Source organism: Talpa europaea (assembly GCF_964194135.1).
Source record: "Talpa europaea genome assembly, chromosome: 8".
Taxonomy (NCBI): domain Eukaryota; kingdom Metazoa; phylum Chordata; class Mammalia; order Eulipotyphla; family Talpidae; genus Talpa; species Talpa europaea.
The window spans coordinates 86533188-86605276 of record NC_140075.1 but is presented as its reverse complement, the minus strand read 5'-3'; the positions used below and the strand labels follow the sequence as shown (position 1 = coordinate 86605276).

General features: G+C 37.4%; 1 protein-coding gene across 1 annotated transcript; it reads right to left on the bottom strand.

Moving 5' to 3' along the window:
• Positions 1-17423: 17423 nt before the first annotated feature.
• On the bottom strand, positions 17424-69218 carry TMEM260 (transmembrane protein 260; the record flags this gene model as incomplete). The annotated part of the gene is made up of 16 exons (XM_084240647.1): positions 17424-17678; positions 20584-20674; positions 22053-22106; positions 23811-23987; positions 25537-25685; positions 28058-28229; positions 30322-30491; positions 31685-31799; positions 33283-33366; positions 36138-36178; positions 39428-39607; positions 44211-44324; positions 45511-45688; positions 62712-62863; positions 63594-63625; positions 69059-69218. The coding sequence occupies 16 exons, from the start codon at positions 69216-69218 to the stop codon at positions 17424-17426; spliced, it is 2124 nt and encodes a 707-aa protein (XP_084096773.1).
• Between the last annotated feature and the right edge of the window lie 2871 nt (positions 69219-72089).

The following is a 72089-nucleotide window of genomic DNA, read 5'->3' as shown; positions in this document are numbered from 1 at the left end:
TCTTCTGTCTTGCCTCTACTTCCAGTCTATTGGTGTCACCTCAATCATTGTAAATTCACATGGCATCACATCCCAATTTAAAATGCTTCTAATAGTTTCCTACTACTCTCAAGATACAATCCAAACTCTTAATGTGGTCCTTAGATCTTTGATGAGCTGGTTCACGGTCACTCACAGCTTCATTTCTTGCTACTTCCACATCAAATTCTGCATTTCGACCTCAGAATTAGTTCAAGTTCCTTGAAGGTGCCATGCTCTTTCCCCGGTGTGAGGCTCTTCCTGAAACACTCTTTCTCTTCCTGCTCTAGTCCCTTCCTCTTATCTACATGGCTAATGCTTCTCCTTCCTTTCTCAGCCCAGTAGCCGCTCCAGGTAGTTTTCCTTGACATTCTCCCACTTTGAGTCTGCATAACCTGCTATGTTCCACTTATTAAAGCAGTTACTACACTGCAGTGTAATTATTTCTTCTAGTAATTCCACTTCTGGGTATTTATCCAAAGAAAAGGAAAGTACTAACTTGAAATCTTAGCTGTGCCCCCATGTACATTTCAGGATTGCTCACAATACTCAAATACAGAAACCACCTAAGTGTCCACAGATGAATAAATGTATAAAGAAAATCATTCTCTCTCTCCTCTCTCTCTCTCTCTCTCTCTCTCTCTCTCTCTCTCTCTCTCTCTCTCTCACACACACACACACACACACACACAAATATTACTTAGCCATTAAAAAAGAAAGAAGTCTTGGGGCCTCCCCGGTGGTGCAGCGGGTTGAGCGCAGCGCTGTGAAGCTGTCCACAGCCTCTGCTGCATGGGTTTGATTCCCGGCTGGCCAGGGAGATTCCCACATGGCGCGACAGACCTCTCTTGTCACGCCTGCTGCTCCCCTCAGCAGTGTATTTCAGTCTGTCTGCTTGTTCTGCTCCCCACTCTGTCTCTGGTGAATCCTCTCACCCCCCCGCACCTCTGGCCTGTAGCCCAGCTATTGTATAAATAAAAAAATAAATCTTAAACAAAAGAAAGAAGTCTTGCCACCTGTGCCATCATGAATGGACCTTGAATATGATCTTATTTATATGTGGGACTCTTGGAAAAAAAACCCTGCGCTCATACATAGAGAACAGATTGGTGGTTGCCAGAGGTGGGTGTTGGTTGGCCAAAATAGATGAAGGGGCTCAAAGGTAAAAGCCTCCAGTTAAAAAACAAATGTTATGGCAATAAATACACAACATTAGTTATAATTAATATTATAATTAATAATACTATCTCACTATTTGAAAGTTGCTAAGAATATATCTTAAAAATTCTCATCACAAGAAAAAAATTTGTAATTAGTGTGATCATGAGTGTTAACTCGACTTTTTGTGGTCATCAAGTTGCAGTATATAGAAATATTGCATCATTATGTTGTACACCCAGAACTAATAGGTCAACTGTATCTCAATTTAAAAAATAATGTGATTGCTTCTCTACTTCTCTTTGGCCCTCATAAAACTATAAATCCCTTAAAGTACTACAGCTATGTTTTTCATATTACTTCATAGTAGATATTTGAAAAATAACTGTTAAGTAAGTAAATGAAAAGATTAAAACAGTTAATGTCTCTGCTGAAGGTCACAAGTAACTCAAAGCTTGAGACCAGTGACTCTGCTTCCCCTCAAGGCACCATGCGATTGAACGCTACGCTGGGGGCACGTAGGACCACATTCTGCATAGCCATCGGCACTCAGTTACCTGTTTGGTGCTTTGGTTCTCAGTTGGATTTCTGACTTTCCAAGGTAAATTGCATGAGGCTTTGTGAGGGCTCCCTGCAGGATAATCTCCACTGTCTTTCTGTTCCTATCCACTGCCTTTCTCTTCTGCAATCTGTGGTCTCTGTTATTCAGCCACAGGTTATGCATTTCTTTACATGGCCTTCCAGTTCGTGAAAGCTTTGGGACCGTGTATATATTGTAGTCTCTTGGGTCATTTGATTTTGAGTTCCCAGAGGTCTTTTTTTAAGCTTTTCTTTTCTTGTAGCATAAATAAGTGTCCTGGTTCCAATATTTGATGGCATCTCCTTCACTGCCTTCCAGCAGCTTCCCAAGGAGGTACCGCCACTTGGGACAACACCCAAGTTGTCCTAACACGGTTTCTCAATGACAACAGAAAAGTAGAAGCTCTGCTTTCTATTTTGCACTTCTTTCCCATTCCTTTTCTTTTTGGAAGCATGTTGATTCTATCGCTATTCACACAGACCTAATTCCTGCAGACAAGTCTTGGCCACTTCACATCTTTAACCCATTTAATTGATAACAGAATCATTTCCCACATTCAGTCATCACAGCAGGAAAGTCCGCACTGTCTTCTGACATTAGTCAGTTTATAAGATCAGCAAAAGCTCCCTTTTCTTTTTTGATCCATGTTCCAATCATTCACCCATTTATATGCTGTAGATGTCACATAGGTACACTGTATTGTAGAAGGGATGGCTAATTTCTCTAATTCTAGAGGAAATTAAAGAATTCCCATCCCCCTTTATTTTGTGTCAACCTATAAACTCTGGCTGGGACAGTCCTGCATTACTGATTTGCCCATTTCTAAATGGGTACTTATTTTTGGTTCAAAAACAATTTGCTCTCATTCAGTTTTGAAACAAACTTTTTTCCCAAAAAAGTGCTTTTTTGGATTTCGCCTTAGTTGAAGCATAGCAGATTCGGTGTAATGAAGATCCACATTTACTCCAACTCCAACTGCCTTTTAGACTGCCTTCTCTACTGCAGAGGCTGAGAAATGGAAACTGTATCTCCCCTTGCAGCCAGGGTCCCAGTTGTGAGATGGTTCAGTCATTCAGACATATGTGGATTGGAAGGTGGGAGGGAGACACAGCCTTCCTCTCTGTTCTTTCTGATGGCAGGCACAGTCAGGTACATCTTTGTGTATGTTGAAAGCAGTGGTAGGTCAGCTATTTGCTGATGTGGATTCTTACAGGCACTTGGGTGATCTTGGTTATAGTAAATGCAGGGGATTTCCTCATCCTGGTGTCTTCCTGAGGGTGGCCATGGTGTCTCGGTTCTGGAGTTGGGGGCAGGAACAGTAGCTTCACTTGAGCAGTTTCCTGGTTGTCTAAGGCCACAGCTCTGTTGGTGGTGGATTCTATAGAACAGAACTGAGAGTCATCCTGGAAAGATTAAACTTAGAACCTATCTCTTTAGCATGCCCCAACTCCACCCCAGCCCCTGGTAATTCTGTAAGCTCTCCTGGTAATTCTGTAAGCCAAATGACAAGTTCTGTGCAAACTAGAAGGAATGGACTCTAGTCTTTGCAATAGGACCCTGACTGATGGACCATGGGAGTAGTTATCCACAACATTAAGCATCATTTTTAATTAGGAAGGTTTTAAAGCAAAGGAAGTCATCTGAGAGGCAAGGTTTAGGCTTTTTATTGGCAGATGCAGCTATTTAGGAACTAAATGAGGAGACTCGCCTCATTTAGTTTGGGTGCACATACAACCTTTTGCGACAATACCACCAATAGGGTCATGAGGGATGGATGGGAGGCAAAATTCTGGAGGCCCTAACTTTCACATTGAACTTGAACTCATCCTAAAACTCAATCTCAAATGTTTAAGCCTGCCACTCAAATTCTTCTGCTACAATCTGTCTAAAGACAAATGACTTCTCCTCCTTCTCTCCCAGTTCTTTCTCTTCCCTTTCTTCCCCTTGTGTTGGTGTCCTTCATCACCACCGCATACATACCACCTCACATGCACACAAGGGAGGAGTTTATTTGTAAAGAAACAGTGTGATAGAAACAATCAATAAAAATTTCAGGAAGAAGAGATAACAAGAGCTACAGTAGAGTACATCCCTGGGAGGAAGGGCCATTATTAATTTTGAAAAGCGTAAGCAGTAGAAAGCAATTTACATAGCAGAATAACAAAAACAAGCCTAGAAATTGGGTTGCTAGAGTGTGAATGAGGGGTACCCAGTGACCCAAACTGTTGAGAGGTGCATGCCCTGAAAAGGATTCAGTCATCTGCATACACAAAGGCAAAGGAAAAGGATACACTTAAGTGTGAAAGATTTTTTTAAAAATTGGTGTACACAGAGAGAGGAAAGGATTTCAAATAACAGCTTCCCAATAAAATTCCAAAAGATAACCATCCCCTCATGGGCAAATGCACAGTCAAACAGATTCAGCCCAAAGCAGAGCCATTGAGGCCAGAAAGCGTGCCACCAGTCTGAAGTGTCTTCTGGCAGGGAACCATAAGAAATAGCTTAGGCAGGTCCCAGAGAGCTGGGATAGAAGGAGAAAAATATAACAAAACTCAAAATATAACACATAATTCAAGATGAAGTCAAGATAATGGCTGCCATTCTCTCTGCCAAGAACCCAGAGCAGCCTCCCCACGCCTCTCACCCCTTTGTCTCTTCCAAATATCTCTTTCTTTCTTTTTTTTTTTTTAACTTTATTTATTTATTTTTTTAAAGATTATTTATTTATACAAGCACTGGGTACAGTCAGAAGCACCGGAGGGTGAGAGGATTCACCAGAGCTAGAGCAGGGAACAGAACAGGTAGACTGACGAAATACACTGCTGAGGGGAGCAGTGGGCACACAGGAGAGGTCTGTCACGCCATGTGGGACCCTCGACGGTGGCCGGGGATCAAACCGGGCATTGCAGAGGCTGCAGGCAGCTTCTCAGCCCAGTGCTCAACCACTGCACCACTAGGGGAGGCCCTCCAAATATCTCTTTCAAGTGTCTCTACGTGTCTTTCCTCCACTTGTCTTCTTCTAAGTCTTCCCCAAGTTCCCGCCTTCATTCCACCTCCCTTTATATACCCAACTTCCCCGTATTCAGGAAGTCCAGTTCATAGCATGTTGGGACTTGTAATCCAGGGTAGTTGTGGGGGTGGGGGAAGTAGGAGGGGAATGGTGCCTTCCCTTCACAGAGGTGTATCTGTACTAGCATGGTCACATAGGTCGACATTCCATTTCTCTACAATTTAAGTTTCGGCAATACTTGTTCAAGGTACAAAATTCAAAGTTAAAAGGGGCACACATTAAATATCCTGCCACTCTTGTGCCTGTGTTTCTGCTTCACCCCCAGAGGCCAGCTCCATGGTACTTCTTTCCTAGCTCAGTTTCCCAGGGGGCTCCTCTGATCTGGGAATTTTGTAGGAGCTTCCACAATGGGGGGTGTGTATGTGTGTGGGGCGGGGTGGTGGGTAGAGTTCCAGATGGAGAAGAGTCAGTGGAAGGGTGGGGCACCTGGAGGATCTCATCACAGGTGGACAGAACATCTTTGTCCATTCCCAAATACTCAAATCTCAGGAGTAGCCTTTTCCTAAGCATTATTGTCTGTTAAGTCTTATTATGTTGTGGTTTATTCCTACAGCTTTCCTTTCAGCTCCAAATTAGAGAGCTGATGGGTGAATGTTTATATATGCCATGTTGTTTTCCTTTCAGGTCCAAATGTGTGCATCTGGGGCAGGAGACTGCTTGTTTTTGTAAAACTAAGTGGAAGATTATGGGAAGTTGCCCCATTAGGAGTTGGTACAAGAAAAACCTGTGCGAGTTAGAGAGAGCGAAAGAGAGACAGAGAGACAGAGAGACAGAGAAAGAGAGAGCGAGAGGAACCTGAATAATCTTGCAATTTTGAGTGTGATATAGGATTCTCTTCCGTCTTAGCAATTCTGTGCCTCGTTCCTGTTAATATTTAAGGTCTGCTATGTCTCTTATTACGAGAATTAGCATCGGCAGCTTTCAAAATGACTTACCAGTTAACCCCTCCAGAAAGCTTCAGACATTATTCTTTTCTTCTCCAAATTTCCCATCTCTAAGCCTTCTAATTCTCCTTCAAAAATGCCAAATTTCCATCTGTAAATTAATACAATCCAATAAGAAAATAATGTGCTCTTGAGACACTGACATGCTCAGAGCCATTTTATCCTGCCCTAAAGCTTGGAAAGTTTGAATTTTCTTTAGGATAAAAAAGTAAGAAATAATAGAATAATTCACTGTACTGTAACAATTAAATCCAGCAATTTATCATTGTGCATTGGTAAATATAATGCTCCCAATATCCCAAAGTCTCCCATGTATTGAAAGACAAAAACAAAGTTATAAATCTAAACCTCCTATTCTGAACCACATTCCTAAATGTAAATAAGCATCCAAGCATGTTGTTACATATCTTTACAGAAGCAATTACAAACAAGCCTTATCAGTTGCTAAGTCACTGCTGCACACACGCTTATCTGCTATGCCCTCTACTGGATAGAGAACACAAGGCAAGTCGCATTAGTTCCCATTAATTTTTGGCATCATTTCTCTGCATCTGCTTTAGGAAAGCAAGGCGTGAAATTTATAGTAGCAGGTTTAATATTCCAACCAGCCAAAATTATTTTGCTACAAGGACTTACCTTTGGTGGAATATTTCAGGTTGGCTTTTTTTTTTTTTTAATTTTTAATACATAGATTGCATCTCCCCTTGCAACCCACTGTCCAAACTCTCAAGCTGTCACCAAACTCAGTATGTGGCAGGAATAATTTCATGCCGAGTAAAATGTATTTAATTTCACATTCTGTAAGAATAATTACTTAGTATAATTCCACTTAAAGTGTATTTCTATCTGCAAATGCTAATGAAGCTACAAAAACCTGAATCATCTTTGGAAAGAATGAAGGTATTAAGGGTGCTTCACCTTCATGCCTCTTCTCCTGTAGTGACTGCCTGAAGAGAGAAACCAGACCAAGGGAATAATCCCAGACACATTCCTACCTGCTGTCTTCAAAGTGGGTGTGAGTCCAGTGGTTTGTGGAGAATTGAATCCCACAGACCTCTCCCCAACTTCCCCGAGATGCTGGAAAGAGAGCCCTGGCTCCCTGGAGATGCCCAGCCCTCACCCGGGTTCACTGGACAGCTCTGGGAAGGGGCTCAGGCACAGAGCCAACAAGGACCACCTACCCTAACAGCAGGACTGGCTGCGGGCCTGTGGCCTTTGACCTTAAAGAGCTTGTCTCTTTGATCATTGGTGCGCCCAAGAAATAAAGGCCATTGTTCTATCTACTGCTCATCAGAAGGCTTAAAGCAGTTGACAAAGGACAAGGAGTAAAAGGGAAAGGAGTTCTTTACCTTTAAATTTTTTAAAATGCTTTTATTTTTGAAATAATTTTAGAATTATAGAAAAGTTGCAAAAACAGTACAGAGCTTCTTTACCCCACTTCATTTAATCTTATGTGACTGTAGTACGATTAAAACAAGAAGCCAACGTCAGTACAGTACTATTAACTGCACTACAGACTTTCATCCAGATTTCACCAGTGTTCCCACTAATAGGTTTCCTTTCCTACAGGAGCCAACCTGGGATCCCACGTTGCATTTAGCTACCAGGTCTCCAGACCCTTCCATCTGTGACAGACACTCTGTCATTCCTTGTAATTCACAATCGTGACACTTCAGATTACTGGTCAGGTATTTGACAGTGCATCCCTCAATTTGAGTTTGTGTGATGTTTTCTGGTCATTCACCTGAGGTTATACATTTCTGGCATGCGTACAGCAGCAGCACTGATCTCTCCGCACTGCTCTGTGGAAGTGGGGTCTGTTTTTCCAGCAATCAAGTCAAGCAGGGGCATGTGCTGAGGGCTGTGGGCAGCGGCACGCTCAAGGAACCTGCCGGTGGTCTTCAAATCGCAGTGAACCTGAGAGCATTCGACAAGCTCTCTTACATTTCCTTCTTTCTCTGTGACCACGGTGGCAATGGGAGAATGAGGACATGTCTTTGTTATACACAGTGCTAGTGTTTTTCTTAATCTGGTGAGATCTGCAGAAGGACAAGCCAGAGCCCAGGAAGTCAGAGTGTTATGGATGATGGTGAGGAGGGTGTGGGGAGGGGGGGCTAACCTGGAAATGTGGTTCAGTGTAGCCCCTTGTTGATTCACCAGGGCTTTAGATAACCCGAGAATGAGATTCAGACATCTACAGGGGCTGGAAGCTTGTTCCTTTGTGTTGAGTGGGTGGTGTTAACATTTCTCAATCAGCTTTGTAACAATGAGGATGCAGGTTTGATGTCTTCGTGGGGTACAACGTAGTGGGATAAAGATCCTTGGGTAGGTTTTTAAGACTTGCTTGGCTTCTTCCCCTCTGGAATGGACATACTGGTCTGCCTGGTTCCCCCTCCCTCTGAAAACCTAGTATGAGCTCAGAAATGCTTATTGATTAATACAATTTTAAAAAATGTGAATATGGCACTCATTTATAAAATATACTGCTGGATGCTCCACCCATGCTACTTGTAAATCTATGTTTTGAAGCCCCTCAGTAGACTCCAAGCTCCCTATCCTGGGGTGACCCCCCCCTCTCAGAACCTGGAGAAGCTGTTTAGGGAGGAGGCTATTCTCTGAGAGGTCCCTGGAACCAAAGGAATCTACATTGTTTGGGGGAAGGATCCAATCAAACGTATAGATGGCAAAATCCAAGTCTGGTGAGAGGAAGCAAATAGTGGTCATCTCAAAGACTCTGTCCAGGGGGTTTGGGGAAACCAGTAGTGAGAGGGAAGGGTGGTCATGTCCTTTCCCCCTAACAATGATAAGGGGGTTGCATGGAATGGATTTTATTCGTATGTGTGTGTATGTTTGTGCACACACGCACGCACGCGCGTGCATATTCTTGGAGGTGTAGACATGCATCCCTTATTAATAGGGCTGATTTCACTTCTGCATCTGCTCGGTACTTCTTGGTTACTCTCTCATAATTGCCAGTTTTCCATGTCATTTAAATAATACATGATGTATGATTATCATTGTAATTTAAATTGAATCATCTAAATATTTCAGATGCATATTTAGTAAGAACTTTTTTTTTTATACAAGGGAGAAGCAAAGCAGCAAGACGCTCTGTATATTCAGTTGTAGAAACTCGATGAGAACTGTTTTACTATCATATTAATGAAAACAGTCAGCTGAGCAGTTGGGATGTACCAGGTAATAGTCAACACACTTTAGGTATCTCAACCTATTTCACCCTCACAGATACACCAAGCAGTATACCCCACCACAGAAATGAAATCAAGGCACACAGAAACTTGCCCAAGTCTTCCATCTAGTAAAGGGCAGAGCTGGAGTCTAGCTCTAACTCCTATACTTAGTGTTTCTAGTGTGATCTTGTTATGTGCTTTTTGGAGCAGCTTATAACATGGGAATGTGAGTAGGAGAGTGTGGAAGGATGGGGTTTCCATTCTCCGCTCTTGTAGGGATGAAATGAGCACACCAGGCACATATCCTAGTATGAGCCTCTTTATGCAGGCAATAAGAACTAGAGCTGTCCCTCCCTCTCTGGAGGTCATAGGGAATTTCTGCACACCATTACAAGAGCTTTCAGCGCAAGGTGACAGTGTTAAGGTATTAATTAAACCCAGCAACTCCATAATTAAGAAAAGGAACAGAGGTTCTCTATCTTACCAAAGTTTCAAGCAGGTCACATGTTTCACATCACATGACAGTATAAGCACAATTTTCATGAGATCCCATGGAACTGCTTTAAAATAAAGTTCTATTTATGTGTATGGGCTCATATACTTCGCATAAATTAACTCACAGTTTCAACAGGTTCAGGCCCTTTAGCTCAACAATTTAATTGTACATAAGGGGACACGTGAAAGGAGAAAAGTGTTGTCACATAAATGCTAACTCTGTGAAATATAAGTCATCTTTACCAAATGTGCAGAGGCCATGCAGCATGGTTTATGTGGACATGTCAGAAGGATTCTTAGTCTAGTGACACCAAATTTATTTGCTTCCCAAAGATGAAGGGTCAAGTGACTAACTCAGATGGTTGATTTCAGATCATCAAAGTCCTTCAATGGATATTCAATAGGAGTTGTTATAATGACAGAGACTAGTGGTTGTAACAAAAGTTGTAATTGGGGCCTCTCCGGTGGCGCAGGGGGTTAAGCACAGTGCTGAGGGGCAGTGCGCAGCCTCTGCAGCACAGGTTTGATTCCCAGCCGGCCAGGGCGATACCCACATGGCGCAGCAGACCTCTCCTGTCTCGCCTGATGCTCTCCTCAGCAGTATTTTCAGTCTGTCTGCCTGTTCTGCTTCCTACTCTGTCTCTGGTGAATTCTCTCACCCTCCCGGGCCTGTACCCCACTTCTTGCATAAATAAATAAATCTTTAAAAAAAGTCGTAATTGTTATTATATTTCTTACAACTCACACAGATGACTCAAGAGTCAAATCTGGAAGAAATTACTATCGTTTAAATGCTGAGCTGGTAAAGTTCATAATTAGGAAACCAGACATTTAGTCTTCAAAAAGGCTTCCACTCTACTGGACAATAATAATTTTTTTTTAAAGATTTATTTATTATTTATTTATACAAGCACTGGGGTACAGTTAGACGTGCAGGAGAGTGAGAGAATTCACCAGAGCCAGAGCAGAGAGCAGAACAGGCAGACTGACGAAGTACACTGCTGAGGGGAGCAGCGGACGTGGCAGGAGAGGTCTGCGTGCCATGTGGGACCCTCACCGGCGGCTGGGATTGAACCAGTGCTGCAGAGGCTGCGGGCAGCTTTGCAGCCCAGAGCTCAACCACTGCGCCACCACGGAGGCCCAATAAAATTTTTAATAGTGTGGCTGAACCAAATAGAACAATCATATACATTGCTTCTATATGGTCTTGGTTTCTGGGAGGTTAATTCCCAACTCAACGAATATTGCAGTGAAGCTGGGACACATTTCCTTCTATAAAACATAGAAACATGATCAAGTTTTGAATCCTTCTTAGAAGCGGTAAGAATATATGAGCTAGAACATTTTCCAAATTTAGCTTTCAGTAGCTGATTCAGCTGAAAAGTAATTTATGTTAATAAATTCCTGGAATACAAAGTGACTTTTTCTTATCACACTAAAACCTTTTAATTTGGATATACATTCCTAAACCCAGAATGTTTAGGAAAATCTCTGTCAAAAGCCAGGGATACAACTGGGGCGATCTAAAAGAGAAGGAAAACAAAGAAATTATATCCCAGTGATTTGGAGGAAGGGAAGAAAGATGTCCAGTGTAAAACTTTTAAGCAATTTCCTATAATTCTTGATTTCATACACCATTTATCTGTAGAAAAGTTTACCATAATTTTAATATGTCTGCATTATTTGGGGACTTTAAGGTGACATGGAGTTGATGGTAGAATAGCCAGGCTCACCTAGCTGTGATGCATACCAGATTGAGTTAAGAAGCTCATGGTCCAGTCCCAGCTCTGACTACGCACTCGTGTGATGACATTCACCAGACATTAACCAAGTCACTTGATGTAGGTCTCATATCTTCATTTCTCAAACTAGATTAGTCATGGTAGGTGATCGTGATCCTTTACTAACCTTTTTAAGAATTCAATAAACTTAGCTAAGTTCTCTTAAACCAGTGGCTATCAAATTATTTTTTTACTGTGACCCATGATAAGTACCCTTCCTATTATGACCTAGTATACATAGACTTAGATTTATGTGTATATGTTCTATATATCTCACACACTCACATACACAGAATATGGTGTATGATATACCCACACACACACACATTCAATGAAACTGAGAGTTTCATGAAACAATACTTACCCTGTAACCTCAGAGGCGTTATAATATTTTCTATTCTATCTCCTAGAGAGGAAGCTGGTCAAATTCTACTATGCTGACTTCCTCCTGTGCATTGAGGAACTTGCTCCAGGTGAATATAAGTGAACTGTATAGGTTAATGGTTAAAAACCTGATCAATGAAAGAAACAAAAACCATGTAGATACCAGTCAACATATTGAAGGAATTTGCTATACTTTTAGTAAAAACCTATGACACACTTAAAAAAAAGGAACCACTAAGTATAATCACTCTGTCAGTGAACTGACCTTTTGTAAGTGTTATATAATTGGGCTTTGGGTTTTCATTCTTCCATTAGCTACTTTTTTTGAGAAACTTCCTCTCACCTGTCAGATGGACTTTTAACTCATCAGTCAAAGGAATCCTAGTGTTTTGATAAGTGGATCATCTTCCATTTACAAATAACTCCCTTTAAAGTTAATGCAGTTTTTGCTAGAGTGTTTTAAAATTACCCTTGATTTTTTAATATTAATCTTTAAAAACACTGTTAATACAATGATTATATGATGTTTTCATTCCACTTTGAAAACATATCTTGAGAAAAGATACTGTAAGACTCTAATTTTTGCATCTTTTACCCTGTCCTCAAATCCTCAGTGGGTTCTCTGTTGTAATTTTTGAGGGAGTTATAGGGATTTCTTGTGTGTTAGATGATAGTCATTGGTCAAGGGTAATACATGGCTCACCCCGTGATCCTTTGGGTCTGATTTCCCAACAATATACTTTCTAATCACACATATCTTTGCATAGGATGACAATCACTGGTATTAAGGATGTTTCTAGTGGTTCAGTCATCTAGGAAATATTTCATTTAGATCAGTAAAATCTCAAAATATCTTCTTAAAAAAGTAACAGCACCATGGAAGGGATCATGCTCAGCGAAATAAGCCAAAAAGAAAAAGAAAAATACCGGATGGTCTCACTCATAGCAGGAATCTAGAAAACTTAAATAAGGGACCAGGAAAATGAATATAAGAAAATGAAAATCAAAATCAACAAAAAACTATGAACCAGAGACACTTTTTGGGGGGTAGGGGGCGGGAGGGGAAGGATTGGGGTCAGAATGGGGCATTTGCAAGTGTATGGGGGAATATAAAAATAAAATTTATTATTTAAAAAAATAAAATAAAATGTTAATTAACCACAAAAAAAAAAAAGAAAAAAAAAAGTAACAGCACCAAACAACCCTTTTCAGGGACACTCCTAATAGAAGATGATTGTGGCTTGTTTGTGTACTTACAAAAACAGGGCAAGAACTCCTTTTATTTTTATAATACATAATGAACTTAATGAATATGAAGATTATACTCCATCTATTATACTTTTGCTCTTGATACTACCAAAGACTTACAATTAAAACTATGAACTATGTTTACTAGCTGTAAACAATTACAAACTATGTAAACTAGTAAACTATGTTTACTAGTTGTAAACAATTAAATCTAAATCTTAGATTTGCTATATTTCTATTGATCTTTTAGTAGACCTTTGACATTATCCTCACTTAATGAAAACTATGTACAAGAAGACTTGAGGCCACTTGGGTGCTCTGTGAAGTTGGTTCACTGGGATGGGATTATGGCCCAATTATTTGCTATCATGTTTTTAATCTAGATTATTTGCCATGATGTTTTAGTCTTGACATCAGCTCAACCATACCAACTCAACTTTTCTAAAATCACCATATTATCCATATTACTAAAAATTAACCCTCACCAATAACACTAGGATCTGCAGAAAAGATCCAGCTTGCTCTGTTTACAGGTCAGTAATTGCTGGCTTTATGTTTACAGTTGTGGAACCCCTACCATTCCTTTCCCCACACCAGGTATCTTTCATTCAGACTGACATAAACTAATCTTTACCGTACATACAATTTTCAACAAATGTATGTTACATTATTGAAGCACAATCAGAATTATAATTTTCAGAAAAATCCCTTTCTCAAGATGTATTCCTATTAGTTTGCTTTCCTATATCCAGGTAAGCACATTGTTCTATTCCTAAAGCTTTTTTTATGCCATCCATGCTGATCCAAATCAAACAGACCTTTGGAGGGTACTGACAATGACGTCTTCATTGAATATGATCGCTGCTAAAGCTTTAGCTCCTTGTTTGCTGTGTAATGCTGTGCCAAGATCTTGGCCTTTAGATGTTCCCAGAATCCCTGGAAACATTACTTATTTGTTCATAAGTATAAGCTTTAGAATCATTTTGCATCCACAACAAAATATGAGATTGAACAAAGTAGTGTGAATCTCTTGCTGGGCTGGATTTTTTTCTTTACCTAACCATAAGATGTCAAGCCAGTTAGAACAGAATTTTAAGTAATACCCTACTTCTGTGCATTTAAAAAATATACCGGAATTAAGATAGAGTAAACAGATTTGCTGTCATGGCATCCATTTTTTTTCAACCTTTGGTATCAATTTTCCCCTGAATATTAAAAGTATTAACATTGTTATGTTCTGTTGGATATTGGTGAGGACTATAATTAAGGACCCACATTGTTTGCTTAACTTTTAAAATACAAAATTTTAAAACTTTTCATTTCCTAGTCTGATGACTTAAGGAAATCATCAAGGAGTGATAAAATAGCCCTAACACTTGAAATGGGCTTTGTTTAAATAATATACAAGCTAAACATGGTTCCATCATGAGAAAATACTAAGAACATGGGTAGGAAAAAATACTTCACAATTTCTATTTGAAGATTTCAAAATCATATGCTAGTAATTGACTCCTATTTTGGCTTCATTTTCAATAACAGAACAAAAGCTTTGTTAAAATGGGTTCTATTCAAAAAGAGAAAAGAAGAAAGTCAATATCAAAAACCTAGCATCCCTTGCATCAGAGGGAATAGGGCTTAGAAAACATGGCAGCCCCAATCCCCTTCTCCACTTGCCCTCTGGGGTGTGTGCCAGCCCTAGGGCCAGGCAGCAGGGCACTGCAGCATGTGGAGAGGCAGACAGTTTTGCTGGCTCCTATTTGCCCCTCAGGCTGAAGTCCAGGCAGAAGTTGGCTTTGTGGGGTTCCTGTCGTCATGCCAACCCCTGGCACTCCAGGGACACTGGTAGGAGAATGCTGGCCAAATCCTCCATGAGAAGTCACCTCCTTCACATTCTCTTCCGTGTCGGAGGGTTAGACTGAAGGAAAGCCCTTCTGTTAGATTTTATGGTGTTGATGCACTTGCCAAGGAAAAGTAAGAGAGACAAAAAGAAAGCAACTTGTCTCACACAATAGAAAGGAAATATTCTTCTAAGTAGTTGATCTGGGATTGAAGCCCAACATCCCCAAATCTCAGCTCAGCTTGCTTTTTCATTGACTGATAGATTTCAGAAATTTAAATAATTATGATCCCATCTACTTTGGGTCATCATATCATTGATTCCTCTGAGAGAGTGGTCCAAGCCATTGTTGCAGAAACACAGAATATCTATGCACCAGCTGACAGTGCTGTCAGTGCACAAAGCATAGTCAGACACAGATATAGGGCCACCGTGTAGACACAAATTGATAAGCATGTCTTCTCCCAAAAAGGCTGTCGTTTGCCTGAAATTCTTAAAACCATAAGTAGAAAACAATACGTTTAATAAGGTTCTTCTAACACCACATCTGATTATAGATGTTTAAATGAATATTCACATCCACATAGAGAGTTGTTCAGCAGCAAACACGATCATCTCACATCTGCACGCAATCTCTTCTCTGACCAATACAGATAATGCAATTCTAGAGAACGTTTATTTTTATTTTATTGCACATTTTTGTTTACTATGGTAAACAAAAGGAAAATTAGGAATCATCATCTTCCATAATTTCTTTTAAATGGAGAAACTTAGACAATTTATCAATGCTTCCTTAAATTTTTACACCACACTGAACTCCAACAGGTTTTTGTTTTAAGGTAAACCAGGTTTTTGGTTCTTCCCTGTGGAGAAGTTACTTTCAAGTCAGTGAAAGTTCTTGGCCCATGATTAAAAGTCTTTGCCAATTAGTACTCAACAACTTCAATTCATTTTTTTCTGGTTCAAGATGAGTAGGAGCCTAATAAGGCTGTGATAAAAGGGCAAAAGGCACTGAGAGCCAAAAGCGGATTAATGAGCTCCTCCATTTATTTGTCTTCCTAACAGCTGAACTGTTACAACTATTGACACTCTTCAAAAGGTTCCGCTCTGAACCCTGTCCAGGCACTGCAGGCTCCAATGGACATCTTCAAATCCAGAGAATGGAGGGGCAAGAGCTTCCCCTGTGTGATGCCAAAACCAACAAAGCCCCATGGATCAGGTAATGAAACTTCAGCTTTCCCCCCTTTGAGATTTATTTACTGGCAGCTGACAAGGGGCAAATTCAGCTCGAATTGTGCAGTCAAGGCCCTGTCAAGCTTTTAGAGGCACCCTTGTCTTGAAGCACCTTCATGACTGGCATTTCACTCAAAAGCCCTCGGCACTGGTCCTTAACAGCTTATGACATCACAAAGGACACTCCAGACAGATGCCTACATGGCATCCTGCAGCATTTTAAAAGAGAATTAGTGGTTTTAATTATGGTCGTAGTATGAAAGGGAACCATGCAAGCTCCACAGGAGACCTTTGATCAGACCCTTTTGCTAGTACAATGCCACGGAACTGTGACTATTCCTGGTAAGGGGCCTTTTCTTGCTGAATGACTCACCAGTGATCTTTGAATGCAGACAAGCTTCTAGCCCTCCCTCTTCATTAGTGAGCATTTCTATACAGGAGCCTATATAGTGCTTGGAGTCTAGGAGCTATACAATTGGGGGGAAAAGAATCGCTACAGATTCTGGCCTCTACTTAGGAAGTGCTGAAGGACTCTGAGTGACTTTATTCATTAAAACAGGTTGCTATTAATTAACTGTCATAATAAAATAAAGAACTATTATTTGCATTTCTTACTCTGTTCTTTTTAGTAATATGTATAAAAGATGCTTGTAACAGAAATGAATTTATTGAACCACTTCCCCATCGTCCCCTCACCCCTGCCTGTCTTTGCATTTTGGCCACAGAAGTCTACTCATTATTGGTCCAGATTTATGAGCCCAACCAGCAGTCAAACATAAATATAAAATTAATTAAGGGAGTACATAATCCTTTTCTCTTGTCAATCAGTTTATGTAGCTGAAAAAGAAAGCAAACTTGTTTGCTTTCTTTTTTTGTGAATTCAGAGAATTATCTAAGACAATAAAACTCCAACTTTTTTCAAAATATCACCCAAATGTAAAGTGTTTAGCTGGAGATGTGAAATTATATAACAACCACAGTTAGTCAAAAAAGAAAAAAAAAAACAAACAAAAACCCAAGTATTCTAACTTGAAATATAGCAATTTGAAAAAAAAAAACAAAACAATATCGCTTTTGGGAAACATAAAATCTTTGGTCCTGTATTAATGTTTTAAGAATTTAACCTTCAAGACCAATCCAAATAAGAAGGGCCCTTAAGATTTATGCTCAGTATTTTCAGTATGAAAATAGTTTGCTCTCTTTAGAATGTAATCAAGCAGTTACCTGGTAAAGGACTGCAGAAGTAGGAAAATTTCTGGAATGATTCTTGCTCAAATACTAATTTGATAACATGGAAAAAAACAGGATTTGCATAAAACCCCCCTCTCAGTCACTAACCCCCCATGAAATAGTACTACTGTACTTATATCTGGGAGACAACTTAGTCTTCTATTTTTTCATAGCTTCTTTTCTTGGAGGAAAAACTTTTGGACTATGGAATTCTGGAAGCTGAATGCCAAGCAGGTTTTTCACATTTTGCTGTCTCAGACATTTTTCATATTTCTTAGAATTTGCAGTTCTTTTCTTAGGTGCTTTAGAGCAACTGAAATATCAGCCAGTTGTGGATCATACTGTGCTTTCTGAGTGTAGAGACGGAAATGTCTGATGGTTTCCGATAACAAGACTTCTGGGTCTGTACCTCGTTCTGGAAGGCGCAGCACCCGCTCGCAGGCGATGGCATAATTCTTGTGCCAATTCACTGGGTGCTCCTTTTGAAAATAGACAATCTCCTTATAAAGCTGGAAGACAGCAAAAATGTTGGTATCCCATTGTTATCCCTTGAGTTTTTTTTTTCCCAAATAACAGAAAACACAGAGGAATAATAACACACACACACACACATCCAAGCAGCCTACAGTAGAAATCTAATCGTTGCTAGGCCATGCAGAAAATGCAAGGATGTTACTATAATTATTACAGTGGCAGGAGGCAAATATGCTTCATCTAAAACTGCTTCTGGGGCTTTTCGGATGTTGCAGAGGGAACCCTAAGACACACTGTGTCAGGACAAAATGCTCTTCCTCCCGAAAGATGTTCTGGGAAAGGGATTTAGTTCTAATTCATGGAAAGCTATTTACTCAACAGGCAGAAAGGTTGGGATTCTAAATTTAGCTGTTGGAGAAAAAAAATAGCTTTCTTTAGAAAACTGTATGGAAAAAGAACTTGAAGGAATTTAAATTTTGTCTAACATTTTTACATAAATTTCTCCCCACATTAAAAACAGCAATACAACAATAACAGAACTCAGACAAACATTATCGAATAAGCTGGGTATAAAAGAATTTGAGACATCCTTAAAATACAGTATTTAAAATCTTCACAGTATACCATAATTACAATTTTGATAGTTAAGACTTTGCCCACAGAATGGAGAATTTTGTTCTTCATCATCAGAGATAGTACTAACGGATAGAATTAGATTTTTATTTTAGCCTTAGAAATTTGGACATTGAGTTTTCCAAAGGGAAAACACTGAAATTTTATAAATAAATAAGAAAGCAGATACAAATCTGTAAAATGGAAAATCACCTTGCTAATTTGGAAACTTCACAGCCTTCTTGGGGCTTGTCAAATTAGAGTCAGATCCTTAGGAACGCAAATTTTCCAGTGGATTCCACAAGAACATAGAGCAAGCAATGATGCTTTTTTCAGAACAAGTGCTGTACGAATCAGAACTGTATTCATCACATCACTGACTTGAAAAGGACTCAATTCTCTTACCTATTTCCCAAACTCCTACTCCAGCGCAGACAAATGCCTATTAGCATCCCCATGAAAATTCCACAATCATGTTTGACATGTCATTTTGATATGACTAACCCTGTCGTCAAGCTATCTTTTAAAGCAATTTCTCCTAGTTTCCTTCATTCCACGCGTTAGAAAAAGTCACCTCACAGTTTGATATACCTTAAAGCTAGTAAGTCTGCCTCCTTCCCTTTTACTGTCTTGGTAAAATCTTCAAATTTTGTCCTTCTTTCCCCACTGCCCTTTTTCACTGTTGATTCCCTGTCTCCTGAGTGTCCCCCCGCACCCCTGCAGTAAGGAATGTATAAATGGCTTGGTGCTCCTTGGCACAGAATAGGCACTAAGAACTCCCCAAGCTCTCACATTCCCAGGTTTTCACCCTTGATCTCCCTGATGGATTGTCCTCCCTCTCCCCTCCCCAGTTTCCTCTCCCACCACCTGTCTGGTGCTCCTTCTGCTCGCTCAGGGTGACACTCCAGTGACACCTCCTCGGGACTCTTCCCTGTTCACAGCATCCTCTCCAGAAGTGGGGCTTCCCTCCCACACAGCACCTCTGCAAACCTCTGCTGTCACCAGACTGCACTTAACCAAGGCCTTTATCTTCCATCTCTCACTCTAGCCTGCCATCTCTTTGATAGCAAGTACAATGCTTGATTGCACCACAATATTTGGTATTAACTGGGCTGCACTCAATAAAAGCTCTGTAAGTGAATGAATTAACAAATAAGCAATGCACCCATGATCACAAAATTGAGGAGTAAAATTAGTCTATTCTGACTCAACACCATGCTATTCTTTCTTAGCTCTAAATAAGTGCCTTGGTGAAGTCAACCTACTGAGGCCTAGTGATAGCAGAAATATCCCAAATTGCTCACACCTTTGGTTCCAGGGCTCTGTTCTCCTTGGTCCTTGCCAAGATGTCTGATTCCTATATGGCAGGCTCCAAGATTATCTCTGCAGATATCTGAAGAGCCCAGTCCTATAATCGTAGCAGGGGCCTGTTAAAACAGTGCCTCTCCTCTGTATGTCCATTACCCATCAGAGAGGACCACAATGCAGTCTCAGTGTGGCTGGGTCTTCTTTGGTTTGACTTTCTGGGGTCATAGAAGACAGAGCCTTCTGGTGACCTTTATCTTTGTTTGTGAAATCTCAACCAGCTATGGCCCCATCAAAGGTAACCAGGGTCATGACTTCTGAGTAGAGGGCAACCTGTAAAAGGCTATTGCTGTTGTGGTAAATCACCACAAACGCAGTGGCTTAAAACAACACACATTTTTTATCTCACAGTCCTGAAGGTTAGATGCCATAACATCAAAGTTTTTGTAAAATGGCAGGGATGCTGTTGTTCTGGAGGCTCTAGAATTTTTTTTTTTTTTGCCCTCTGCAGCTTCCAGAGGCCGCCTACACTCCTTAATATGTGACCTCTTCCTGCATCTTCCTGGCCAGCCATGTAGCTTCTTCAGATCTTTCTCTCTGACCTCTACTGACAATGTGGCATCTTCTTCTCTTATACTGACCCCTTCCTTTGCCCGTCCCCCAGCCCCAACCTTGTAAAGACCCTTGTGATTACACTGGGCTCATGCAGATAATTCAGGATAACTGCCCCATCATATTTTAAAGTTACCTTTGCCATGTAAGGTCATATATTCACCAGTCCTAGAGATTGGGACACGGGCATCTTTAGGAGGGACATTATTTTGTCAACCACAACCATTTACTTTAGATATTATTTGTGATACATATAAGTAGTTTCCCATTTATACAGCTTTATAATGCCCAGACAAAGCTAGAAAGAAGAAAATCAAAACTCTACTATGATACAGACACCCTTTCTCCATCCCAAACAATCATCACCACCATCCCACCAAATACATTCCTTTATATTAAAGTATCACATACGTTGTATGCATGAGTGTAGAGCTGAGCTTTCACATTTGAAGGTATATTAGCAGATTCCGCCAGGCTGAATATGAAGAAGGGTGTTTTCATCCTAGGATGGGGGTGGGGCAGGGTGGGAAGTGTCATTTAAATCATGTTGTCAATTTCACAGTCAAAGTTAAATCTTCCAGACTTTTCCATTGATAAGAAACATATAGATCCCTTATATTGTTTCTGAAAGTCTTGTATTCATGGACATTTACTGTGAACCAAAGACAACCACTTATTCCCCCTACCATATCCGAATCTTTCAGAAAAAAGCTCATGCTCCTCATCACACCAGATGTATATTATTTTTACACCAGGAAGGGGAACTTGGTGAGTTTATCAGCCTTCCCTGAAGGTGCCCATCACAATAGCTCATACTATGTCTGTCCAGTTCTTCAAAGGTGGCTGGACTCCAACCACGTGGACTCATCCCAAAGTTTTCAACATAGCAGTTCAATCACTACCTGCCTGGATTATGGCCTTTCTTTTTTTAAGTGACTTGTCTCCCAGCTTTCCCAAAATCACAATGAAGAATTGTGCAAACACATGACACATCCTTCACTAGATCTTCAAAACAAGTGTTCGTCTTTATTAACTAGAAAGGTAACTTGAAATATGCCACTGTCTGACTTTTCCAAAAATAGCACTGCACAAACTAGAGTATATTTAATCTTGTAAGTGCTATTCTAGTTGTATTTCTTGATAATTAAAAAAAAAAATCTCTTTAAACTTACATACACCCTATACACTATAATTGGATCCCAGTGAAGTACCTGCCCCAGAGTGGACACAAATACATGTTTGGTGAAGGAAGTACTTTGCATGTACTTGGTACATCTGTCTGTGCTACTTAAGACTCTACATTAACACTGGGGCCAAAGTCTGTTAGTGTTAGATATTTTGATTATTTTAAAATAATGACAGGGACCAAGAGTCAAGAACATCACCGCTAAGTGTTCTGCACAGGAACAGCAGGAATGTGTAACACCTAGCACATTCACATTCAAATCTCTTCCAACATGTCTGTCTGCTTCTTCAGTCTGTAAGCTGCTTGGGGGTAGAGACTATGTCATATTTATATGTTTGGCTTCCATGCCTAGCACGGTGCCCCACCTCAAGTCAGTATTCAATAGGTGCTTAAATAATTAACTACACATCACACATGGAGGACAGCAAGGTCTGTTCAATCAGTGACACACTGGTGTGTTTGAAGCAGGAGAGCATGGGGGTTACAAGTGTCCTAGAATCAGAGAGATGCTTGTTTTGGACTCTCGCTAGTAGCTATGTGGCCTCTCTGCCTTCAGTTTGTTCTCTTGTAAGATGGAGGTGATACTAATTTACAGGTTGTTGTATAGATGCAACGAGATTATTCACAAATAATGATTTGTACAATGCTTCAAACAAAATAATTGCTTATTGACACAAAAATGCAGATTAGTCACCTTGCTTGCCACATCTCCTCATTGGCCACAGATTCCCAAGTAGAGAGATCAAACCTATAGTTACAAGAAAATGTAACATTATTCTGTCAGCTATATTTATTGATAGATAAGTAATCCCTGATTAATAATCACAACGGTTATGAAACAGGGTAGATTTTGATGTATTCATTAAATAATTAACTACATGTCACACATGGAGACAGACAGCAACTTCTATTCAATCAGTAACACTGATTAAACTTATTATCCTAGAAAAGCTCAATCATTAGGAATTTGGGAGTTTTGGTAAATGTGTTCTTGCTCTGCACAAGGAGTCCCAGTGTCTCATGGGAGCAAACAAAGGATTAGTGGAAGAGGCTGGAGGCATTTGGGGAGCCAACTGCTCTAGGAACTGTTAGTTGACAACAGGGCAGGGGTGAGGTCTGGGTCACTTTGGACATAGCTACCAGTAAGCCAGCTGGAGGGAAGTACACTGAAGGGAATTAGTTTGTAGAGAGGGGACTCCTGGCTTTGCAGGAGGGAAGAAGCTACTCAAAATATGCTGGTTAAGCCATTTGCTGTTTTTTTTCCTTTTTTGCAATTAAAATTTCTCTAATTGGACAGAATGGAGATAGTGAGTAATTGCTATATAATTGTGTGTTTCAGCTGTTCAGACAAGAGGTGCTTTTCTAACTTTCCCTTCTGATGTTCACAGAGCACTTTGATACAACCCACTTATCCATCGTGAGCAGGGGCACAATGAGCTCTGCTCACTCGCACTGATCCAAAAAAACCTCTGTAGCATTTTTTTTCACATGATTTTACCTACTGTTCTTAAATGATCAGCAACAGGTTATCTAATCTTTAAATAATTCAAAATTTTAAACATAGGCTTTAGAGGCACATTTGTTTAGGTAGGGGCTCATTTTTCAAAAGGGAGAGAGAGTCAACCCTGGAGCAAAGCTTCAAGGAAGACTAATCACGCCCCAAACAACACTGCTGACAAACAGCTATGAAGAAAAGGTTGAATTCAAGTCCCAGCTTTCCTTAGAGAAGCAATCTGTCATTTTTTTTTTTTTTGGGGGGGGGGTGCTTTCCCATATCACTTTATTTTTTTAATTTTTTTTTTATGTATTTTTTGCATCATTGTTTATTTTTAAACAATGTTTGCTCCCCCACCCACCCCAGGTGTAGTCCCCATAGAATTTCCTTCACTAATGCACCCGTGCACCATCACCTCAGTCCCCTGTGCTCCTCCCTCCCTCCGTCTGATCCCTCTCCCTCCCCCTCCCCTGCAGGATCTCTGATTTATAATTGTCTGTTTTGTTGTGTTTTGTTGTGTTTTGTATTGTTATTATTATTTTCCCCTGATGTCTTATTATTAATGTTATTTGCTGCCCACAGCCTATCAAAACAGAAAGAGAATGTATCTTTCCTCCGGTTTGAAGGACAATGGAGAGGAGGAAGGGAAGACTTGGTCGAGTGACATGCAGCACTTGAGGCCAGCAATTGCCACTTGCTGCTCTTGTAATGCTACCCTGTCCACCATCCTGTATCTTACACTCTAAAAGTGGAAGAATCCCATTGTCCTTCAAACCTGAGGAAAGGTACATTCTCTTTCTGTTTTGATAGGCTGTGGGCAGCAAATAACATTAATAATTAATAAAAATTAAGATCCCCCAATTAAAGATCCCCAAATAAAAAGCATCTCAAAATTTCGTAAATTTTTTAGGCTCACAAAACAGTCGTACTCCATGAAAAATATACTGCTCTTCATACCTTCCATATTCCTCAGTCCAGTTATAGATATTTCTGGTAAGTTTAATCCATTCCTCAGGGTTGAATACAATCTCTGAAGGAACTAATTTGTCACAAGAACCCCATGGCCACAGTGCATAATTCTTCTTCCAGGTTGGATCCCCTTCATGAATTCCTATGCAAACAAACGTTTCTTTCCTATTGGAAACAGAAAAAAAAAATTTAAAACTTAAAGTTCTAAATGTTAAGTAAATTTAATGTCCTAAGGGTCACTTTTGATTACTTAAACATCTATAAACCATTTGTAAACATTTTCATTTACTTAAAATCTTTCTTAAATAGACTGTTTAACAGCTATATTAGTCTGAAAAAGTTAATTTGGGCTTTTAAGGCTTCAACATTTTGTTCATACCAACATTATCACGCTATGCTATCATTCATCTGTTTCATGTTTAAGGCACCACCTGAAACCCTCTCTGAAAGACTGTAACAGCAGGGATTATGCCCACACGTCTGCAGCTCATAGAGTTGTTGGGACATATTAGATATTGAATATTTACCAAATAAATGTAGGATGAACGGCCCCAGGCAGAATTAATTGCCTCATCCATGTTCCTAGAACACTTGCCTTATGTGGTCAGCCAAAGCATCCATTCAGTAAACACATACTGAACATTTGCTGTGTCTCACACTTCACGAGACTGTGCTAGCCTAATGCCTATCCTATCCCTATTATGGCTAGCTACACTCACATCTAGGTACAGACGACTAGACTGTGGTCTACTTGAATTTGGAACTGAGTTTCATTTTATTGCCAGGACCTAGTGTATAAGCTGGAATGCAGTAGTCAAAGAACATTTGCAGGGTTGAATTAAATAATTCATAAAAAGTATCTATTTGGCAATATTAATGGTTCTTAATATTTATTCCAAAATAGAACATTTAAACATTACTCTACAAGCTCATATATACCCATTATTTTCATTATTACTTCATGAACCATAGTAAACTTCAGGCTCTAAATACCAAAAGAGCCATATTATTATGTTCTTAGTAAAGGATAATTTACCTTTGGGATTTACAAGGAATTTCTGCAGTTCCCTTTATAGGAGAATAGAAATTATGAAAAAAGTTTTTCTTCATGCTCTGGACCATTCTAAGCATTTCATGGACAGGAGAAATGTTCAACACTATACCATTGAAAGAGTTATTTATTCTTGACCTTGATCATTCTTGAATAATTTTATGTTCTCAAGTACAGAATTCTTATGTTATCTCAACCTGCATAACTGTAGGTGTTTTTCTTATTTATAAAAAGTGTTTTATCCTTTATATTAAAAAAATCCTTAAGCTATTTTTATATAGTGATTATTCCTGGAAAACATTTGCTTTTACACTTAAAAGGAGGCCATGGTGTTGATGGGAGGGGGGGCTATAATTGCTTCTGATCCACCTGCAATGATTTCAAGTAGGCAGGCACATCTCCAATTTCTCTGAATTGTACTAAGATCTTATTTGCTATTCTTGCTAATCTGTCTTTAGTTTTCCTTTACTCAGAACAATAACATTTATTTCTGCCTGGCCTCATTTATGCACAGATATTCAATTTAATTACAAAGATAATCTCACCAGTGACGGGGAAATAGGTGTAGAAAATTGGTCTTTTGGATGAAGCACAGCTGTACATAAACAATTTTAGAAGAGCTTAAGATTTTTAGAAAAGCTATTATATGAAAAGAATGCTTACTGTTTATTTATTTCAAGAAAATGATAAAGATTAAATGTGACCATTCCACTAGGTAATATTCCTTCCACAGGATTCCACCGGTTCCCAGGAAAGTTGACACCTGGCAAATGTTTTGCCATCTTGGGTAAATACCACTCGTAAGTCATCATCTGTCAGCGAAATAACATATGATGCCATCCTTTTAATATATTTCTTAAAAAAGAGTCAAGTTTATCAATGAAAAGCTCTAAAATGTGAATATGCTATATATATAATTATAGGAACATAACTGAAAAACACATACAAGTGTAACCAAGGTGTGTGGCACAGACCACTCCTCCATGACTCGAATCTTGGATTTCACGTCGTAAGCTATGACTATCATCAGTGACATCAGTACTGAGTCTCATTTTCCCTCCATTCCTCTGGCAGACTACCCAGAAGGACCTTTTCCCCTTCCAGTATCTAGAACATGTGTACCCAACTTTCAGAACCAGCTTAAACATCATTTCCTCATTTAACTAGAAATGATTAATTTTAATCTAGGTGTACACTGTAAGTACTCAAAATGTACAAAATTGGATTGTAATACCTAATAATTTCAGTTCTTGGAGATAGTAACATGAATTATATATCCACTATAACTATGATATAATATTCCTCATTTAATTCTCATAATAACCTCACTGAATGAGAATAATGAGAATAATTATACTGTCGATAACCTATTCAATAGTCAGTGCCTTCCTGTTTCTCACTAACATTGCCCCGACTTTGATCAGGTAGCCCAGGTAGTGACATGCTCCTTCTCCTTATCTATGAATAGTTTGGGATGGGGGCATGTGACATAGTGCTGGTTAGTGGGGCTACAGTGGAGAGGTGCTGAGGGTTACTCCCAATAAATATAAGGAAGGATAAAGTCCCAGAAGAAGCACTCTGCTTTGCTTGAGGATGTGATATTTGCAGCAACTGGGTATCCATCAGTTCAAGAGACCACAGGAGCTGCCCCAGAACACTGGCTTCATTGAACTGCTTGTATTATCAAACCTAAAATCCTATCTCCAGACTACTTATTATATTAGGAAAAAATTCCACAATTTAAATCACTCTTTAGTCAGGTATTTGTTTCTTGCATTCAAAAGCATCCTAATTTGTATGACAATCATTTCCATTGATTTGAAAGGAAAAGTCACCATCCCCATGTCACATATGTAGACTTGAACTGAGGGCTGAAATTCATGCTTCTCAACTACACTAGCTGCCATCCCAAATAGTATTTAAAATTACAGTGTGATACTATAATATCAATAAATAGCATTGGTTAGAAGCTGGACTGACAATCAAATTAATCTGTGTAAATGATGTAAATGCAAAGTGCTTACAGAAATAGGTGTCATTTGCAAATTGTCTTATATGTCTAAGTCTGTTCATACAGTTTTCTCTGAAAAATTCTATTCAGTAATTCAACAAAATTTATAAAAAGTACTATGCTTAATAATGTGCTTAAACTAGCCATAATTTTTTTAAGATTAAGAATTTCTCTTTTCTTGATGATATCAGATAGATTTGTTCACTTTAAGTATTTATGGTTTACATAATAAGTCTTATAAATTAAATATATTGTTCAGTTCCAGAAGATTATTCTAATAGACCTAGAAATTTTCACAAGTCTTCTACAAATACATTTTTGTCCTGAGATTAACAAAGGTTACACAAAAATTTTGTAGCAGATTCACGGTTAATGACTTCTATCTTGAAAGAAGATTTTACTTACTTGTAGTATGACTTATTTTATAGTCAACCTTATTTTTTATTATAATCCCTGGACCAGCGGGCAGTGTTAATTTGAATGGTTAAGTTGGCTAAATGTAAAAGAACAATTTAAAAATAAATATACAATCCAATATTTTCATGATTTGTCATGTGAACTAGAAACTTGGGATATTACTTGAATTTAACATGAAACTCATTAATACTTAAAACGTTCAGAATAAATGAGAAAGAAGCAACACTCATATCTTATAATAGTAGTTAAAATAAAAGAATGTGGGCCTCCCCGGTGGCGCAGCAGTTGAGTGCTGGGTTGCGAAGCTGCCCACGGCCTCTGCGGTGCCAGTTCGATCCCCGGCTGCTCCCCGGCCACTTGAGGAGGGTCCCACATGGCGTGCAGACCTCTCCTGCCGCCCGCTGCTCCCCTCAGCAGTGTACTTCGGTCCTTCTGCCTGCTCTGCTCCCTGCTCTGGCTCTGGTGAATTCTCTCACTCTCCCGCGCTTCTGACTCTACCCAGTGTATGTATAAACAAAACAAACAAACAAATTAAATAAATAAATAAATAAAAGCATGCCCCTATAAAATTAAAAAAAAAATGAAAAATAAAAATAAAAAAAATAAAAAAAAATAAAAGAATGAATGTGGTATATATTCTACCTATCATGAAAACTGTACCTATCACTGTAAAAAATAGTTTAAAGACATGTTATTAAATGATAAAAATGTTATAAAAATATTACTATATTTTAAGTATATGTTTTAAGTACTTACTTCCTGATCCACTAATGAAATATCTGGCCTCAGTCCCTCGCAATAATGCATGTAACGGATAGAATTCCCTGGCAAGTCACCTCTGAGTAATATAATTGCATCATGAGGCATAGAGGCTAGGAGATTCTTTGCAAATTTACTGATCACGTAGTTGGTCCTTTGGTCACAAGTGCTAAATAAAACAATCAAAACATTAAAATATCAACAGTTTGTTACAGTTTTAATAAGAACGGGTTTATTTCCAAACTATTCCTTTCCCATCATACAATCTACATTGAGTGTTTCAAATTATTCTCATTTATAACTTCTGAGAAAATACATGTATCTGAAAAAGGAACACTATCATCTAAAACAAAAGGAACTAATTCTATGGCTTAAAAATATTTGCATATTGCTTTCCTTTCAGATTGTACTCAAGTTCTTTTTTTCCAAAAACTTATCCAATTAAACTAAGTAGGAGTAAATTTTCTGATTCCACTAGGAATTTAAGGTAATTTCATGTTACTGCCCTTTAGTCCAAAGAGATTTTCAAAAATGCAAAAGGAAATCTGCCAATAACTGTCATAAATTTATATGACATTTGTATGACTCTCTTTCATGCAGAGGTTGATCTTTTCTACCACATCCCTGTACCACAGGTTCTTGTCTAGGCAGAGGAATCACTGGGGAATGAGACAAATAAGAAAGAAAATTTGATGAGTTTTTTCCTCTCTCCAGACACTATTTGCCTTTGACAAAAGCAGTAAAAGGTTTTTCAATGATGAAGTGGACTTTCTAACTTCAAAGAATAACTGGCAAGAATTCTAAGCACTTCCCAAGCAAAGAGGAAAAGACTAGAAGGGTAAAAGTATCAAACTATGGAACAAAGTCTCTCCTGTTATTATAAGGCCCACTGCATGTAACAGAGGTGAGAAACACAAGTAAAGGTGAACCAGTGGGTGGGTTAGTAACATTAAACAAACACTTCCAGGAATAAAACATTACCCTTGCCTTTACAATTGATGCAATTGCTTCTTACTATGATTCCCTACTTTACAGGGAGAGGACTCATATTTGGCCACCCAGCAAAGTTGTTATCTAATCCACTCACCTGGGGCAAGCAAAAGAATCAAAAGAAAAAAACCCATCCAGCCAGTACAGGCATCCTTGCTGTTGAATCTGGATTGCCCTACAGAATAACTGAGAGGCCTCCTTGGGGGTGTAGGGTTAAGTCAGAGTGCTATCATATTATCACCGCTATGGCCTGAGATCGATCCCTGGCCAGGAAGCTAACCCACATGGTGCAGCAGACCTCTCCTGTCTCGCCCACTGCTCCCCTCAGCAGTGTATTTCATTTCAGTCTGCCTGTTCTGTTCCCCACTCTGTCTCTGGTGAATCCCCTCATCCCCCACATCTCTTCCCTATACTCCAGTTCTTTTTTGTATAAATAAATTAATCTTTTTTTTTAAGACTAATCAAGATAAAAGTCCAATAAAGTAAAAAAAAAAAAAAAGTTGGGAAACATAGTGTTGGCTTTGCAAACCCTTCTCAGGCTAGCTATGGATTGTGTCTGGGATGTGCATCCTCCTCCTACCAGGCCTCCTGGTGACATAGCCTTTTAACATTGCCTCTATCCTGCTATAATACACAATGTTGGTTTTTAAAGTTAAGTTGGAAAAGAAATTTTACCTTTTGAAATCAATCAACTTATGAAATCAACCAGTCACGTCTCAGTATAACGAAACTTCAGTGGTCTCTTTACTGCTGTAATACTCAATATCGCTGGAAATAATGCACTATCATCTAAAACTAGGACATCTTTTGTGTTAGGCTGAAATTTGTATTTTATTGGGTATTAGTTTTGAAAAGTACATTAATACTAATAAAGCACAAGGGCTGAGATACTTGTATGACTTTAATTATTTAAGAATAATTAATATTTAAACTACAGAATCAACCAGATAAGAGTCAGATATTACTCCAACAGAGGAACACACAAAAAGGCCCAAATGACTTAAATGGCATATCTACTCCAGATTCTACAAAGTATCCCTAGGGTTCCTTAGAGGAAAATATACACAGTCTGCATGCACTGCCCTATCCCTTGTTGGCCATACCCTGAAAATACATATCACTCATGCTGAGATTTTGGTTCAAAAGTTTTAAGAAGTACCACATCAGACCAAGCTATGTCACTTTGAACTAAAAGATGAAATAAAGTCCTAGAATCTTAATATTCAAATGTCTCTGACTCGGATGCAAACTTTTCACAACATTTGTGTTACCTGTAATTCGAATATATTTGGTAAGTTACAAAAAGAGTTGCCGAAAGCCATTCCAGACACTGAAGCCCACTGGTATTCAGCAGTCGATTACTCTCAGACACAAGTGCAGCCAAGCCTATGCCAGCTAGGACGGCCACCACTGCATTGCTCTGCATCCAGAATCGTTCTACCTGTGTGAGAGAGATGCAAACAGTGTGTCCAGTGGACTGGTTTACACTGTCAGTTAATTGGTTACTTGCATGTATTGTAAATACTATCATAAACACCTAGTTGCCCGACTGCTGTCATTCAGGTCTTATTAACCGACTTACCCCAGGTCACCTCTATGCATATTTTTTCCAATTTTCCAACATTTCCCAGTTTGACATGTCATTCTTTCCTTTGGACCTACCATTCTGCAACCCTCATGCTGCAGAATGAACTCCTGCAATGTGTGTGTTGGAAGAGAAATGCTTTGGCTTTGCTCCTAATGCTTCCTTGCTTGTGGAGAAGCTCTGCTAGGATAAAACGCCTGGCCCCCTTCAATCCCCTCACTTATTTCTTCTGTGTCATATGGTCAGTTAGCGAGCTGGGACTGGGCCTGTGTAATTCTCTTTGCCACTCTTTTTCTTTTGAATATGAGCTGCCCAAGGAAGCACTTATCCGGGGACAGACTTATGGTCCCAGTGGGGTGGGGCTAGGGTGAGAGAGGCCCACTCTGTGCAGTGGGTTAAGTCTGGCCATTTGGGGATACAGAGGTGGAAGTCCCCTTGCTCACAGATACAAACCACATTCTCCCACCCATTTTCTGGTTTATCTTGTTTCTCAATTGATTCAGAACTCAGGTGATCTAGTAGGGCATTACCGGTTAGGTCTTTTGAACACACACAAAAACATCTGGTTTCCATTGTTAAAAAGAGCTTCCTACATTTACAGAGTTTATGATACAAAGAGATCTCAAGAGGGGGCAGCTGGGGTCAAACAGAAATGTGGTTGCTCTTTAACACAGGCCTGGGACTGGTAAGTTTAGAAATAAGGAAATGTGTTGGTAAGAACCCCTAATTACAACTCTATGTTTTTGCTAATTTACAAAATTCTAGGAGAAATGAGGTAGGTCCTATATTGGCAAGCACTCATATAAAGTGACTAACTTAAACTAACTTACATTCATTTTCTTATTTAACTAATGCACTAGTCAGTTAACATTGCATTTTTTTTCCTAAAAAGAGGCCTTCACCTTAGTAGTTCAGTAATTTAACTCTTAATTTATAATAGTGCATATACTATTTCTGAGATAATTTCCTATTTTTACAAGATTCATGAAAGGTACATTTGTTAATTCTTTACAAACTTTCTGCTCAAAGAATATCTAAGGAAAACTTACCACACCCATGAAAAGAGGTTTTGAAATGTCTAAATTTGCCCTCCAACCAAAGAACAATGAATAAACACAAAGCATTCCAGTAAAAAGCCAGACTAATGAGGGATTCTGTGTGCTCCTATAAAAAAAATTCAAATAGGTCAAAGATTACTTACATGCATGAATATCAATAAATATCAAAGTTTTTAAATTATAGAAAAAATATCTGAATCTATAAACTTCCCATTTTTTATGTGGAAACAAAGATCAGGTTTTTAACACCTAAATAGAAAGAGGTAACTAAAACATAGTAAACTATACATACTGTACTAGATACTATGGACAACTTAATTTGGGACTATACAGCAAAAGATAAAAAGTTAGAAGTTGAAGAAGTATAAAATATTAATCTTGTTAAATTTATGATGTAATTAAATATGCAAAAACCAAAGACTAATTTCAAGCATCAAAATAACAAAGATTTAAAGATGACAAATCTCAATGTTGATGAGACTGCAGTATAGCACATTAGTACAAACTTCAAGGAAAGTTAGTTTAGTAATATAGATTGAGTGTTAAAAATATTCACATTCATCAATCCAATAATTTGAAAAGTAGGCCTAAATCTTTAAGCACTAACTAGAAATGTGGATAAAGATTAATGCATAGAAATGCTTTGGTATTACTTATAAAAGTGAAACAAGTGGAATCAACTTAAAGATTCCTCAAATAGGAGAGCATTTAAATGAATTCTCCTAGGACATAGGATGGAATGTTATATAAACATTTGTTTTTTTTAAAGATTTATTTATTTATGCATACAAGAGCTTGGGTACAGGCCAGAGGTACAGGGGGTGAGAGGATTCACCAGGACAGAGAGGGCAACAGAACAGGCAGATTTTACTGCAATAGACTGCTGAGGGGAGCAGTGGGTAAGTCAGGAGAGGTCTGCTGCGGCATGTAGGTTGCTCCCTGGCTGGCTGGGGGATTGAACTCGTGCTGCAGTGGTTGTGGACAGCTTCATAGCTTGTGTCTTAACCCCTTGCGCCACCAAGGAGGCCCAGAATGCTATATAAACATTTAGATGATTTTAAGTATTTTCATGGTATGGGAAAATGCTCACAATATAATGTTAAGTGTTAAGGAAACAAAACTAAGAATGTATGTATATTAAGACATTACATAAAAATACACTCAACAGGCTAGAGAGTAAATGAAAAAATATAAATGAAGGTTAATAGTATGATTTTTTTTTTAGGTTTACATTTATCATTGGAAATCTCCAATGAAGATAAATTCTTTTTATCTTCAGAAGAATTAAAATAGCTCTTTGCTTCTTTTGCAAAGAAACAATAATAATTGGCTGTGAGTAGAGTAAGGAGTCAAATCAGAAGTTTAAGACATCAAATGTTAGACAGTAACATACTGTTCAATATTTCAAAACCATTCATTTATAATTTTTAAAAAAGCAAGAAAGTAATACATATTAGCTCTAATAAAACTGGTTAGGGGAGTCATTTATTTGGAATACAAAATAATACAGGCAAGGTTCTACAATGACATTGAAAATATTAACTCAATTAATGAACAAAAAATAAGAGGAAAGGATTTATGTTACTCACTTTCTTGGTAAACATAGATTTGCCCAAACTGCAAGGGCTTGAATGTTGAATGAGAGTTCAGTCCTCATATTTGTTAGCTGAGAACTGAAAAAGACAAAGTAACTTCTTATTGGCAGAAAACAAATTTGGTTATTTCCAAGTAAAATGGTCTTTGTAGAGTACATAATTATGTACTTAATAATTTTCAGGACTGCAGTCAGATTTTTAAATAACTGTCTGCTTTAAATTTGAGGGGGAAAGTACTACAAGAAAGAGTTGAATATTCTGAGATGTTTACCAACTGTAACATTTGGTTACCAATATATAATTTGGGGTAGGCGTGGAACAAATAATTCTTATGTATTTGTGATAGTGTGGAATACTGTGTTGATCTTGTAAACCAATTTATATACTTGACTAGTTTGATAAGAAGTCACCTGAAATGGGTGTTTGAATTTTCTTTTGTTAGCAGTACAGTCATAGTCTCTAGTGATTCAGTTACTGAAAACAAAATTAAATCAAAAGTATTTTTTTTTTTTGAGATGCAATCATGAAGAAAAAAAGGGTAAAATAAATGATCTCCAACCATTCTTTTCTTGGTTATCTTCTTCCCTAAAAGGTTTCATTGTTTCCTATATTATTTGGTTCAAAATTATTTAAATAATCAGAGAAATGTATTTTTCCTATAATTAAACTAAATCCTTCCATTAACTTATAAGCATTTTCCAAGCATTATCTAAGTTCTAAAATAGCTTTAGTAGTCTCCAATTTTCTAAAAAAGAAATGACTCTACAGACCATCTCAGAGAACTTTCTTCTTCCTACCGGCAATTTTACTGGAGAAAATGTGATGCCACAATTATGGAAACCACACAATGTATATTTTACTAATGGGGACTCATCATTTATGAGAAGATAGCCTTACTCATTTTCAAATACACTTGAAAAATTGATTCCAGCATGAGGCCCATTTCAAACCATTCTTCAAAAGGAATGAAGTCAGTCTCAAAATTAATTCTTGGAGATCTGTTGCTTAAATGTAAGCTCTAAAACATGGTCACTGCCTAGGGTTAGATTCAATAATTTCCTTGTACAGGATTGCAATTTGGAGATATGCATGGGGAAAGAATTTAATTTGCTTGACTGGAAAAGGGTGGATGAGTAGGTGCCATCATATTGATGGATTTTCTAGTAAGTTAATTATGAGTTGCCTTTCTCAACACTCCTGTCTACCTGAAACAATTAAAGACTAGAAATTCTCTCTCTCAGTCAGAGTGCTAGGATGATGCTGCCATTATACATTAAGATTTGGCTCCAACAAGTAGTGGGTGTAAGTGGTCATCCCTTTTGTCAAGCTTTTTTGGTTATACAATCTAACTGCTCTAGTTTTAATAAAGGAGACCTTTGATGTCCCCACAGCTGACTTTTATGCTTAACTAATAAAAGTTATCTGTGTGGTCTAGGATTACTCTTGAAAGGTCTTTGGGGTTCATGTGGGATTTACTATATACTAGACATCTGAGCGTGATAAGAACTCCAGAGGTAGGCAAAAGCGAGCAAGCAATGAGTCTTGCAGCATGGAGTGAAGCAGAAGAAAGTAAACGCCCAGAGACACTGGCAAAGCTGCCTTATCTTTAAAAGGAAATCAAGCTTCTTCCTACCTTTCCCCAACAAAAAAAGAAGGAGCTTAATTTAGATATCTCAGACATAGTAAAAAACTTTAAGATCAATTGTGAGAACCATCAAAGTATAATATAAGAATAACTGTCAGTAGGGAAATATTTCCAAGATATAGTATAAAATGAAGAACAGCAGGCTAATAAAACAGTATGCGCCATTATGAGTCTATTTTTTTAAAATAAAATATAAAAGATATTGGAAGGATATACCATAAATGTTAATAGATTAATAATAATGTTTATCTTCGTAGGTTGAATGTTTAGGTAATTTAAATTTTATTTTTGCTTACCTATATTTTGTAAGTTTTCTATGACTATATACCATTTTTTTGAGTATGAAAAAAATGACATGTTTAGAAAGAAAAGAAGGATGGATGCAAGGAAGAAAGCAAGCTAGCAAGTAAATTATGAGGACTTATGAACCGCCTCACATGTAGAGTGGAAATATTATCCCCATATTTTTTAAATGATTTCAAATAGTCCTGAGAATTCTGAATTAATAATTAGTTAGGTGACAACTTTTGTGTTACAGAAATCTATTCTTCCCTGATTTTACATTGAAAATATTTAAATATTACAGGATTGTTACAGATATTTTTTAAGTTGTCCTACTCTGTGTAGGTTTTAAAGCAAACATCAACCCATTTTTCAAAGAACTCTAGGAGATAACACAGACAAAACAGATTTGCTTAAGCTGACTCCAATATGGCTGGATGTGAAAAATACGTAAGTCAAGAACAGAATTTAAAGACAACCTAAAAGTCTTGAAAGATTTAATAAATTAAACTCTGAAGAATTAAAAAAGAATAGCTCAATCCAATGTAACAAGAAAATAATTATTCAGATTATGCTAAATACAATGTTATAAAATGTATCTAACAGAAAGAAAATAAAATACCAAAACAAATAAGTTATTTATAAAGCAACAGTACATTGAGTAATTTTATATTCAACTTAAAGTTGAAACCTTTTAGTTTTACTGGTTCTACCCTGTTCATTGTTGTATTTATTGCTTACTTTAAACTTTATCATATCAAAGGAAATGCTAGAATATTTGACAGTGTACATAAACAGCTGTTACTTATCCAGGTGAATATGATATACTGCTTCACAAAGAGATAAACTCAGAATCCCTAAAATCATTTAAAGGAACTAATAGAGAATTCATTTAAAAAGAGTTTCAAATATTTATACTCACAACAATATTTTAGACATACTGGATCCTATTTCAGTTTTGGCCTAAAGATAAAAGAAAAAATTTATTTGGGCATGCCATGCATTAAAACTGTATTTTAACTATCTTGATTAAATATACAATGCAACATCTCCATTCAAAGACTTACTTCAGAGCCTTATTGATTTTTTTTTTTAAAGATTTATTTATTTATACAAGCACTGGGTATAGTCAGAAGCACAGGAGGGTGAGAGAATTCACCAGAGGCAGAGCGGGAACAGAGCAGGCAGACGGATGAAACACACTGCTGAGGGGAGCAGTGGGCACAGCGTGCCATGTGGGACCCTCGCCGGTGGCCAGGGATCGAACCAGCACTGCAGAGGCTGCAGGCAGCTTCGCAGCCCAGTGCTCAACAGCTGCGCCACCAGGGGAGGCCCATTATTGATTTTTTTTTTTTAACAGAAGTCAGTGAAAACTAAACATAGACATCCTTTAAGAAGAATTTCAGGGGCCTCCCTGGGGCACAAAGGATTAAGCACCACACTATGAAGCAATTCGCAGCCTCTGCAGCATGAGTTCGATCCCTGGCCAGCCAGGAGCAACCCACATGGAGCAGCAGACCTCTCCTGACTCGCCCCCTGCTCCCCTCACCAGTATACTTCAGTCAGTCTGCCTGTTCTGTTCCCCACTCTGTCTCTGGTGAATCTTCTCACCCCTTGCATCTCTGGCCTGTACTCCAGCTCTTGTATGCATAAATAAATCCATCTTTTTTTTTTTTTTTTTTTTTTTTTGAGGGACCCTCGCCAGTACTCGGGGATCGAACTGGCACTACAGAGGCTGCGGGCAGCCTCGCAACCCAGCACTCAACCACTGCGTCACCAGGGGAAGCCCAAATAAATCAATCTTAAAAAAAAAAAGAATTTCAGAGATAATAAAAAATTAAACTATGCCAGTAGAAATGATTAACACATTAATGAATTAATAGACATTACACTTCTGTTATAGCCACTCTTAAGCTATTTTTTGTACTTTGATTAGAGTTCATTATCCATTTGTTAGTGCATTTCATAATTATGTATGAATTGTGCAAACTCCAAATCTGGAATGGCCCTCAAACAATATTTTTTGGGGAAACCAATATAAATAAACTACAGCATAAATTGCAACTAAGTTAAAAAAGTCATAATTATCATCTTATTAATCTATTTTATTATGAAATATATCCTACATAAAAACAACATATGTAAAATAATATATATATAAGTTGAGGGGATAAAGAGTTTTTTAAAAATCAGTAGATACATCATTCATTTAAGAATAGGAATTTAAGAGAAATCATCACAGTAAATGCCTTTGTTATCCCTCAGTGGTATTATCTTGAATTGTATGTTAATTATTCCCCTACTTTGTAAACACATTTAGTTTTACTACTTTTATCTGTATCCACAAGCAATGGATTATTAAATTTTTGCATGTTTTAGAATTTTGTACCAATTTTGTATATAATGTATACTCTTCTGAGATTGCCTTCTTAAGATACAAAAAAGTACAAACCATGAAAGAAAAATCTGATAAAAAATAAATTAAATTAAAATAAAAACCATCTGTTTATCACTTCCTTTTTCAGATAACTTTTACTGTAAGCACATGTAGTAGATTCTCCTAGTTTATGTCTTAGGGAAAGCAAGCCTCTTTGGAACACACTGTTTCATTTAGTGACATCATATTTAGGAAGTATTCACAGATAGGTCTTATACTCATACTAAATAGAATGCTGTTCATCAAAAAAATGTGATTTGATCAAGACAATTAAAAATGTTTAGGTTTTTGGAGACCAGCAAGATGGCAGCAGAGTGAAGACGGAGGCACACCTCTTCTACATATTCACAACCAAATTCAAATTATGATAAAACTAGGACACCATATGGCGCAGCAGACCTTTCCTGTCGCGCCCGCTGCTCCCCTCAGCAGTGCATTTCAGTCAATCTGCCTGTTCTGCTCCCCACTCTGCCTCTAGTGAATCCTCTCACCTCCCCCCTCCCCTGCCACATCTCTGGCCTGTACCCCAGCTCTTGTATGCATTAAAAAAAAACTAGGACACCAGTTTCTGAAACATAAATTGATTACTACTGTATACATCAGGGGCAACAGCAGAAAGGGATAGACAAAACTGTAACTGAACTGTGTTTGCAGCAACACTAGGCAGTGCAGCCAGGAGAGGGAGGGGAACTGCTGTGCCAAGTCTCTGCTGCTGTTAAGTCAAGGGCACCCACCACTACAGGGACTTTATAAACAGGGCACTACATTGGAGGGGAGGTGCACAGAGTTGCTGTGCAAGACAGAGAATGAGGTCGGAGAACTCTAGGAATAAGGGTGCAGAGTGATGATACTGGTTTGAGCCTGAGGCTCCCTACTAAAACAGCTGGAATCTGCAGCTTTTGGGTGAGCCAGATTGGATCCTCATAGAAGAGGCTAGGTTTGAGGTCTAAGGCTCTGATATGTGAAACACCTACCTAGCTGCCACCTGGGGCCAAAACCCAGACAACCACTGAATGCTCTCCCTGAGTTGAGATGGTAGCACCTGGATCTTAATAACAGGAACAAGTGCTCCAGGGTAAGGCTCCATCCTCAAGCAGCAAGTATTTTTCATTTTTATTCAAAATATTTTTAATCATAGACCAAGAGCCAAGAGTGATACCCAGCACTAACAAGATGGAAATGTGTCAACTGATGGCAGCAGAGCCTTTTTAATGCTTGTTATCCAGAAAAACATATTTGGGGTATACAACAGTATAAGGTCAGATGAAGTGATTTCAATCTTTTCCAATGTATGTTAAATGCCCATTCCAAGGGGCAAATCTGTCATATAAATAACTGAATGGGAATTCTATCTATTGTCAATGATAAATGGTGATTTTATTTTTTTCAACTAAGGTTCAGGCTAAAGTTTTGTCACTTATTTCCCAAAAAAGGCTTTTTTTTAAAAAAAAATAATAAATTTTATTTTTATATTCCCCATACAATTGCAACCCCCTTATTTTGACCCCAATCCCTCCCCTCCCGCCCTCTACCCCCCATAGAGTGTCTCTGGTTCATAGTTTTTTGTTGATTTTGATTTTCACTTTCTTACAGTTATTCTTTTTCCTGGTCCCTTATTTAAGTTTTCTAGATTCCTGCTATGAGTGAGACCATCCGGTATTTTTCTTTTTCTTTCTGGCTTATTTCACTGAGCATGATCCCTTCCAGTGCCATCCATGTTGCTGCAAATTGCATGTGTTTATCTTTCAAAAAAAGGTTTTTAAATACATACTTACCAGACTGAATGTTCCATATTCTTCCCTGAGAAAATGCGTCAAAAATCCTAGCAATGTTGTCTGGTCTCCCCAGGTCCAACGGGCTTGGTTGAGATAGGATGAAATAGGAAGGTAGACATAGGGTAGCAAACCCATGGAGAAGTACACACTCAGCTTCAACAAAGAGCCCAGGGTAAGTTCCTGCATCAGAGACAAATGTGTTGCATGAAAATGTTTTTTGTAGTCAGTTCATCCTGGAACTTCAAGAACACATCAAGGAAAATATCAAATATGTTTACTCAGAGTTGATCTCTCAATTTATATTAAGTCACCACAGAATACTAAGTTAAACCTTCCAGTAATCTATGGATTACTAGAAAATTGCATCAGCCTGAACACCTGTGCATGGCAGGTGAAATCTGAATGAAGCAAATAACATTAGCAAAGACTCAAGAGTATCGTGTTTATTCCATCTTTCACATCAACTCATGCCATGACATGCAGTATTGTACAGCCAGGACAGCCCACTTTGAAGTGACTGAGTGGGCTGGTTTTGAATATGCCCACAATGTTGTTCTAACACTAATTCACTTCACTACCCTTGTCAGGGATAGACTTATACTATATGCTCTATTACAATTATACACTGACAGTATGATTTGTTCTGTAAGGATTTTGAACATTTCATGGGAATACTTGGCATAAATGAAACTAGCTTTTAAATAACCTCTTAATTTATCCAAATGTTCCTCCCCCCTCACTTTACATGTAGGATGGAATACTAAAAGAAATGTGTTGTTGTATGTAATTATATTGGCTTATGAGAATTTACTTCTCATCTGCATATTTCTAAAACAAAGGATATTGAGAAGGTTTTATAATAATTAAGTCCAAAAGAATATGGGATGCTAGGAAGATTCAAATAGTGGTTGCTTTAGTGATTGGAAAAGAGGGTTTCTTATAAATCTCATAATTGGAAGTTGTCAATGTTTCCTTTATATAAAAGGAAAATTGTACGTGCCAATGAATACAAGAACCAAGGTTTATAGTCACCAGAACAAGCAGCTGACTTAAATTAGCATTTTTAATAAATATTCTTAATTGATAATGGAATATTTTTATTACAGCGCTAACTCGCGTTGAAATTCCTAAAGTGGTGAGAAGCATAAAAATGATGGCATGAAGACAGTGTAAGAATAGTCAAAGAACATGCCTTTGCTAGTCTTAAAAGTATTTTTAAAGAAAGTAAATATTTAAATTATGGTAATTTCTGTATATTATAAACTTCAATTTAGAATGGCTAGATGCAATTGCTGCAAAATTTTCCTTTTCAAGCGGGAAATAAATGGGAAGACAATCACAGAAGTGCTATTTCAGACTGAAGGAGACTGGTCTGAGTCCCTGGTGCCCATACATTAGAATCACTTGGGGAGTCTTAAAAACAGTGATGTCTGGACCTCACTCCAGATCAATTAAATCAAAATTACTTTAGGGTAGGATCAATAAACATGTACACACACAAGCACATATACACTTATATACACACCTATACATTAATATATGCATACATACACACTTTCAAAATGCTTCCCACATAATTTAAGTGAGTGACTAGGGTTGCAGCCAACTGACTCAGGGTTTCCTGTTATGCTTCAGATCACCCAAACAGTGTGAGTCAACTACCTTGTCAATTTATTTTCCCCCCTGGGGTCTCTGCTATTTAAATAGTGGAAATCGAAGGTGCTTGGAAGAGGTATACTTTCCCATATTTCATCATTCACTAGGTAGCTGACCTAAGTAAGTACAGGGCACTGAGGTTCTCAGACAAGACTTCCAACTTGTTACTTTGAGTTTTGCATGTTTTCTACAAAATATATAGCTCTCCTTTCAATCAACTAACTCAAAGTGTCTCCTTTTAGGTTCTTACCTGAGAATGCACCTATCTGATATTTGCAAGTACCTTTTCTGATGTCAGAAGCATGGTTAAAAAGCCTGGTTACAGCATCAAAATGGCAGCAAAGATTATTCTTGACAGTCTTCCTCACAAAAAAAGACTAAAGAGCAACTACCCATAGATAAGACACCCAAGAATCCAGGGGTGAGGTTGAAGCATGGAGAAAAGAGACTAGGAGGTCTAAGTTGAGGGCCCTGCTCCATCATCCCTCTGCCAGGCCAGCCAAGCTATCCAATCCAAGAAGGCAACCCTGGGTTTATGATCTTTCTGGTGGCAAAAGAGTCCAAGTCAGGAATCTAGCTCCTCCAACACTGCAGGGTGCTCCCCTGAAAGCCCACCTGGGTCTCCCCTCATGGGGACTAATTCAAGGGGTTCAGCCACTGGGGATCAGATAGAGATGTAGAATACTATTCAGCTTTGAGAAAAAAGACATACTGCCATTTGCAATAACATAAGGGAAACTGGATGGCATCATGCTAGATGAAGTCAGTCAGAAGACAGAGAAAGACAAATACTGTATGATCTCAATTATACATAGAATCAAAAAAACTTAATTCCTAGGAACAGAGAGTAGATTGGTGGTGTCCAGAGGTGGGGAGAGGGCAGGAGACAGCTAAGGGAAATAAGTGAAAGTAGTTACAGGATACAGAATAAGATGAGCAACTTCTGGGAATCTAATGTCTAGCATGGTGACTGTAGTTAATGACATACTATAGTATATTTGAAAGACTCCAAGAGAATAAATCATAAAAGTTCTCAACAGGGCCTCCCTGGGTGGCGCAAGTGGTTAAGCACCACACTATGAAGCAAATCCACAGCCTCTGCAGCACGAGTTCAATCCTTAGCCGGCCAGGGAGCTACCCACTTGGCGCAGCAGACCTCTCCTGACTTGCCCACTGCTCCCCTCAGCAGTGTACTTCGGTCAATCTGCCTGTTCTGTTCCCCACTCTGTCTCTGGCCTGTACCAGAGACACGCCCCACCCCCCACATCTCTGGCCTGTACCCCAGCTCTTGTATGCATAAATAAATAAATCTTTAAAAAAAAGTTCTCAACATACACACAACTGTAACTGTCATTATAATAATCATTTTGTAGTATATACATATATTAATTCATCACATTGTACATTTGAAAATTACACAATGCTAAATGTCAATAATATCTTCACAAATTGGGGGGAGGCGGGACAGAGAAAAACGAAGTTGGGTCGGGGGGAAGAAGCTGGTCTAAGAGGCGTGATCTCTAGCAACCTATCAACTCAAATGAGAAATATAATGGTCCCCTCAGACTTTATTGTATTCCATAGAAAAATCTTTGTTAAGTTATCCTTTTTAATGTTATACCTACATTTTTTATCAAGTGCTTATATAATAAAAGACCATATAGAGCACTTTCTGTATTCTCTATGAAATCACTATTAAAGATACCGCCTGTTACGTTGTTCAACTCTCCCTTACAAAGGTCTTATATGACTGACTTGACAATTCAGTTTTTTTTTTTTAAGATTTTTTTTTTTAAAAATAGAGGCATGTTTTATTTATTTATTTATTTATTTGTTTGTTTGTTTATACATGCACTGGGTACAGTCAGAAGCGTGGGAGGGTGAGAGAATTCACCTGAGCCAGAGCGGGGAGCAGAGCAGGCAGAAGGACTGAGGCACACTGCTGAGGGGAGCAGCGGGCTGCAGGAGAGGTCTGCGCGCCATGTGGGACCCTCCTCTGGTGGCCAGGGAGCAGCTGGGGATCGAACCTGCGTCGCAGAGGCCGCGGGCAGCTTCGCAACCCAGCGCTCAACCGCTGCGCCACCGGGGAGGCCCGACAATTCAGTTCTAAGAAAAATTTGATCTTTCCTGTTAACTGTTATGGTTTCCTTTTATTGATTTTCTAAAATACATAATTAAAATTTTATAATCGCCAATTTACCCTTTTTGTTTTGTTGCCAATTGCCTAAAACTTTGGTATAATTATTTTACTATTTCTATGTATTAATTTTATTATGTGTATTTTTTTATAATTCTGGTTATAGCTAGGTATAAGTAACCCATAATAAAATGATAGAAAAATGTAGCTGAAGTATAATTAACAAATTAGTAATAAAATGACTCCAGCACTGCTTTGTATAGAGACTATTTAATTCTCTGGGAGAAAGACTGACAGAATAAAGAGTTCTCTTTCCAATCATCACACAGGGAGCTGTGTGTAACTCAGCTCCTTGCTTTCTCTTGTATCTGCATCTCCCAATGCCTAACAAAGTCATTTTCCCATGTTATTTAATACTCCCATTTATATGAATAATCATTTTTTATTTCAGAGAAAGGCAAAGTAAAAATAAATACTTTTTAATTCTAGGAAAATCTGTTCTGAGAATACAGAACTGTTGTTTGTAAAAGATTTTATTATTTGCTTCACAACATCTGTGGTGGTGAGTTTTATTGAGAACTGAACCTTTAGTATCTACAGTAGCCTCTGAAACCAAGCAGGCACTCAACAAACAGTTGGATGAATAAAAAAGTATTACTAATAATGCACGAGCCCCTCTCTTAAAATGTGTGATAAAACAATTAAGGAAATTTGCTTTTGTTGTTTTAAGTCCTCTTAGCCTATTTTCATGAAGGTGTTGCTTAGAATCAGTAAGAACATTATGAAGCAGACCAGATGCCACTGCAATCAATACTGCATAATTTTTGTAAATCCTATTTTTTTTTAAGTCAGTGTTGTTAGGGCCTAAGGTTATTTATGCTCTATATAAAACTCAATAAATAAATACATCCCTATGTTTTCTAATGCCAAAAATAGTATATTAAGCTTAAATACTACAAATTTTCATTTTTATAAAATTAAAAAACCTACCTTCTCTTTTAAAAGTCGAAAGAGAACCCATGGTATTATGCACAAAACATAGAGTACTATTGTGTGTTGATTACATAAGCTAAGGCCACAGCAGAAAGCACCAATTTTAGCTATCTGAAAATAAATAAAGGAAAAAAAAAACTAAGTTAAAAATTCACCTAAAACTCTAAGGAAGCACAAGAGTAAAAATCTATTTCTTATATAAAAACCAAGCATTTGTACCACTGGTTCAGCTAAAAATCAACCTCTGACATGCTAGTAGTCATTTTTTAATATTTATCATTTTTAATGAAGATTTTCCCATTCTTATCATTGCAGTTTGATCTTAAATGACTATCTTCACACAAGTTTTAGAAAGTCTTGCATGATGACTAGATAACTCCTAACAGCAATAAGATATTGTATGATTCTTATTCAAGTAAAATACATAAATGAAAGCCAGCAATTCTATCTACTTCACTTTTCTATTAATTTAAAGAAATATAACACTTTATTCAGAAACATGGTTCACCACAGGAGGTATGTTTGCTTTTTTGAGCATGTATTAGTGTCTTAATGAAAACGTTCATTTTAAACAAAAAATAAACTCTAATAGCATCACAGATATGTTCAGGAAAACCACAGATTAACCACTGTTCTTTTGTTTCCGTACTCTTTAACACAAGGTTGCCCATCCTAAAATGAGTGGGTACTTTCCAGATTGTAAACTGTAACCACTTAGAAGACAGGATTCCTTCACATCCCAAGTGATTCTGATGATAGTGTTACCTTAAACTTCATTGAAATCTTTTCTGAACCACTTTGTCTTTACATTTGATTCTCATTTCAGTTTAAAAAATTACATATTTTTTTACCTTTTTTTGCAATCACACAGTAAGTCAATGTACCATAATGACATATAGTTACATGTAACTAAAGGTGGTCAGTCTAAAGCTTGGAATCTTATGATCTCTCTCACTCACACAAATACACACGCACATGCACGCGCACACACACATACATAATGGAATTAACCAGTGCGTCTTGTCTCTCTCATAGGACTCAAAGGGGGATTTCATAATGCTCTCATTCTCCAAACAACTTCTTAACTCTGAGGAGGAACAGAAGTCCCATGTTTTATGTTGGTTATCATGGTTCACAGCATAAGAACTGAGGCTATATTCTCTCTCAACATGCCTAGATTACCTTGACAGCAATCAGAATGGATAAAACAGCATCTAAACCAAAGCTAAAAAAGAAATACAGCATCTGTCTAAAAATTAAAACAAAAAGTGATTTCACGTTGATCAAAATAGGTTACCTTTGATCTTTCTTTTGCAGTTGCTGCCTCCTCAAAATGTACAGTAAGAGCCATAAGCAGCCCCACAAACAGATTGTTTAAGCTAAAAACCTCTGCTGCAATGGACCACTGCCATGTTAGACGAGAAAATGAAAACACCCCCGCAGCAAGGATTCCTCCAGCATATGAGCCAGAAAGCCTGCAAATACAGATAACATGAAATCTTCTTTCCCAATAAAAAGAACCGACTTTATTTTCCTTTTTATAAACTGTAGCAGCAGAAATTATGACAGTCACCAAGCACTATCCCAATACATTATATGGTTGATACATTACTTCATGTAATAATCTCTTTCAACAGATTTTAATTAGAAAGAGTATATATTAACCTATTAACAAACAAATGAACAAACCTATTTGGTATCCAATGGATGGAAAGAGGTTTCGTTCTCAGACGTAACCTCTAGGATTCAGGCCAGTTCAGAAAGCCTGAAGAGATAGTAGCTAGAGAGATAACAAACCTGTGTGATTTTTCTTGTTATATCCACCAAGAAGACAGTAGGTCTGGAGAAGACGGAAATAGGTTTAATTATAAAAATTAATAAAATGGCAAAATATCTATTCAGGAACACTCATTCTCACTTCTTGTGGAATGTCTGGTGTAGGAACTTTCTACTTCTAGTCCCAACAAATATGGCAAAGAATGCCCTGGTCATGATATGTGATGGTTTTAACATCCTGCAAATTGTTCTTAGTTTCAGATGATCTCTTTACACAAAGTTGAAGTTTAAAATGATATATGTTTTCAAAAAGAGTTATGGGAACATGAATTTGGTGAACACAAAAAGAATCAAATGGTGGTATGCTTGGAAACAATTTCTCACCCCAAAATGCCAACAAGAGTCATACATTTCAAATAAAAAATCTAAATTCCAATGTAGAGATGTGATCTGAGACTGGCAATGTGCTTGAATATACTAAAATATATCAACCAAAACAACTGCCTATTTTTAATTGTGAAAATTAAGTTATCAAATATCTAATTCTAATAATTATTATGAAATTCAGAAGACATCACTGTATCCAATAACCATAATATTATATGATTCTAAATAAGAATTTTTAACAATATTGTTTTGCATGAAAACTTATAGAGTAATTCTATGGCTTTCAATCAACTATTACAGAAAAAAAAAAAAACTTCAATATCACCAAACCTTTTTTCCTGGAGGTTCTCTAAATAATTTATTTCTAATTTTTTTCTTTCCCCTATAAAATCATTAATTTTCTATTTTTTATGAGTTCCCCATTCTCCCAGTGATCCTGATTCAACAAAGTTAAGTCATTTCTTCCTTCCAAATTATTTTCCAAATGCCTTTCAATTTATATACATACAGCCTTAGACTCAATTATTTTAATATTTTTCCAGTTTGTTTTCTGATGGCCAACATATTCTGCAAAAAACACCATCAGATTAAACCTCTTAAAACATACTCTTTGATTACTCAACTACCACATTTAAGGACTCTTCACTGTTGTAGGAAAAATTATAAATGAGTCAGCTTGGTATTCCAGTTCCCAATAACCTGGGTGCCAACTAGCCATTAATTACCAACATTATCATCTCCATCAAGCAACAGGGTTCCTTGAAATTCCCTAATAAGATATGCCTATTCCTAGCATCATATCTTTGCTATACCCTCTCTATTCTTTCCTATTTATTCAAACTTGACTTTCCCCCCAAATTTCTCTTTAATTCCCAGGCTTCTATCCCATCTCAGAACATCTATCGCATTTACTTGCCCATAAGGAGTTAAACTTCATTTATATTAGAAGCATCAAGTCCCAAGCACAGAAAGGGAACAGTGAGTAAAAAAAACTAAAGTATTAATAATAATTTTGAAGAAACACCTGAGATTCATCATTTAATAAATATTCATCAGTTAATAAATATTACTTTGGAAAGTCAGTATAAGATACATAAATTCTTTCCTCTACTTAAAATATAAATTAGCATCCTTGGAGAGATGACTGATTCCAGAGCTGGTGTAGCTCAGGTATAAAATGAATCTGAAACATCTTGTGCCAGGAAGTAAGCAAGTGCTCTAAGAATGACTGGGATATAACAAAAGGACACAGGAGCCAGCTTGAGGGGGCTCTCACTGGCCAAATCAAGGATAATTAAAGCATCAAAAATTATAGTAACAGTCTGCAATCCAATGTGTAAATAAGAATCTCTGATGCTACAGTTATATAAATACAAAAATGGGAGAGAAGAGAAACTCCATAGAAAGTCAACTAATCACTAATTACTATAAAAGAAATGATGGAATTAGAAATTACCACTTGGCGGGCCTCCCTGGTGGTGCAAGGGGTTAAGCATCACACTATAAAGCAATCTGCAGCCTCTGCAGCACAAGTTCGATCCCCGGCCGGTGAGGGAGCAACCCACAAGGCGCAGCAGACCTCTCCTGATTCACCCGCTGCTTCCCTCAGCATTGTACTTCGGTCAATCTGCCTGTTCTGTCCCCCACTCTGTCTCTGGTGAATCCTCTCACCCCCTGCATCTCTGGCCTGTACCCCAGCTCTTGTATGCGTACCTAAATAAAATAAATCTTTAAAAAAACGGCTATGACAACAAAATAAAAGGTATAATCAGGATTTTCCTCTGCTATGAAAGACAATATTGCAACAGTTGCCAAAATCTGAATTAATTCTATAGATAATGATGTTGTATCAATGACAATATTCTGATTTTAGCACCACACTGTGAATATGTAAGAAAATGTTTTTGTTTTTAATCAAGATATCCTGAATCATTTGAGGTTATCATGTCTGCAGCCTGAATCATGTCTGCAGCCTCCTGCTAAATGCTAAATAGAAAACAAATCATTACACAAAGACACAGTTAAGGATAAAGCAAATGTGATAAAATATTAACATTTGGTTCCCAGTCACAAAAAGTGGGCTATTCCTTCAAGTTTTCTATAAATCTGAAATTAAGTTGAAATAAAAAATTGAAAGACATGAATCAACATTCCTGAGAAAACAATCTGCAAATTACTTTTTGTTTGTTTGTTTGCCTGGCACATGTCAGGTATTATTCTAAATGCTTCCTTCTATTTATTCATTTAATTTTTACTATAACACTTTATCACAATAACCCTTCGTTTGTAAAATGAAACCAAAGCCCATAGGTGACAATTTTTCCAAGGTCCTAAGGTAACTAAGTGGTAGAAATAAATTCAAACTGTTAGTCTAGCTATTTAGTGCCATTATTTTAGTTTTAATGCTAAATAATGTATTCTAGATTAATATTAAATTGCACTTTTATTTGGTTAAATGTGTACCTCTTAGAATGAAGGGTAGAATAAAATGAAAGTTTTGTCAATTATTTGTATTATTAGGCAGTATTTATTTCTATGTTTTATCTAAACAACACACTACCAGTTTTAATTGCATTCAGTTATCTCTAAAGACTCGTTTTAACCTATTTTTTGAAAGGGCAATTAGTCAAAGTTTAAAACCACCAAACAGTTAATTAAAGAGAACTGAGAAGAAAGTCCTGATATGTATGAATCCTCAGGAAGAAAACTCATGACTCATAATCTACATTGATTTTTTAACACACATTATTATGCTCAGGAAGACATGCTAAGTGTTTGGATTGCTGACATTATTGGAATTATATTAACTGCTTTTTCAAATATTTCATATGGTTTTAAAAATTATCAACTTTAGTGAGACAAAATTTATCCAGATCATCTTAAACTATTATAGTCACATACATTAGCATTTTATTGAAGATTAATCATACATCAGCAAGGTCTACAATCTGAATTCTCACCGCTACTTGCACACAAGATCAGGAAGGTTTTGCTCTTTTACCTGATTTTCCTTGGTATCAGAGAAATAATTTGTGAGTCTACTGAGTTAACATTATAGAAGAGGGGCCTCCCTGGTGGTGCAAGGTGTTGTGTGCCAGCACTATGAAGCTATCCGCAGCCACTGCACCATGAGTTCAATCCCCGCCAGGGAGGTGACCCTACATGGCGCAGCAGACCTCTCCTGTCTCGCCTGCTGCTCTCCTCAGCAGTGTATTTCAGCCAATCTGCCTGTTCTGTTCCCTGTTCTGTCTCTGGTGAATCTTCTCACCCCCCACAACTCTGGCCTGCACCTCAGCTCTTGTATGCATACATACATAAATCTTAAAAAATAATTATAGAAGAGAAAGTAAGCAACTGATTATAAAACCAGTAATGAAATCAAACCAATAGTCTTCATTATTTATTCATCTTAAATAAACTTGCTTAGAAATCAAACTAAGCCTATAGGACGTATACTCCTAGTATAAATTGAAAACAAAAGATTAGTGGAGTTTTCTTTTCTTTCTTTCTTTTGGGTAGTGTGGGGGTGGAGCTGCTCAACATCCAGCTTAAGAGGCACAATCCCTTTGTATTATACATTGAAAATACAAGATACTTATTTGTTCAGCCTCTCTTGCAGTTAGAACATGGGCATGCCATCTAGACTTTGTCAGTGACAAAGTACCTGCTCTTTTCTGAATGAAAAAATTGTGAGACAAGCAGCAGGAATGGAGACAGAATCATTAGAAAGAGCCGATGGCCTTTATGCATCATTTCCACAAACAACAATGGCAGCACTATTGGGGGCAACGCTCACAATCCAGGTCAAAGTCAGTGGTATAACATGGGGTGTTTGGTGCCAATAGTGATGGTCTCCTTTGAACACACCTGCCTAAGACTGGATTTTTCCCATTCAGGGTCTGGTATTCCAGACCTGCTAGAAATTCTGCAAGCTCTCCAACTTCCTTTTCTTTCTTTTTTTTCCAATTCTAGACTTGAATGTTTCCTTTTGTAATAAAAAAAAAAATCTTTACTATAGAGATATCATTTATGTACCATACAATTCACTCATTTAAAGTGTATGACTAAATGTTTTTAGCACAGATTCACAGATATGTACAACCATCAATATAGTCAAATTTACAACATTTTCATCACCTATCCCCATAAGCTATCATCATCACCCTCCTATCTCCAACCCCAGGCTTAAACACAAACCCGTCTACTTTCTGTCTTGACAGATTTCCCTCTTCTGGGCTTCTGTATGAATGGAATCATATCATTGGTGGACTTAAGTGACTGGCTTCTTTAACTTAGCATAACATTTCAAGGTTCATTCAACTTGTAGTATGTATCAGTATTTCATTTTTTTTAAATGGACAAATGGATATACCACATTTTGCTGATCCATTTTCCACTGATAGACATTCAGTTTGTTTCCATATTTTGGCTACTACAAAAAATATTTCTTTAAATATTTGCGTACAAGTTTTTATGTGTATATATGTTTTCATTTCACTAAGGTACATACCTAGGAGTGGAACTGCTGGATCATACAGCAACTCTATGTTTAATCACATGATTGTTTTTTCAAAGTGGCTGCACAATTTTATATTCTCAGCAGTAGTGAATGAAGGTTCTGATTTTGCCACAACTTTTGGAAAATTTTTCTGACTTTTTGATACTAGCCACCTTTGGGTGGAAAGTGTTATCTCACTGAGGTTTTGATTTGCATTTCCATAAAAGCTAGTGATGTTGAACTTCTTTTCATGTGCTTATTCGCCATTTGTTTATCTACCTAGGAGAAATGTTATTTCAGACCATTGCCCATTTTAAAGATGGATTTACTTTTCTTTTCATTATTGAATAATAGAGTTCTTCTCCTTTAACTACATTTCTTTTCGGCTAAACATAGCCAGAGTCAGATGCTTGCAACTAAGAACTCTGACTAAAATATATTGCCTTCCCTCTTTATTATTTCTATTAAGTTTGCAAAGGAACTGTGTGAGGGAATTCTAAAAATAAATGATGAAAGTGGCTTAGTTCTGTGGAAAACAGAAGAGACAGCAGTATACCCCAAAGCAGAAAGTTTTGTGTACATTCATATACAGGATATGTAGAATATGAAGCATATTGGAGGGCTCATACTATTTATGTTTTTCATAAAATATTTTATATAAGCTAAGCCTTTGAATTTCTTTGACTTCAACAGCCTTTTACAAATCAAGCTGTAAAATGTCTTTTAAGATGCACTTTTTTTTTTACACATTTGCCTTTAAAAGTTTGCTTTATGGTAAGTTTCAGAATTAATCAACATTTACTAACAATGTCCACAAGCTGAGGAGAGATACCTGTAAGAATTTATAGTAAGCAAAGAATGCTGGGCATATTACCTGAGCAGTACTTTGAGCATGCTTCATTTCACCTTAATGAGACAGAAATAAATGAATATAAAACAAGCCGAGGTGTCAAAATGATTCCATGAAGGCAAGTCTGAGAGGCGTGGCAAGGCCCAAATTAGCTTCACATTGTCCACCTGTGGCCTCTACCCTCTGTTGTCTCCTGGCACTGTGTGCCACAGCACCAATGACCATCTCACTCAAACACAGAAGGCATTTGGGACCTACGCTGATGACTCCTGGGGACACACTACTGAGTTGACATCTGGGGAGCCCACATCTCTTGGGCTCTCCTTCAATGGCTCCAGGTCTTCTGTGTTTTCTATGAATGGCTCCTCTTCTCCCATTACCTCCTCCAGAGTCAGTGTTTCCTAAGATTTACTCTCAGGCAACTGCTCTTCTCCACTAAAACCGCCTGGTGGTTTTATCCACTATCTTGCTTTCAATTGCCAACCATAAACTGAAAAATCCAAAACTGCCTCCAGCACTGGTGGCTCTCCCTTGGTTTTGGGCTTCAGTATCTCTGACGGACAGTTGCATACCTCCAACCAAAGCCACTCGGACCTGGCTGTCCCACAGAAGCGCAATGCCATCTTGTGGGAAATTAACTTCTCTTCCTCTTCCCTGAAATGATTCCTGCTCAGTATTCCCCATCTTAGTGAGTTTCATTATATGTCTAGTTTGGAGATTTGAGTCAAGAGACCTGTCATCGGCAAAGCTGTCCTACCTCTCTCCCTGTCAAATAGATCACATTCTACCAAATTTACTTCATAACATTTTAAAAAATGGATCCTCTTCCATCTATCCACACCAGCACTGCCGCTCTGCCCTCAGCAGCAGCTCAGGCTCACACCAACACAGGGGCCTGGCAGGCTGGCTGCCTCACTAGGCCCACCAAAGGCACCACAGCCAGGGTTCTGAAGCTTACCTGATCTTGCACTTTTCTGCCTGCAATCCTTTAATGAAGCCTCTCTGATTATCAGACATTCAAGTTCCTCTTCACAACAGACAAGAGCTTTTGTAACTAATCTCAGCCTCCATGTCACTTCATTTTTTGGACACAGCCCATCTCAAACTCTGTGTTTGAACAAGAGAGACGACTGACTGTCAGCCCCTGTGCTTACCTGTGGCTTCTCCTCCTCCACGTTTCTTGGCTCTTGGTTTCTCTCAGTGTGGGACGCCGCTTTGCCTTCACTTGGTCGACCCCACTTATGGTTTACAACTCAGCATGGGGACCACCTTTCTATGTGTCCCCCAAAGTACTTTCACTAAACCCTTCTCCAGTCTCACTAAATTAAGCATATTAAATGAGTATTGAATACAGATTTTCTATTTATTTATATAAAAAAGACGCAACCTTGGGTTCTAGAACATGTTAAGTGTAACTTAATCAAAACATAGTAAGGAAACAAGATCTGAGCAACTTAAAATCCTTTCATGTATTATAAAGCCAGCAGAATTATTTTTGGACTACAGATAACAATAACACTGTCTAGCTATGTCAGTGTATTATCAGTATATTTTTAAAATTCAGGGTGTATCATTTCATATGTGTGTGTGGCCCTAGAAAAGCAATTTGATTTTTAAAAACTACATGTTTTCACATTATGCATATATATATATATACACACACACACACACACACATATATTTAAGACATATGTTATCTTTAGTTTTTAACACTCTCCAAGTAGTAACAGCTAATTATCTCAGGCTAAGTTCAATCATTTTCAAATAAAGCTTTGTAAAATGACTTATGCCACTTTTAAGAAATTCAGTGTTTTTTAAAGTGCAATAAATTGACAGAAAATATGTTTTGGTGTTTGGGTAAATTTTGCTTGCTTTAAAAACCATGTGCTTTGTCACTGCTTCATTTATTGTTATAAAAACTCTTAATAGCCAATGATATTAAGGGAAAACTAAAGGATTCATTTTTGTTTGTTGCATTTTAAATAAAGGAATATGCAAATGAATATATTTCACAGAAACTAAAGAGTAATCATTTCATCCTTTTGTACTTCAACTCAAGTGTCTGAATGTTATTTTGGCAAAAGCACAGAAATAATAATTTACTTAAAATCATTTCTATATTATTGGATTTTTTTCCTATCAAATATTTCAAAGAAAATAATATAATACACAATTTCAGTTGCTCATATTGTCTTTCACATACTGATATATAAAGAAAGTCCCTTATATTTTCTCAGATTTTTGTGAAATTTTAAACAAAATATCTCATATTTTACATCTTACATCTTATTGAACTAAATATCAACAAACCTTCCCTATCAATAAGTCACTGCACATTAAGACATTAAAATGTGCAAAAGGCTTACCTAGGTAATACTGCAAAAATCTCAGACATGAATATGTCTGAAGACAAATTTAGTTTTTAACTTTAAAACAAACTAGGTGATTAAGCAAGCACTTTTATTATTTATTTACTTATGAGTTCTTAAAAAAGGTATTTTCCTACAAACTTACAGAACTCCTAGAGCCTCCAATCAATGCACTGTCTGTTTTGACTACTGGGGCCTGTATTATCTTAGGAGTCTGGACAATTATAATCCCTCTCAATGAAGGGTACCCCAGAATGAGGGATTAGACAAGTTAGTTTTAATCTCTTTTGGGGAATATTTCTAACCATAAATACACTCTACACATTTTTTTCCCTGAAAATTCTATATACACACTTAAAATTTTTATTGGCAGAGTTAAATTACATAAACAGAATGAAACAGTATTCTTAAATCTTCCTGCATGTAATTATTATTAAATAAATTGGTAGCCCAAATTTCTGGCTAAGTAATATTTCTTTTAAAAATATATGGAAGGAATGTCTAATCTGACATTAGTATGTAAGCATTAGTTTTAAATAAAATTGCTCTGAGTACACAAAAAAAGTTGGTTGTACCATTCATGAAGTCAAATGTATGCATGAACTATAAACATAAGGATTTCTCAAATAGGACAAAACAACTGTTAGCTACTCATATAAGTGATGATTTTCTTTCAAATGAAAATGACATAATCAAAAATACCACGGTGTTGTCACTTGGTAATCCAGGAATCTTAATTTCCTCTCAACTACACTTAATGTGCTAAAGTGACATCGTAAAACCAGGTCATTAAAATTAAGATATTTTTATTGAAACTGATGAAAGTATGACAACTAAATTTTAGAAAAAAGAGAAATTCAAATGAGGTTTTGAATGAAATGAGAACTCTTTTCACCAGAACTCATTAAATTGCAAAATCACCTAAACTAGTTTCCATTTTAAATTAAGAACACCTTGTCATAAATTGAAAAAAATGTTTTCTACTCCCAATCTATTTCTAATAGAGCCTCAGAGAAGGAGACCAAGAGACATTTCTTCAGGTGAAATATGTATTTTTGAAATCTAACCTAATTTACAGAAAGATAATGTCTTAATGGGCTAGGATTCCACACTTTAAAAACACCATTGCTGTGATACCTAATAACACAGCCATGATACTGCAAGTTAGTCACATTATCAATTCAAATAATCAAAATTTTTTACAAAAATCTTCAAGCTATAGGCGAGATATGCTCAATTTTCTGAGATCTCAGATGAAAGGAATAAGCAATGAAAAGATGGTTCAAAATCATCTAAAAGTCATTGAAGTCATATATGCCATACATATATTTTATATATTACATATAAAATACAAATTTAATGTATTTACATCTTTCTAATTGCTGTTTTACTTGGGTTAACACTAAACTTAGGTGATTACCATTCCAGGTAATTCCAGGTAACCATTCCAGTGGTTAGTAAGTAAGGAAAGGTATACAAAGCACATGATAGATACCATGGGAAGGTGGTGAAGGGTTTAAAATTCCACCCAGATAATGTAAAGGACAGAGATTCTCCACTTAGATAATGACTATGAAATGTTATTCAGAGCATCCTCACAAATGTGAGGGTCAGAATCCTATGGGTAAAACACAACTGCCTTCATTTTGGTTCACAAAATCCTCGAACCTAGATAAGGCTCCTGAGAAAGGAACTGATTGTGCAGTAGTTTTCTCACAGATGGAATACTATTCATCTGTTGACACAATGGATAAATCGGGAGGTTACAATTTACACCACTGACACAGGTTTGCTACTGATGATAAGGTATATTTTTCTTTCCGCTACACGGTATTTGATTTTCATGTGTAGTCACATGTTTGTCTAACCCTCAATCAAAAGGCAAATAACAGAAACCTGAAATTCTTTCAGAACACACATTTGACGTGCCTCATAAAATTCATGAATGTATTTGTCTTCAGTGTCACTTGCATGCAAAGAACCCAGCATGGCAGGCACACTCCCCTCTTCCTACACTGAAAACTCCTGTACTTGAAGGAAGTGGAATCAAGCAGGGAGGGCACAGTGCAATACCTGAGCATTATTGCTAAATAAATCACTATTAGTGTTGCCTCACACTGATGACTTAAAAAGTGCAATAGGTTACAGGGAAACCAGGATACATCAAGAGCAGATTGACCACCCCCCAGTCTCCCAAGTTGTTAATCTTTCAGGGTCTTGTTCATGAAAATTATATAAGTGCTCCTTTCTGACTCATTCACATAATCAACACCCACATATTTATCCCTTCATTGCGCCTGGAAATGGTCAAACTGAACATCCACTCTCTTCCAGTGGATGTTCACTTTCTGCAAATACATATTGAACATCTAATATGTGCCAGGTGCTCTGTGGGCAAATTACAGCCAATGGCCATTTAAAGAGTAGTCGAATCAAAGTCATTAGTAGAATCAAGTTTAGCTCTAATGAACATAAATTAACAATTTGGGACACAGTCCCACATTACTGCCACACTTAAAAAATGCAAAATATTCCATCTTTAAAAGTTTGCACATAAGCCCCTTTCCCCACAATTTGTAAAAATTGTCAGTCCATACAAGACCCTACCAAAGTTAGTTCTATTTTTTGAGATTCAGTCTAAGGAGAACTGTTTCAACTCTGAATTTTCTGCTACAAAAATATCAACTACAAGTACACTAAAAGGAAAAGTACCAAATATTAGTCCTGATTTAAAACCACTAACTAAAATTGGGCAAAAAAAATTGAAAAACCTTCACAAAGGAAAAAAGCACCATGGAAATGGAGGGGACAGTTATGAATAGCTTCCACAGCCTACTTTAAAATAACATCCAAATTAAAGGTTTTCATCAATCTTGTCTGAAATGTTTAAAAATCACACAAACTCTCAAGTCACCACTGATAGTGTTTTGTTTTCAGTAGCAAAACTAAAGTTGGTTAAAAGTTTATTCCAGCATATAATTCTCAAAGGTCCTGGCCAAGACACAGCAACACACTAAATCCTTTTTAGCTGAAAACTTAGGAGACACTGCATAATTTCTAAAATGTTAAGCTATTAGAGGTATATGAAGTAACTTAAAAAATCCAAATAACTAAATCCAGCAGAATGCAGGTATTAAACTACTTTCATTAGCAACACTGACCAACTCAATATACAAGAAATTTAATATTAAATAGTGTTATTACGCAGTTATGAGGTATCTCTCAATTCAACTCATTAACAGTGTTTTCTATTTTCACACCTTTGAAAGGCAGTAAGTCTATGAGTTATGATCTATAATTTTATTTGTCGTTTTAAGAAATACAAGCATTTGTTATGATAGCCATAATGACTGGTGACTAGTTCCAGTGGCAAAATCTCGGCAGGAAACAGATTTAGCAATTTAAATGTTTTATAAGTTTTTGTAATTGAGGAAACTTTTCATAATCTGACATTTGTTAAAACCACTTATTAGAAATTATGCAGCACAGTAGCTGTGGAAATATGAGCTAGCTTCACAATTATAAAGTCAGCCTATGTAGCCCTTCCCTATTGTATATAGTGGCATAAACCCCACGGCGGCCTATCAGCTAACTGGCAGGCAGGGGGCTGCTCTATTCAAAGTGAGAGATACAAGCTGCAGGGCAAAAACCTGGCAGCTCCCATCTGACCCCACAATCCCCTACTGGTGACAGCTCCAAGCTCCATGGCAAATTAGGCCTTCTCATATTACAATTGGAGAAGACAGATTCCATTAGCAGTATCTGAAATTGAGTGGAGAGCTGCACTGTTATCAGACTTGACTCATAAGCACTGCTATTAATCAGAGCTATGATAGCATTTATATATTTCAAGCTATCTGCTGCCGCTGTGATATTCTGCTACAAAGGGTTGATGGGACTTAGGAAAGTGAACAATAGAGCTTTCTGGGAAAAGCAGAGTAAATCAAGAAAGTCTATGACTTCCGCACATTCTGAAGGGATTGTGGTTTACATAAATTTTCTCCCAATTGGAGATTGAGCTCTTCCTCATCTTACACATGGGATTTAGTTGTCACTCAATGGTAACAGCTGTGAAAAGGTGAAGCGGCCCACCGCTCAGAATATTGCCTTCGCTTTTAAAGCAATTAACCCATGAACAGGAGGATACCTGGTGATATCAAAGGGATTAGGCCAGGCAGTGCATTATTAACATTTCCTTGAACTAATTCTAACTCTGACTAGCTGTCAGAAAAGACTCTATAGTCTTAAGAAAGAGTTTTTGCCCTGCTTTTTTCCCTTCAAAATGAAGTGCTGCTATTTGAGTGTAATGTGTCCCTCTACTTATAAGAAAATGCAAATGAACCAAGCTCTTAATATGCTTAACCAGTCTGAGTTGATGCAATTTTAATACAAGTGTGAGAGAAATATATGATCAATTAAGCAGGGATCAAGACAGATATTCTCCTGAATGGAAATTAATGCTCCAGTACTTTCCATTCTTATTCAACTACAAAAACTTGGCGACTATTTGTTACTTATGCATAGTTACCTCTGAAATTAGGAAGATCTTCACATTATTCTCTATGGCAATAATCTAAAATACTCTTTGAGCTGGAAAATCCAGATGTCCCTTAAGCAGGAGATTCTACATTCTCTAAGGTATGGCATTTTAATTTTCTCTTCTTTATTGAATGGGCTTTTAGCTGAGACTTTAAGAAGAGTAGATGCAGTACTCAGAATCAAGTGTGTTTTCCAAAAGTTAAGTCAAATTAATTTTTAGCACCTGCAAAATGTTTAGAAATATATAGTTTATGAAAAATAAAATACTACACAAATAAAATACTGGCACAAAACGATCTGCAGGGTGGTATCTAAACGGTACTAAAATTAGCTATTATATTATTACTAAAATTGGCTATAAGTTGTCTGTGGCAAGTAGGCATAACTTCAACATACCTTCAATTATCATCAAAGTTCATATACTCTAGATAACCTCCTTGCCATTAAGAGAAATGATTTCTTACTGTACAACGTTAATGGTGTTAGAAGGTTTGTTATGCAAAAAACAGTGCCTTTTAGGAAAAAAAATCTGAAAACCTTTAACAGTGGTTTTGTTTCACTTTCCTTAAAAGCTGAATGTTGATGATAAAAACTAAAATTGTTTTACTCTTGGTTCATATGAATGCTCAACAAATACTTTTGAATGAATTCTCCTTTAGTTCCATTTGGCCCAAACAGTTCGAAAAGGATAAGCTCTCAAGCCTATCAAGCACACGTCCCCTGACCTGTAACTACAAAATAATTGATAGAAGATATGTCCTCATCTGAGGTCATAAACAACTTAAATCTGCCTGAGGTGAAGAATTTCTATGTAATGCTATCAACATACTCCATTCTCTCTTCATGACATCAAAACACAGGACATGTAAGCACACTGATGTTTAATGACAGTGATTTCAGTATTCCTTCTAGTTGGATATTTCTTAGAAAATAAGTTTGAAATTCAAGTAGTAAGTAATGCTAAATGGTGTTCACATGAGTGACTTGCATTATCTATAACTTTCTTATTTTGTATTAGTAGGATTTGTGGATTTCAAATACGATACTTTAAATACCATACTATCAAACTTAAAAATCATTTACTTCAATTGCCCTTAAAAGATAAAATCCCAGTTCCTATAAACCACTAACTGTATTACAGACTCTTGAGTGCACAGATGTACGCATTAATAAAATGAATGCTATTTCATATAAGCGAAATGTATTAAACTCCCATAACATAATGCATGCTTAAAAATATCCCTGAAGGGGACATTACATAAATAAGTACATACAGAATCGACAGCCACAATCTTACTATTTTTAATTCAATAAACTAGAGTGACACATACAGCTTTCAATGTGCTGTTTTACTCATAGGCTTGCTACATTAGGGCAGAGCAAATATAAATGAGTTCTTGCCAACCATTAGGAAAGATTGACAAAAAATGCAGTGTTAATGACATCTTAAGGCTTTTAAAAGCAAGAGAAAGATGCAAGGAAAGCAAAAATTACATAGTAATTGGAAACAACGAATAAATTGTTCTTTCAATCTAAGTCATGTTTACTGAAAAAAATGGAGCTTTTTACATCAACACATTTAAACAGAAATTTGCTTTTGAAATACAATCTTTGTTTAAAAGGTACAGAAGGTCTTTATGTCCACCCCAAGAGCTAAATATAGTGAATGCTATGTGAACAATTACCTGAAAAAAAACCTAAACCTGTTAAAAGAATTAATTTACTGCACACCAGTCAGCACTAATCCTTCATGTACAGTAATGTTCTCTTAAGTGATGGAGGAAAAGAAAGAATAAAACTGTTTCCTGGATCAAAACCCTTCAATATTCAACAACAAAATGGAATGATGATTTGGCCTGTAAATGATTATAGTAGTGAAATGTCTCCTAAACAAATTCTGATAAAGGAGTCAACCTGTAAAGGAATACATTTACTGTACGCTGGGACTGAAAAAAAGCCGTCACTGTAATGGCTGGACAAAAACTGTGTCCTGCTGTTGGGTTTATATTCACAGAAGAAAGGTTTTAAAGGTTAAGTTCAGGTCATACAACAAATGAAATTGTAACAAGCCAGCTGACATTGTATAATGTCTTCTTCCACTCAATCAATAGGCTACTGTTAGTCCTATTACCATAGAGATGGCTTGCTCGTTCCTGAAGGGTGTCTATTGTTTGACAAAACAGATTTGCCACTTGAACTAGGTTGTTCCCAAAGGACGTGTACCTTATCAATTATTTGTATTCAAAATAATGAAGTATTTTCATATTAAAATGTATGAAAGAGATAATATCATTAGATTCCTTTTTTGAAAGAAAGCAACTTTTTCAAAGTGCTATGTTACTAAAACCCCTCAAATATGAAGTATAGTCATATTAGGAGTTTTAATTTAAAGCATGTGTCAGCAAGTATACAAATTTGTCATTAAGAATGCATATTTTTTTTAAAAAAGATCACAGGCTAGTGTGCTAATCTAAAACCCATTACAATAATAAGCATAATAATGAATAAGTTATTTTAAAACATGGACAACTTCGAGGAAAATTATTGCCCAAAGCTATTTGGGTTTGTAAAGATAAAGATTATAATATATGATTTTTTATAGAGATTTTCATGTGGAATGGCATTAATAATTAATACAATGAAAAAACATTAGAAATTAATCACTTTATTTGTGTAAGAGCTATTTATATCCACATAGTATTTAAATACATGTATATATTATAGAAGTGATCCTCTAAAATATAGTTGAGCTATCAAAATAAATACAAGTATTAGTTTTTATTAAATGTCTGTCTTAAAATGTCTTGTGAAAATTAGTAACTCATATATTCAATACAGAATGGATAAGTTCTAAATTTCAGCCTAGATATTTAGAAATAAAAAAGATCACTTTTTCTTTCAATGGAAATAATGACAGTCTTAATATAAATAATTCAGAAAAAATAATTCTAATAAAATTACTCCAATCATTTGGGAAAAAGTATTGATAACACTGATCACTCCAAACAAAGATGTTATTTCAAACATTTCATGCTTAAAGATTTGGCTATCATTGAGAATCTGTTTAAGACTTAAATAGAAATAAATTAAATAATATAACTAAAAATTTAGTAGATAAAAAACAATTATAATATTTGAATCTGAAGACTTTGCATAAGTAGATTTAAAAGTAAGCTTTAGAGTCATAATTATGTTAACTTTTTCCTTTCTATAAGGAATTCAAAGGGAATTTAGGAAGAATTTAGTAAAAGGGTAATACTCTGAATAACACAAATAAAAACATTCGTCTCTGAAATGATATCTGAAATTGTTTGAATTATATCTCTTTACATGAAAAGAAGTATTTGTTTTTACAATAAAATCTGTAATCGTCTTTGAATGTTGTGTTTTAATTTGGTTTCCCTTTTGCAGGAATAATTTGTATTTTTCACTACAAATGAGTTTACCAATATCCTGACCTAGTGACCCATTTTTTAAAAGCAAGGTAGCCTGTCAAACTAAGAAAGGCTCCCATCAATGAAGTAAGTAGGATCTAATTTGCTTACCTTCTCTACAGCTATAATGGAACAAAGTGAAACCTTAACTAAAACCACATCCCAAATTGATTTCCTTAGTTAATAGCCTTGTTTCAAAAAGTATACAACATGTGCATATTTAGAATACCAAAATAATTAGGCATTAGCTCTGGATCTGATGGGCAGGTGCCCATCAGCAACAGTGTGAGTAATTGAATGATATTTACTATTTGCCAAAAGATGAACTTCATATTGTTGAATTAAACTGGCCCATCTGCATCTTCATAAAATGACAAACCTCATTAGTTCTGCCTGACCAGAGAATTGTGATAATGAACCGGTGACACCTTCGCTCCATTGTATGAAGCAGAACCAACTGTGTAATCATTTGAGGGGTCAAACGCATAAGAAATTACTGTAAATTAAGAAAGTGAAATCACATGAGTGATTAGGAAAGCCATTCAAGAAACAAAGGATCCCCCCCCCCCCAATGTATGTACTTGGGCCCTAAGAAAGTGACATTTCCAATTAGTCAAAATTACATTAGCTAATAAACTACTTTACCTGAAAACGGTGAAAAAAAGTAATGATGCAGCTACCGCTCCAAATAAGCCACACAGAAGATTGACTCGGTAGGCAACAGAGCCAAAAGGAAACAGTATAATTGCCAGTTTAGCCACCAGAGTAAACAAAGGATAGCCAGGAGGATGGGCAACCTACGGAAAAATTAGCAAACAGTTAGAAGGTTTTCATCTGGTAAAGGAAGAGTCCAGCTGGCTTTAATTGAAAAGTAGCTCTTTTCTCAGGCAAGTCTAAAGATTTAAGTGCCAATGACTAAATGTTTGTGTAGTGGTTTTCTATTGTAATCCTCTTGTACCAATACAAATAAATATTTTCCTTAGTGGATTTGGCGGCGTCTATCGCATGGTGTGTCACTTAGAGAAAGGGTGACATATTTCATTGTCAGTTCTTAAGCAGTTTGTTCTCTGGGTTCACAGTACATTAGGGTCATTTCAAAGGCTATTGAAAAAAAGCAGGTTCTGAAATATCGTGTTGGTTAGAAAGTTGAAAGACCACACTGCTATCGGATTACCGCCATGCTGACAGTCCTAAGGTCTTGCCTAAAGGGATCATGCACCATAATAAAGTTTATTAAATAATAAACTTATTAAAACTGTTAACCCGATTTATTTTATTCTCCACAGCTTATACAAAATTTAGGGTGATAATAAGCCAGCTACTGTATATATAGTAAAGGCTTTGCCTTATAATTTAGTTTAATTGGATTTATAACTTAAAGTAAATTGTCACGTACTGTACTTATAAGTTACTAAAAACGGGGGTTTGAAAATAAATTAATCTACTTTATGCCATGCTTAATTAAACTTTCTTAATTCCTAAAACTGTTAATGAGAGCATTGATTAAACAATAAAACTAATACTTACTCCAAGCTCATGTGCGGCTGTGATCAGTTCCCCTGTGAAAAAATAATGTAAAACCAATAATTACTATTAGAAAATGACACTCCTCCAAAGTTTTCAAAATCCAAATGCTTGCACTGGGGTTTTGCATTAATTTGACTGGATAAAACCGCAAATCTGCAGAGATTTACCAGCATGAAATAGTCTAAGAATATTTTCTCCCTTAGGTCTTACTAAACAAACTGTCTTTGGTAATTTTTAATAACGGGTCAGTGGAAATACAGGTGAATTTCAATTTTTAAAAAAATGTTTTCCCTCCTGAAGTTGCATATACTTGCAAATATCTAAAAACCGTTAAGGAATATTAGTGTAAGATGCTGAATTATCCCTTAAGAATTTAGTACAAAACTGTATATAAAGATGTACTCTTAAACGTAAAATCTGAGGTTTGGACACTCCATAAAATGTGTCATACTGCCTTAAATTGGCATTTGGATACCCTTTCTACATTACTTAGGTTGGACATTATTAAATAATTGCCAAATATTTATTGGCTCCAGGTTATTTTATAGAACTTACAGGGTAAACTACCATAACGCACTTTCCAAATTATTATTTACATATCCCGTGATAGTTCTTCACCATTGGCTGTTATTTATAAAATAGTAAGATTTTGTTAAGTGATTATTTATAAAGTGTTAAGATGTTGTTAAAAATATCCTATTTTGTTAAGATTTTATGTACCCAGAGCACAGGAACTGTTTGACTCACCCCTGTACACCATAATACAACAGAATGAAGAACTCAATCAATAATAATGATTTATTAGAGTTACTGGTACCTATTAGGAAATATACTAATATCCATTCCCTATCTTTTAATAGATATCAACACTCTTAATTTTTACTGTCCGCCCCAGTCACAATTTAGACCTTTACTCTTTCTGGCCTAGACTACAGCAGTATCTCTGACCAATCTACTATAATCATCTTCATAATGAACTTATTACTGCTAGCTCCCCTCCCAGAGGGAGGGATTGCATGCCTTGTCTAAGATTTCTCAATGGTTGATCTCTGCTTACTGAATGAAGTTCGTCCTTCATCGTGACATACAAGCTCTCTATGGCTCTGAGGACCCTTTGTTGGACTTATATCCATGGAATCTATGCACACCCCAGGCAAATCTGATTTCCACAGTTCCCCTGGAATGGTACCTCTTATCATTTTTTTTTTTTTGCACCTCTTATCACTCATTTTCTCACCCAACATCCTCTCCTAAATCCTTCAAGGCCTAGTTCAATTGCCATCTTCTCATTGACACCTTTCCTTAAACACACTCCTTCCTGTCTCCCCCATCAGAATTAGTCTACCCCATCAGAATTAATTGCTATTTCCTCCTCCATAGAACCTGTTTGAACTTCCCCATTTAGCACTCAGACTGTCTTGCATTCTAGTTAGTGTTTTCAAGTCTGGTATTTCCCTAAGTTGAAAATACTAGCCTATCTGTTTCAGGATTCTAGCAAGATATCACCTCTCCCTCCTCTGGCTACAACAAAGAATCTAAGTCCTGCAGAGGTTCACGAAGGCTTACCACTGTCATCTTTGCTGCCCAGACACCCCTTTCTTAGGTGAATGACTGCTTGCATGATGGAAGCCCCATAAAGACACCCAGAGACAGATATTGCTCGCTTCAGTCAAATACTTAAGGACATTTTTTTTTTCTGGATACATGTGAATAAAAAATGTCCTTAAGTATTTGACTGAAGCGAGCAATATCTGTCTTTGGGTGTCTTTATGGGGCTTCCATCATGCAAGCAGTCATTCACCTAAGAAAGGGGTGTTCGAGCAGGAGTGCAAACTGGTCCCACTACTATGGAAAGCTGTGTGGAGATTTCTAAACCTGCTAAAGATGGAACTTCCATATGATCCAGCAATTCCACTCCTAGGTATTTACCCAAAGGACACAGAAACATCAATTCCAAAGAACACCTGCACCCCTATGTTTACAGCAGCACTATTTACAATAGCTAAGCTATGGAAACAACCCAAATGCCCAAAAACAGATGACTGGATCAAGAAGATGTGGTACATATACACCATGGAATATTACTCAGCAATCAAAAAAGATAAACATGCAATTTGCAGCAAAACGGATGGAGCTAGCAGGGATCATGCTCAGCGAAATAAGCCAGAAAGAAAAGGAAAAATACCAGATGGTCTCACTCATAGCAGGAATTTAGAAAACCTAAAAAAGGGACCAGGAAAAAGACTAATTATAATAAAGTAAAAATCAAAATCAACAAGCAACTATAAACCAGAGACACACACTACGGGGACGGGGAGGAGTGAGTAGGATCAAAACAAGGAGGAGTGGGAATTGTATGGGGACTGTAACCAAGATAAAAATGCATACATTGTGCAAAAACGAAAAATGATATACAAATATATAAAATTTGAAAAGTAATAATAAATTTTAAAAAACTGGAAAAAAATCTTTAGAATTGGTCAAGGATACTTTATAGTTTTACTCTAGAATGGATTATTGCTTCAGTCCCAAATTGTTTTAAACATTTTTCATTTTTTTATTTCTGTAGGTTCAATAAAGCACAATGAAGATCAAAATTTCAAGGTTACTCTCCTCCACTTAAAATATTCATTATTATACTTAACATTAATAGCCTGTTTTTTTTTTAACCATTAAAAAGCAAATATAAATTCTTGTTCTTTGCTGGAGTTCTGTTGGTATAAAGGTAAATCTGGAATTTGACAAACTTCCATAAACAACTCTTACCAAATGTTAAGATAAAATTTAATAGAAAAGATACTATTCAAAGCCAATATGTATATCCTTGATAGAGAGCTGCAGAGAAATACTACTGTAAAACTGGATGTGGTAAAGGATAAAGTGAGTAGTGCAAAAAAAAAAAAAAAAAAAAAGAAGCTACTAATTCCTTGCTTTACCCCAACCCTTTACTTTCGGGGTTCCACAATCTAATTCTACTACTATCTGCATCAGCATTACCTGCTTTTTAAAAATGAAGATTCCTTAATCATATCCCAAACCTATCCATACAATGACCCTCTGGGATTGGGGCACAGCTTGTCCAGGCAATTCTGAAGTACATTCAAGTTTGAGAATCAGTTTTTTTCTCACCTGGGACATGACTGGGTAGCAAGTTGAGATTGCTAGCAGAAGTTTAACTTGTACAAAAACCAGCTCCCTTCACATTATTCTCTTGATAGTAATCGGACAAATATATTGTTTTGTTAAAGCTATTAAAGGCAGTATCCTTAAAACATAAACACATTTTCCCCAAGAATAACAAATAGGATTCTCTTAGAAAGGACCATAAACTACTCATACGCATGAATCAACTAGGTATATCTAGTGTTGTAAAAATAATTTTGGTGAAATCACCCAATGTGATGGATTTAGGGAGTGTAATTTATGATTTATCAGGAAGAATAACACATGCTCTATTTTGGTTTTGAGTTGCATTCTGTTTATTGATATATCTCATTAATACATTCAAGGAAAACAGTACATTCAACATATAAACAAAATTATTAAAGATATAAATTAAACAGATTTTACCGCCAGCACGTGGAAAAGCTTTTTTTTCAATCCCCAAAAAGGAATCTAAAAATATTAGAGCAACCACTATTTGGCATCAAACTAAACAAACTGGAACACTTAAAGAAGTTTGGTAACTGAAAGTGAATAACTTTTTTTTCTTTAAAAAGATAGTATTAATAAAAACAAGGCAACAAGAGATTTTAAATACTTTTTACATGTGTGATGAATTTAACAAAGAATTTTGTGACATTCTTTGACAAAGACTAGAGGTGAAGACAACATGGTCTCAGGTCAATCTACTTGGATTTTTTTCCTTGAGTGCCCCTACTTTTCAGTTGAGTAATTCTGGACACAATTTAGCTTTAGTTTTGTTGTTAATAAAAAGAAGATACTGCTAGTACCTTCCTAATAAGACAGTAGCTGGAAGGATTAAAACCATAATCCATGCAACGTACTTGTGGCTGCCTGGCACATAGCACATGCTCAGTTAAGTGCTAATTATTCATCTCACCCCCATATTTCACACTCAACTGTAATAAGTAATTACCAATATTTCCTTTTGCCCCCACTCTGGCCAGTACAGGACTACTGAATCTGTGAGTAATGCTCTCCAATATCAAAATGCTCACAACTATAAAGTTATTTCTATTATTTAATATAAACCTGGGTAACATGTAAGTCCATTCCCCACTGTATTAATTAAAGAGATTTTGCTATTTGTTCAACAGGACCTGGAACAATAAAGGTAATGACCTGAAAGTGGAACATCAGGGGTTCTCATTGTGGCAGGCAGCCTTCAAGATGGCTCCCATGGTCCCCAACTCCTGGTATTCTACTCCCCTTATTTTCATTGTGTATCCTCTCCCCTGAGGGGGGCTGGATTTATTGACTAACTTCCAAGAACAAAACCTTGCAGTAGCATTTCACTTTCCAGATAAGATCAAATGACAGAGGTGTCAAAAAGAGGTGCCATCTCTCTGAGTGAAATCAGTTTACTGCGGGGACCCACACACCAAGAATGGGATTAAGTTTAGAAGCAAATACTCCCCAATTTGAGCCTTGAGAGGACTGCAGTTCCAGCCCACACAGTGACAGCAACGCCATGAGTAAGAGCACTCTGCTAAAGTGCACTCTGAAGCCTGATCCACAGAAAATGAGGCAATAAACATTTGTTTTTAGCTACTGAATTTGATGTGTTGATATACAGCAACACTAACAAACACACTCGGTTTCCTCAATCTGCAGATTCACCACCTTCAGTCACACATCATTTTGACATCAGTGGCTGTTATTTAGCATTATTGGAATGGGTACTGGATTTTGTTTCTTCTAAACACATGACAACTATTCATGATTTAAATGGCCCATAAGTCTATTCTTTTCTTTTTAATAGAAGCAGTTTGCTTTAAGCTGCTCCTGGCTCCCTCTCTTCAAATGTTCTCCCCCAAATATCTGAAGTATCATCCTGACTAGCGATTCTGAAGGAGCACATACCCATCATCCACTATCAATCACACATCCCTCTCTCTCCAATAATGTATCCCCACTTAACATGTAGCTGTGTGTTCAGTAAATTGTGCAATCTATGTCCGCACTAATACTCTCCACACTGGTTCACCACGACTGTTAATCCCTTTGTCCCGAACACAATACGAACTCATTAAGTAGTATTTGTGGACCACAAAAGAATGCAAAAGCAGAAACTCAGATCCAGAAAAGTGATGTGGGGACGTCCTAGTAAGCCCCGACCAGACAGCTCAGAACTGAGCAACCAGAGCTACAAGAACGGAAAGAGGAGCTGGTTCCGCAGCGCAGAGCCCGCGGCTGGGCACAGGCCCGGAAGGGGGGCGCGCCCTGGCCAAGCCCCGGGAGGACGGTGAAGCAGGGGGTGGGGGGCCCTGAGAGTACTTTACCCGAGTCTCCCCCCGGCACCGAGGGGGGCAGCGTGAGGGTGAACACGGCGGCCACAGCGGCGAACACGGCGACGCCGCCGCGCAAGCCCCCGGAGCGCCGCGGCCCCACTCGGGCTGCCCGCCCCCGGGCCGGGCCCCTGCTGTCGCCATGGACACCCATGGGCCAGTGGGACTCGGGAAAGCGGGTGCGCGGGGCCCAAGGGCCCCGGGGCCGCACAGAGCTTCCCGGGCGCGAGGCGAGCGGAGTCGCGGGGCGGCCGCAGCGGCTTCCGGGTCGGGGCTCCGCGGGCCGGACCGCACCTTTCTCCGCCAGAGCAGGGGGGGAAGCGCCAGAAGAGCCAGGCCCTGGGAGTTCTTGTGCAGAGAGCTATGGTTTGAGGTTTACACACTTAAAAGAGAAAAACTACAAGCTTTAAAACCATGGAGAAAGCCCTCCCTTAAGAACAAGCTTAGGCACAGGGCCGCCGTCTTTATGGCTACTCCCCCCCTCTCTTCACGCCTACTTGGTTGGGCCTGACAGAGAAGGAAGCAGGGTTGAAGAGCGGGGGTGAGGAAGAGCTGCTTCTGCCCCCTATGGTGCGGGGTGGAACTACACAAAAGAACCCAAAAGTGAAAGAAACCCATAAAAGAACCCAAATGTGGAGCCTAAAAACTGAAAACGAGGGGAAGTGTGTGATGAGTGCGTGCTAAATAAGCCTGTATTACATTGTATTTAGTACCATGATTACATTGTATTTAGTACCATGATTACATTGTATTAGTATACATTGTATACTACATTGTATATACAATCGTATATACATTGTATTTAGTACATTGTATTTAGTGCCATGATTACAAGAGTGTGTGCTAATTATTAAGTCGTTGAGTCATTTTTCAGAGAGATTAAAATAAAGTCTTTTTCTGTTTTGTTTTGTTTTTCTTATGGCATGAGGAAAACTTGGTTGATGAACTAGGAAACTTGAGTTTCTGCATTAATACAAATAAAACACACTATGATAAAGATATCTCCTAGTTTAATGAAGAGGAGGGTTTTTCCCCACCAACTGGGAGAACATTTTTGCACCCAACACTAATGATAAAGGACTGATCACAAAAATCTGCAAAGAGCTGATGAGACTCAACAACAACAAAGAAAATAATCCAGTCAAAAAATGGGCAGAAGAGCTTAAAAGAAACTTCTCTGAAGAGGAAATGCAAATGGCCAACAGGCATATGAAAAAATGTTCAACATCACTTGTCATCAGGGAAATGCAAATCAAAACTACCATGAGATACCATCTTACACCAGTGAGAATGGCACATATTAAAAAAACTAGCAACAACAAATGTTGGCGAGGGTGTGGAGAAAAAGGAACTCTTCTGCACTGTTGGTGGGAGTGCAAACTGGTCCAACCACTTTGGAAAGCTGTGTGGAGATTTCTGGACCTACTAAACATAGAGCTTCCATATGATCCAGCAATTCCACTCCTAGGTATTTACCCAAAGGACACAGAAACATCAATTCCAAACAACACCTGCACCCCTATGTTTATAGCAGCACTGTTTACAATAGCTAAGCTTTGGAAACAACCCAAATGCCCAAAAATAGATGACTGGATCAAGAAGATGTGGTACATATATACCATGGAATATTACTCAGCATTCAAAAAAGATAAACACATGCAATTTGCAGCAACATGGATGGCGCTGGAAGGGATCATGCTCAGCGAAATAAGCCAAAAAGAAAAAGAAAAATACCGGATGGTCTCACTCATAGCAGGAATCTAGAAAACTTAAATAAGGGACCAGGAAAATGAATAACTATAAGATAGTGAAAATCAAAATCAACAAAAAACTATGAACCAGAGACACTTTTAGGGGGGCGGGAGGGGAGGGATTGGGGTCAGAATGGGGGGGCTGCAATTGTATGGGGAATATAACAATAAAATTTATTAAAAAAAAAAAAAGAGGAGGGGTTTTTTTTTTTGGTAGATCTTTAACCACTAAGTGGGAAATAAGATGGAGACACTGTTCTTTCCAATTAGCAGCAATGCAATAAAAAATAGGGACTCTTCCCCACATAGCAGGTTCTTAGGAAGATATTAAAGCTTACTGTAAGGACAAAAATGGGCACAGTGCAGGTTTTCTGATCCCATGCAGACAGGGTAGAGGAGGAGTCAGAGTCCTCACTGGCTTTTGCAGGTCTTTTATTGGGGTTCACCAGGCATATGGCAGGTAGGGGTGCTGGGGGGCCCGGAGGCTGGCAGTCCTCCCACCCCCCAGCAAATCCGCACTCTCTCTGGGCTCTCTGGTGTTCTCTGCTTCTGCTTCTTTGCTTCTCTCATCAGCTTCTTTCTCAGCTTCTGCTGGCGTCCCCGTGACGCCGCCCTTAAAAGCAGTCTTAGCTCAGCTGAATCCCATCCACCTATGCCCACACCCTACTCCAGGGGCACGCCATCAGGCATGCATTCAGGACAAGGATCCATCATCTATCCTGATGGCGGGAGGGCAGAAAAGCCTGACATTTTCTTTACCCTACATTTATCTTATACATTATAACAAATATTCTAGAGGAGTAGGGGAGGAGAGCAACCTCTGAGGAATGCATCTCAAAATACACTGAAAAGCAATGACATTTTAAAATGTGTGACAGGCAATCTAACAGAGACGCGGTGTTTCAAGTGTGGTGTAACTAACGTACACCTATATTATTATACAGATACACATGGTATACTTAGATACATAGGTGTATACACAGATTTTTTTTTTTTTACTATAAGGAACATCAGAAAGTCCTCATCACAGATATTAGGATAATGTTAATTACCTTTGGGGATGAGAGAGAGCTGTGAAGGGAGGAATACGGAGCATTAGAGTGCTGTCAATGTTCCTAAGGAGGTGGCTACATGGATATTTCATTTATAATTACTACTTATAAATGTTTTGTACATTTTCTATCTATATGACACAGCTCACCTTTTTTAAAAAAGCAGATTGGAAGAATGATTATGGAACAGTTATCTAATGGACAGTTTTGTAATGAATGCTA